The sequence below is a fragment of the Hoplias malabaricus genome, chromosome 1 (assembly GCF_029633855.1).
Source record: "Hoplias malabaricus isolate fHopMal1 chromosome 1, fHopMal1.hap1, whole genome shotgun sequence".
In the NCBI taxonomy this organism is placed as follows: domain Eukaryota; kingdom Metazoa; phylum Chordata; class Actinopteri; order Characiformes; family Erythrinidae; genus Hoplias; species Hoplias malabaricus.
The window spans coordinates 37,905,189-37,977,277 of record NC_089800.1 but is presented as its reverse complement, the minus strand read 5'-3'; the positions used below and the strand labels follow the sequence as shown (position 1 = coordinate 37,977,277).

Sequence of the window (72,089 nt, the reverse complement as noted above, 5' to 3'; positions counted from 1 at the left end):
CGAACATCTTACATGCAGCCAAACATTTTGGAGCAGATTTCTAGGTGCACTAATACCAAACTATGGTGTAATGATAGCTTTGGATCAAATACGTGTTCTAGCCCATGAGGTTGAAAAATTGGCCAATGATGCTGCTCAGACTTTTGGTATCATTTCCACTACACTACAATCACATCGTCTAATGATACTTCAAAATAGAGTTGCTTTAGACTATCTCCTAGCGCAACAAGGTGGTACTTGCAAGATCATTGGGCCTGAATGTTGCTCCGATGTGGTTGATCCAACTGATGTTTTAAATGAAAATATCAACGATATAGAGGATTTACGTGATTGTCTCAACCATATAGATGAAACTGAAGCAAATTTCTTTACCACTTGGTTTGGATCATGGTGGAGGTTGGGTTGTGATATGGTACTAATTTTTGTCACAATCTCTGTGGTTATTTTATTAATATATGTCATAATACGTTGTTGTACTATTTGTGTCACTAACAAAAATCACAGATTACATGTAGCACAAATTAAAACAGAATCAATTTTGTTACACCCTATGCAAATATCAAGTAACAATTATATCGAATGTAAGATACATTAGGAAAGAAATAAGGCCTATTCCACTTAGGAATATGAAACATTTCTTTGTTTTATTTTGTTTTTGTTTTATTTTTCTTTAGTTTATTGTATGTACGTTTCTTTTACGTTCAAGAGGGAGGAATGTTGTATTGTTTTTTTCTTTTCCTTGATCTGAATTGTACCATTTCTTCTGTAACATTTGAACTGTTTTAGAGATCACACATTCCCTGTTTTACACATCTTTGATAAGAACAGCTGTTAACTTTACGACAGTGCACCAGGAACTCAGATGATGTATATGGCCTAGGTTGTTTATGGCTTGTTCACGACAGTGATGTGTTACGACAGTTCCTGGTGCTTCCAGATCCTGTTTTAGGTAAAGATCAATCCATGTGTGAAGTTGTAAAATGGGTATAAAGATGTGTGCCTCTAACAAACCATTAGATCAGTCTGAGGTTCAGCCAGAGCGCTCAAGAAACAGCATTAAATCCAGACTGGTCTCCTCTCTTCACTTTGAAACCACCAGAAGACAAGTTTACAACAGTGCCAGCTTATGTTTATTTTAACAGACATTACTGGAAGGCGGCAATTTTGACCATCCCACAAACGTCATAAGCCAGAGAATCAAACAGATTAATTTTAACACCCCTAAAATATTTGCGAGGACTGCTACCAAATGCTTTACCACGCCGTTTCTTCCTTGGCGCAAAAGCAAAGTTGGTTTCAGAACTAAAAGTTGGTGTAACTCTAGAATCTCTAAAAGAGACTGATTTACACACACTGTAGACATTTTAAAAGCGTTTAGCCATAGAAATCCACCAGTGTCAATTTAAATACCACATGCAAGCACATCCCCAGCCCCACATGTTGTGTGTGTGTGTGTGTGTGTGTGTGGGGAAGCCCATATAAGGACATCCTGTACTGACCTGTCACCTAGGCCATAAATCAGGGGTCATAAATCAATCACAGAGGTGTTTGACAGAAGGTGTAGGATATATACTACTAACAGGAGTAACCGCTTTAAAAAATTTTATATGCTCCCAACTTACACTTTTTAAATTATTCTTCTCCCTTTATCCTCTGTTTATAGGCCACTATATTACCACAATCAACAAAAATTAAACCCAAATTAAATTTGCCAACTTCAGAGAAATCAAACCTTAATATGCAATACAATTCACACCACTAAATCCCCTTTACTAAGTAATATAATTACTAAGTACACCATAAACTTAGATTTATTAAGCATTCAATAACTACCTTGCAATTAAAGAATATACAAACTTATATAAGACTCAACAAGCACTTCTACATATGATAATTACCACTAAATATTTGTAAGCTTAGATCAGAAAACCCCTTTCCAAACAATAATTTGTCTTCATAAACTTTATATATACCTCTTAATGGAATTATAATCAAATAAGCATGTTATCTTAAGAAAATGAACAACCTTTTGCCAAGCTTTCTTTGAAAAAGTTTGTCATGTACTGTAGCACAAATAATGGACTAAATGCAAATAGATAAACAATCAATGAATTTCTAACTATTACTTTTTTACTTTTTAATAATAAGACCTATTAATGATTAAACATAAATGTACTAATGCAGGTGTTTGTGAAAGATAGTGTTGTTAACCTTTGCTGTGTTGTGAAGACAGGTGATGGAAAAGAATCTGCGCAGACACGGTTAAAAGTGTAAATACATCTTTATTTACCAAAACAGTGTCTTACGAGTTCTTAAGGATCCCGTGAGAGGAGTTCAATTCAGAGCTCAAATTCTCTCTATCATGTCTAAATTCTCTCTCTACCCATCTGGCTAGGACCCCAATCTATATAGTCCTCTCCTTTCCAAATAAGGTAAACATAAAGGATAAATTACAATGCATGTTCTTAAGGGAGCGGTAAAATTTATGGCCTCCTGCACTCACTGCCAGCTTATCCTAAACATTACTCTCTGTGGAGCACAGACACAGAGCATATGGCTGAACATGAAAAACACAGTGAACATTCCTTAATACTGCCTTATGAGGCCTTCTGATTAAATATACCTCATAATTTCCTCCCTTTGAGACTGTTAAAGTTTCATAAAATTAAGCAACCCATACATGTTAATGTCATAACAAATAAGTGATACCTTCCTACTCACAATTTTAACATCACTTGCATTATGATGTAACAAAATTTTATGGAGTTTGAGGGCGAAAAAACCTGCCCGGCAGCCATCTTTCTTGAAAATCCTTCAAACATTTTAGACAGGAAAATTTCCCATACGATCCCTTCTGCCTAGGCGATCACAAAACTGTACTCCAGTCCAATTAAATTTACTCTATATGTGTAGGGAGTTGACTTAAGTAAATGTATATGAAAATCTCAGAAAATAAAATTAAACCAATGTCCAAATTCAGGCTGGTCGACCCATCGGACCTTCCAGTGGACTTGTCCCTACCTGACACACCCCTTGGCCCTAACATCGATAAAAACAAAAAAACTCTGAGATTTCAATACTCTTACACAGATTACATTTCATCAGTCTATAAATCTTCATAATAAACGGTTGTTACAATTTTTAATATCACTCATATAATGGTTTATCAATATCAAAGATTACTAATAATAAACAATTCAATAGGAACATATGACATAATATTGGCTTTTCAGCAATTTTGTCTTCTGATGTGATGTTGATGACATATTGAGCTTCAGCAAGTCTTCACCATTCTTGTTTCAAAGTCCTTCTGTTTTATTGTCCTCTTTTGAGTTTTTGGATCCTGTAGCATTTCAGGAATCTCCAACAACCATCCTCCCTTACAGTGATCTACCCCCCCTTTTTCTTTCTGGAAGAAAGGAACAACAGCCAGTATCTTTTGCAAAAATGACAGATGCAAATAAACATCAAATAAAACTTTAATAATAGTAATACTAATGGATTAATACGTTTTATAAGCTACAGTGTATACTTCATCCTACAAACTTTATAATTGATTACTAAATAATAAACCTAACAAAATAAAAGATAATGTCATAAGTGAATAGAAAAATATATAATAGTGGATATTCAAAATGGATATCTTTCCACCAGGTTGTTTTCCAAAATTTCCTCCTCATGTTTGTCTGAGTTGGTTCTACTTAATAATGGCATCTGTACTTGATCTCCTGGCATTACAACTCCAACCCATTTCAAAATCATAGCTTTTGCACAAGTTAACAACAGTGTACAAAAACAAAACATTATACACACTGCTAAAAGAGCTGCTCCAAAAACTTGAGCCAACATTGCTCTTAGTGGTCCTAATTTCTCCAATAACCAAGCATTCACAGACCATCCAGCTCCTTTTGATGGGCCAAACGCCTCCCTTATATGCTTCAATGCTTGTATAACGCTAGTCATATTATCAGAATTATCCGGAATCAAAGTATAACAGGCATCCCCTGTTAGATTCAAAGCCACACATAAACCTCCTTGCTTAGCTAAAATGTAATCCAGAGCCATGTCATGTTTCAACAATGTTAGTCTGTGACTTTTTTGTGTATTTGACAAATACTAAAACCCTCTTATTGTTTCATTAGCAAACCCTTGTAAAGTGTACGTAATATTATCTATATGATCCGCTAAAAATGTCACACCATACCATGGGAATAATCCTATACCCCATTTTTCTCCTATACTGATTCTCCAATGATAGGCTCCCAAGCTATGAAACTGAGCCATTTCCCTTTTCTTTCTTCTCACAGAATTACCTTCAGAATTCTCTTCATCAGTTGCTTCAACTTTTTGGAGAGTATAAACCTCATAAGGAAGCTTTAATGTTGCCATATAACAATAGCCTGTCCACCCATATGGTAGAAATATGTATGCTTTATCTCCACAAACCCACCAAATATCCTTAAAATTTCCTATAGTCACATTTACAGGCAAAATGTCATACTGCACCATTAATGTTCTACTCTGTTTGCTATCTGGTGTATGAAAATTCACTTTAAACAAAGCATCCTTAGGTTTGGGCTCTTTAAAATTCATCTTATAACGAGAACAATCAGATATTCCCATAAACATCCCGTCCATTGTGAGTATCATTGGAACAAAAACAGTCTTTAGTCTCCACAGATTTTACTTCCATTGCATCAGGCCGTGCTGTCAGTAGACTTTCATGCTGATCAAGGAAATTCACATATGGCAATTCCATCAACCAAGTACAATTTAATCTTGGTCTGAAGAAATGCACTGTCATAGCCATTATTTAATCTACTTCAGTGTTTTGATGATATAACAACCACGATAAAGCATAAGATTGACACATAGCATGCAGTGGTTCTGGTACTGTCAAAATTGATGGCCATGTGCTTGGTGATGGAACTTTCACCACACATGGACCAGTCAACATCTTACTCATTCTTACGGAATGGGTTATTTGCTGAAACCATAAATTTCTAGCTGCCCATGGGTCTGTGATTTGTAACACTGAAGAATCAAATCCATATGCTTTCCGTTTTGCTTCTCTTTCTGTAATGCATGGTAATGGTCAGTCATTTCTTTAGATGTGCAGTCAAAATCAAAAAACTCTCTCTGCCCTTCTAAAGTGATTTTCTGAGTGGTTACTAAACCATTTGAATCCATGTCTTCCATTGAATTTCTGGCTTCAAAAGTCACTTGACTAATATTCACTTCATGCTCCATATTTAACTCTGGTCGCTGTGTTATGTTTATTTCCTTCTGCAATGGAAAGGACATTACTTCTGGAGTCTGGGTTACTTTTACAACAATATGTGATCTTGTTATTTTTCCATTTTCAACAGTTGTGATAGATTCAGATGTACCCGAAGCAGAAGTCATCATTGGCAGTGTAGTACTATTCATCTCCTTTAATGGCATATCTAAAGTAGTGACCTGATTTGTTACATTATTTCCTTTACTTGTTTCTGGAGCTAAAGTAATTGGCTTAATTTGTTCTTTAGTAACCTTCAGAGTCATTGCTATAGTGGTTTGGTCCTGAACTCTTTTAGTAGATGTAAAAACTTCAATAGGACTCGGGTCCTCTATTATCACTATCATTGTACGAGTTATGTACCTTTCTCTCCACACGTTTTGAAATGGCACAAATTTAAGCTCTGGCTCTAAATAAGTATAAGTGTATTCCCCTTAATCTTCCCATGTAACATTACGTAAAAGAATTGAACAATCATCTCTAACTCTGACCCACCTAAAGGCATTAAACAAAAGATACTTTCTCTGGTCACAATGAAAAATGATCAACTTCAGGTCTTGTTAACACCACTTCTTCACCATGACTATTTTTCCACTCAGGAGGACTATTACTCCCTGTATTAAATCTTCCACATTTACAGGGAAGATGAACTGATTTACCTAATTTAGCTTTAACCACCGTCTTGAAAGGTGATGACGTTGTTGAAATGATCAAGATGTGATCCATTTACCTCCTCACTAACTTTCGACACTGGAAAAGTAAAATTCTCTAAAATTTCATTCTCTTTAGTTCTCATACCGTTTAGGTCTAACCTTTTTCCGAACTGGTCTTGGACTCTTTTCTTGATCCAAGTCTCTGAACTGTTTTGAAATGGAATTACTGCTTTCTGGAATGGGACCTGCTGTTTTTGGGACATATTGGAATTCAATTTCTCCAAACTTTTTGTCTTGTTTACAATCTGCTGTGTCATGTCTGGCATCATCAGAAATATACACAGAGTCATCAGCATCATCCAAACCAGGGACAATCTCCTCTTCAGGAGATTTACTCTGGTTTGTTTCCTGCATGTTATTTTCAACCTGTTCTCCCCCATGTTCTTTTGGTTCTCCTGAACCTGCAACCTCTCCTCCCTTTGAGAAAGGCTCCTCTTCACTTGGTGCTTTAACACAGTGAGATAAATGATACCACATTGGAGACCTCTTAACTTGAACTGCCGTTCCAGTGCTGCGAACAACTTCAAAAGGTCCTTCTCTGCATTCATTATACCATTTTCCTCTAAATACCTTTACAAACACCTTGTAAATTAGCTAAGTATGAAACATATGCTCTCATGTCATCTTCTAAAAGAGCTAAACTTGGACCTTTCCCACTTGTCCGCAAACATGGCGTTGGCATTCCTCTGCCTGTCATCAACTCATGTGGAGTCATGTGTAAATCACGCAGCTCACTTAAGCGACACACCATTAATGCTAATGGAAGTGCTGCTATCCAATTTAACCCCGTGTGCTGGCAGATTTTAACAATCTGATTTTTCAAGACACCATTAATTTTTTCACAAATCCCTTGACTTTGCGGATGGTACACAGCTCCCAGACGCTGTTTAATTCCCAATTTTTGCAAAATTAATTTCACCGTTTTATCCACAAACTCTTTCCCATTATCTGAGGATATTCGATCTGGAAGTCCCCACCTGCTTATGACTTCTCTACACAAAAACTTGGCAACCGATTGAGCATCCTTACACTTAGTTGGACATGCTTCCAGTCATCGTGAAAACCTGTCCACAACAACCAGCATATACCTTTTACCTTTAACTGGTTTTATCATGTCAACAAAGTCCACAACTTACTCACGCATAAGACCCCTTGGTGTTGGAATGTAACCAGGCGGAACCCTCAACCCCCTGCGAACATTATTTGTCAAACAAATTGTACATCTGCCAATTACGTAATCAATCTGTTCAAGCAAATATGGTGCCCAAAAACCATACTCCTTTGTAATCTTCCTCCTAACTTCTCCCCTAGCCACATGAGCTAACCCATGTGCCTCTTGAATCATCAGACCTAACAAGTCTGGGGGTGCTACTATCAGCCCCTAATGGGCTGTAGAATCCCTGCTGGCACCTCGATCTAACCACAATTGTTTATCTATTTCAGGAACAGCTTCCTGCATTAAAAGTACATCATTAAGTGTCACCTTCTCTTCGAAGTCCACTTCATGAGTTACCAAAAACACTTCCCCGAGTTTGTCAGCTCCTGTAATGGCTTTGGCAGCTTCATCAGCTGCTCTATTCCCTTGTGAGACCCTTGATGCATCCATTTTATGAGCTGCACATTTAGCTATTGCTATTTCTTTAGGTTTCATCATAGCATGCAACAGTTTCATTATTTGAGCATGATGCTGTATTGGTGACCCATCAGTTTTCTTAAACCCCCTGTTTTTCCATACTGATCCAAACAAATGACACACATTATAGACATACGCCGAATCTATGTATATGTTCACTCGCTTACCTTCAGCCAACAAACATGCTTCTGTTAACCCCACAAGTTCAGCAAGTTGTGCAGATGCAGGCTGTGGAATTACTTCAGCCTTTTCAACAACAAAGTCGGTCCCCTGAGCCCTTACTATTGCATAGCCAGCCCTCAATTTATCTCCTACACGATAACAGGACCCATCAGTCCAATACTCCACTTCAGCCTCACGCAACGGAATAGCTTGCAAATCTAAGTCTCGAATACCTCTCTGCATCTCGTACACAGTCATGTGGTTCACCATCCTCTGGAGTTGGCAAGTTCTCAGCTGGATTTACTGTGACACACCTCGCTAGGGTGACATCTTCTTGTTCTAAGAGCCTATGATAATCTCTAATTCTTGGCATAGTTAGAGTATATTTACCAAAGTTTATGAGATTTCTAAGACTATGATGGGTAAGAATTGTCACTGGATAACCCATAGTGGCAGATGATGCTTTCTCATACATTAAGTACACTCCCACCATTGCTCTGTAGCAACTTGGTAACCCCAATTCCACTTCCGAAAAAGCAGTTGAATAATAAGCAATTGCTTGGGGATTGGTTCCCGTACCTGTTGGCTGACAAAGAACTGCACATGCATATTTTCCTCCAGTAGAAGTGGACACATATAACAAAAAATTCTTAGAATAACCTGGCAGAGCTAATGCTGGAGCCTCTTGTAACCTCTGTTTTATTGTCTCAAAAGCTAAAGGGCCATCCTGCGTCCAGGAAAGATTACAATAAAGCTGAGCATTCCCTGTATCTTTAATCATAGCTCTCAAAGGTCTTGTTAAACTAGTATAGTCCTCTACCCATGCTGAGGAATACCCTGAAATACCCAAAAATGTCATAATTTCTCTAACTGTTCTGGGTTTGGGAGCTTTGCGAATAGCTTCTAACTGCTTATCAGAAATACATCTGTGTCCTTGTGTTATGGTCTGGCCTAAATAAACTACCCTTTCCTGACAATACTGCAATTTTTTCTGAGAGACTTTGTGCCCTTTCTCTGCCAGCATCTGTAACAAAGTAATTGAATCCTTATGACATGTTTCTTCATCTGGTGCACAAAGAATAATATCATCCACGTATTGAATGACAGTACTTTTTAACTTCTGATCTACCCCAACTAAATCATCTTTCAATACTTTATTGAAAATGTGAGGACTATGTTTATATGCCTGTGGTAATCTCTTATACTCATAGAATTGTACCTTGTACATGAACCCAAATAAACCCTGACTTTCTATACTTATATTGTAGTCTTCAGATGTTTATAGCAGAGCTCAATTGGTTCTGTGAGAGGAATCAGATGTTTTACTCCCTCAAACCCAATTGTCCGAATCATCTTACCAGACCTGGGGAGGTGTATAGCATCTTCAGGCCTAATAGAGGTGAAAGCAGCTCCACTATCTGCCATCATTGTCAATGGTCGATTATTTATTTTCACCTCTATTGTTGGATCTCTCTCCGGCCCTATTGCTACCAGCTGACACCTCCCACACGAGTTCTCCGGTCTTCCCTAGAATCCTGGTTCCGGGCCCCTATAAGGGTTCATAGGTCCCTTGATTGACCTTGGTTGTCCTCTGAATCCTCCTCTGTATCCTCCTCTGAATCCTCCTCTAAAGTATCCCCCGAAGTTTCCTCCTGGCCGGTTGCACTCATGAGCAAAATGACCAAACTGTCCACAATTATAGCACACTTCAGGAGGCTGCTGAAAGTTCAGACTGAATCTTCCTGGTCTTCCTCTTCCTAGATTTTCTTGACCTCTTCCTCTCCATGTCTGCACCTGACCAAACACTGGCTGTGGCCAGGGAGTCACTGGAGCATCTGATGTTGACTGGCTCACTTGAGGTTGAGTCTGATCCAGATGTGGTCCTGGCTGATTAGGAGGCTGACTTTGTATGACTACAGCTTGTTTCTTTTCTTTTTTCTTGTTGTCCACCAGTTGTGTTTGGTTCAGCTTTCTGAGGGTCTCTTCATCCTGTGTTTTCTGATCATGTTCCTTCTTTCTATATAGCTCCACTTGATGGGCTATATGATCTGTATAGACACTCTTTGCCATGCTTCCGAGACCCACTACTTCTGCCAGTTTACTTCTCACTGGTAAGGGTGGTCCCTTCTGTAATTTGGCTCGCAAAATTGACTGCTCCCTCTGATTTAAATCTGGATCATTTCCTGTGACATTTCTCCATACCTGATGGACTCTTGACACATAGGCTCTCGGGTTCTCTTCTTCTCCCAAAGGCTCAATCAGGATATTGTCAGGATGCATATTGGTTGGAAATGAATCTTTCAATGCTCTCCACATTCGACCTCTGATTGCAGCAAATCAGCAGTTCTTACATATCGTTCTAGGCCCGCTTTCTGTAGAATTTCTTCCATGGCTGGAACTCCCAGGAGATTTGCTAAAAGTCTCTTTATGTCACCTATTGCAGGCTGCGTTCCCACCAGAAGCTCTTCCAATTTTGAAATCCAAGGATGTGCTCCTTCTTGCAAAGTAGGCAACTTTTCCATGATATCTGACATATCTGTATTTTGCCAAGGCTTGTATTCCAAATTCTGTCCACATACTATCACTGGACACATCTTTTCAAGTGATTTCCCTTTCCTTGGACGCAATGTGTGTTGTCTTTCAGATTTTTTAGTGTCTTCATTTTTCAGATCCTCCTTATATGTCTGCAACTCTTTCAGTTGTGTCTCCAGTGAGCTAGAAGCATTATCTAAGTTCAATGGATGTTGCAGGAAAGAATCCTCTTTCAGAGAAATATCTCTTACTCTTCCATCCATCATCACTTTCTTCATTCTCTGTTTCATCAGAACTTCCATCTCTTGTGTCCTCTTTCCTTCTACTCACATCTCCTCTTTTTTCTGATGGCTGGGTCATATCCACCCATGGCCTCCTCCTGGCCACTCAGATCCTCATCTCCAATGGTCCTCCTTCTCATTCTCAGTTCACCTACAGTCTGTAGATGTCGAGTTTTCTTCTTGCTTTTGGAACTCGGATACAGTTTTATCGTTGTCTCTGCTTGTCCTGTTTCAATGATGCATTCATCTTCATCTTCAATGTGATAATTTCCGCCTTGACAAATCACTGGAAGCTGAGGGTAGACTTTCTCAGCTTTCACTTCCTTCTCATAAGGTGGTGGTGTCTTAACTGAGTCCACATGTGGAAAAGACACATTAACCTCTGCCATCTGTTTTTCGACTTTCTTTGTAAGTTGATTTATTGCTTCTGCACCTTTCTCCCTCTTTTGCTTTGCCGCCTTGATCAGTTTCTGACTCTCTTGTTCAAATAACTGGAGAATGCCAAGCTCTATTTCTCTTTTTTCCTTTCGTTTTTCTCCTGATGTCCTTTCTTCTGTCCTGCTTTATATGTTGATACAAGTACCTCTATTGTTTTAATTACATCTGGGTTAAGTGTCCCCTCTACCGGCCATGGTTGGTCTATGTCAGGCCATCGCTTATAAAATTTTTCTGATATTCTTGCAATGCCTTTTAATAAAGGATTATTTTTCTTAACTATATCAACAGGAGTAACCCCTTTTGAAACATTAGTGCCCATTTTTGGCATAATAATGACTAAATATGTTCCCAACTTACACTTATTAATTATTTCTCTCCCTTTTTTTCCTCTGTTTATAGGCCACTAAATTACCACAATCAATGAAAATTAAACCCCAATTGAATTTGCCAACCTCAGAGAAATCAAACCTTAATATGCAATACAATTCACACCACTAAATCCCCTTTACTAAGTGATATAACTACTAAGTGCACCATACACTTAGATTTATTAAACATTCAATAACTACCTTGTAATTAAAGAATATACAAACTTATATAAGGCTCAACAAGCACTTCTAAATATGATTACCACTAAATATTTGAAACCCCATTACACTTATACCAAAGCTTAAATCAGAAACCCCTTTCCAAATAATAATTTTTCTTCATAAACCTCATTGTTAATTCTTTATAATCAAATTATTATCTTAAAATGAACAACCTGTTGCAAAGCTTTCCTTGAAGAAGTCTATGTCATGTACTATAGCACAAATAATGGACTAAATGCAAATAGAGGAACAAATGAATTTCCAATTATAACTTTTTAATAATGAGACCTATTAATGATTTAATCTAAATGTATCAGTGCATGTGTTTGTGAAAGAAATTTGTGGATAAAATGACTGTCCTTTGTGCAGTCTGCTCTGCTCTGGGTATTTCGACACCCCTTTTTTCCTCCTGTTCCTCATCTCACCGTCTCACGCACCCTCACAGATGAGAGAAACAGACTCTCTCACACACACACACCCCACAGGATAAAAGAAACAGACAAATAGAAATGTAATACATTCAGCTTACTTCTTAGTAATTAAACATTCAATATGCTTATTTGTATTTTATTTACCAACATTTAGTTCATTCATAATATTTTTAGCCTTCATTCAATATTGTAAACATCTCCAATAAATCTCTTCATTGGCTTAAAGCCTAAATGACCTTTTTCTCAACCCCCTAGAAAGGGTCTAAAGTGATTGATGGCAAAACTAGTCCATCCTCTTCTGACAGTCTTTCTCTCTGACACTCCCTGGGCAGAGGTGTCCTTTCCCTACTTTCTCTAAACACACCCACAGAAAATTTATGGCTCTTTACAGTGCCCACACACTCATGAACAACCAAAGAAGGGAGGGAGTGAGACACATTCCCCCACTTTCTCCTTTTTTTTTTCCCAAAAAAATTATTTCAGCTGACACACACACAGTTACAGACTAAGGGACAAAGTTATAAGATGGGAAAAGGGAGGGGGTGAGGGACACACACTCACACTGACACACACACATAGCAAGACACTCCTTTTTTTCTTAACTCACTAAGCACACAACATGCCCCAAACAGCACTTACACACACCCATCACTTTCTACACAATTCTCATAGTCGACTCATTCACACATTAACAGCATGTTTTTTATTGCCGCCCTTTCTTTTATTTCCTTATTCCTTATTCCTTTATTTCCTTATTTCCTTATTTTTAATTTATGCTACCTTATGAGGTGTAATAATTCAAAAAGAGGCAGCATCAATACAGTGTTCGTCAACAGTGTTTCGAGTGGGCACCCCTAATTAAATCTCTGCATTACACCTCCAGTTTCTCATCAAACTGACCCAAAAAATTACCTAGTGAATTTCTCAGGATTTACGGCCAGGCTATCCCCACCTCCACGAGGGCTTTTTCCGAATCAGGGTGTCCTCTCTTTATTTAACTCTCTTATTGTCTCTTTTCCTCTTTTTTCCATATATTCCTTTTATTCCTTTTCCTTATATTCCTTTAAACCTTAAATTCCTCTATATTCCTTTTCCTTTTAACCTTAAATAAATTTTAACCAAATGCCACTGGGCCCAGGGCTTCTCACTATTTCAATATAATCCAATTCCACAATTACTCAAAGCTTACTTTCACACAATGACTGTGATTCATGTCTTACAGTTTCAAGCAAAAATAGGGCCCTGTTTACCCAAACGTGCATGTCATCATCAGCTCACCTCATCGTTACTAATTAAGCTATTCTACACTTTAACTTTTCCTTTACTTTTCTTTTTAACCTTTTTCTTCTATTCCTTTTTACTGTTTCTTCATGATTCCCTTTTATTTCCTTCATTTCTCTATTACTATGACTATAGTTAAAATTTAGAACGAAGAAACTTTATCCAACACCATCATCAACACAACACTACATACACTAATGAGTCAATCTCGGTGCAACTCTTTCTGCATCAGACAGCCCAAACACCCAACCAGCGCTCAAATTTGTGAAAATCTCACCTTCTATTTGCCGGCTTTAAGCGGGAGTTCGAATGCAGGGGCCGCCCGAAGCAGGAAGTTCACAGCTCGAATCCCATCCTCGTCGCCATCTTTGTTGTTAACCTTTGCTGTGTTGTGAAGACAGGTGATGGAAAAGAATCTCCGCAGACATGGTTAAAAGTGTAAATACATCTTTATTTACCAAAACAGTGTCTTAAGGGTTCTTAAGGATCCCGTGAGAGGAGTGTTCAATTCAGACTGGTGACTAGGACACTATACATTTAGTTCATTTGTAAAAATTTTATCCTTCGTTCAATATTGTATGATTATTTTACATGTCAAACAACTCCAGCAAGTGTATTCACTGGCTTAAGGCCTGAATAACCTTTTTCTTAACAGCCCCAAGAAAGGGTCTAAAAGTGATTGATGGCAAAGTCCATCCTCAATAAAGCTTAACATCTGGTTTTTCTTTCCCAGTTGAACATAAACATGTCACATACCATTCTATGGTCACTAGATAGTAAATTTTCAACACTGCATCTTGATTCTTAAAACTTAGTACATCAATCTTATCTTAATAGTTGTAAGTTGTAATTTTAACATATAAAAACATTGCAGTTTTATGTTTGAAACCCCAGAAAGCACCACGGTCAAACACACAGATTTTTCCTATATTCACACATCGGCAGTACATTTATCAGTTGGCAGCCAATTATTTGTTTATATAAAGTAACAGTACTTCACAGAGATATAAACCCCAGAGACTATAAGATTCAAACCCCTTTTTCTGAGCTATAAATGTTAATTTACTCAACCCAAATAAGCAACAATAAAGCTCAACATCCAACCAAACAACACAATTCCAACACACTCTATTCACCAATATTAATTCTATCCCTTCTCCATATAAGTCCATCACTCAGTCCTACTGACCAACAACAATTACCCCATACAATGTGTCTCAATTTTATCAAACTATTGCATTCAAAGAAAACCCAAACAAATTACTGCTCCACCAACACACTCTCACCCACTATGTTAAATTTATCCTATATTTCCCTTTTATTTTAGATTATTATACTTTTATCTAAGCTCACATACAACTCCACACAAGCACAACACCCATTGAAAAAAACATTGAAACGCACACAATCTCAGGAGCCCAAACCTCTGCACAGCACTATACGTCATATATTTATACATTTATATTTTTAATTTGCACAAATAACTATTATTTTTCATTTAAACCAAATCAATGTGGCTTTTAGTACATCAAAAATCAAAGTCCTGCCATCTCTCTCTTTTTTCAAGAGTGAAACCTAGGTCTTACACACTTGTCAGAAGAGACCCCCCGATCAAAGTATAAAATCTCAAGGCTTCATCGAAATAAGGGGAACTTAGACCCGTAATCTCTTTTTTCTCCCGATAAAAGCCAACATATGGAGATTTCAAATTTTCTCATTTTCTCCAATACTAATTTTACCTTTAATTCCCATTATTAAACCTTACAGTTTCCCCAATGTACCCTATTAATTACAGACAGATTCTTTTGTCCATTGTGATTCCCCTTTAACACTAATTATTACAACACTTAGCTTTATAACTTCTCTCTCCCTTTTTGTCAGGAGCGAGGGGCGGATTGAGGGAGGCGGACGCACTCGATAAAACACAGTATATTTAATAAAGGAATATAACAACACAACGAGACTTAAACAGAACGAAAAAAAAACGGAGCAAAGCAGGCTAAATTAAACACAGGTAACTAGACAGGGTAAGCGTGACAGACGGACAAAAAGCGAAAACAACGACAAAGGAAAAGAGACGGGGAGAAGCTGTGGAGACAGACGGACAGACAAGAAAACACGACCGACTAGAAACATGAGAAATGTGAAATGTACAAAAAACAGGACGTGAAACAAGAGGGCTTAAATACAGACACAAATGAGACACACCTGGACAGATAACGAGGACGGGTTAACACAAGACACGGACGAGGAGGTGGAACAAAGGCGGGACGAGGGCGGAGACAAGGACATAAACAAAACATAGCCATGTGCTAAAAGCACATGGCCGGGGACAACAGACATGACAGGACGAAGGCGTGACAGATGCCCCCCCCCCCCATGAACACGCAACTCCCGGGCGCGTACTCCTAAACCCCCCCAGGAGCTGGCACAGGAGAGGGCAAGGAAAACAAGACAGGACAACAAACCAATGGGTGACAGGACTCAGGACAATACGGGAACAGACACTGGAGCTGGGGACACAACAGAACCGAATATACGAGACGGGACATGGGACATGACAGGTGACTGACAAAGGGAGGTAACAAAAGACTGGAATGGACAGGACATGACGGGAGTGGACACATGAGACTTGACAGAGTTTTTGACATTGGACATGACACTGGATGGAAACAAGGACTGGACAGAAGACGGGACAGGTGACAGGACTTGGTGCTGGGACTGGACGGGAGCAGAGACTGGTGACAAGACACTGGACAGGATAGGAACGTTAGACTGGACAGGGGTACGTGACTGGACAGAAGACAAGACAGGTGACTTGACACTAGACTGAAACGGAGACGGGACTGGAGACTGGACAGGGGATTGAAAGGGAAACTGGACCGGAGACAAGGCAGGTGACTGGACATTGGACGGATACGGGAACTGGACGTGAGACAAGACAGAGGGTTGAAACGGGGACTGGACAGGACTAACAGGGGACTGGACATGAGACAAGACAGAGGGTTGAAACGGGGACTGGACAGGAGACGGAAGTTGATACTGGACAGGGGTTTGAAATAATTGTACTCATTGAGTTATATTGCTATTTGATGATTGTGCTCGTGGCATGGAGAACGTCTGTTGACAAGAAGTCAGCAAGCAAAGGTCTGCGCACCATCTCACTCCATATGCTTCAGCTGTATTAGACATGAATGGGAGAGCATTTCTATTTCTAAACTTGAGAAACTGGTCTCCTCTGTCCCCAGACGTCTGTTGAGTGTTGTAAGAAGAAGGGGGGATGCCACACAGTGGTAAAAAATGGCCTTGTCCCAACTTTTTTGGGATTTGTTGATTTGTTGAAATTTTAAATCTTTCCCTTAAAAAGTTTCATTTACTCAGATTAAACTTTTGATCTTTCATCTATGTTCTATTACGAAAAAAACATTGACATTTGTATCTCCACATCATTGCATTCAGTTTTTATTCACAATTTGTTTAGTGTCCCAACTTTTTTGGAATCCGGTTTTTACATTCACAATACAGTATCGACATCTAGTGTTAAGTTTCAGAGTAAAGTCTGCAAATAGAGGCAAACTGGCCATTAAATTAAAAAAAAAATAACACAGAGGTCCACAAATGTTTGGACATATAGGGGTGGATTCCCAGACATGGATAATGCCTAGTCCTGGACAACACAGCATTTTAATAAAACAGATTTTCCATTCAAAGGAATATATAGTACAGGACTAGACTTGATCCCAGTCTGGAAATTCACCCCATTGTATAACATCAGCCTGTGGAATACAAATTGATCTTTTATTTGTGCTACTCTTTTTTTTCCTTTTTGTTCAAAGCAAATTAAATGTATATCAGTAAACATACCAGTCAACAGCCAGGGTTCTGCACATGTTACATTTTGAAATCTTTTGGGTAGATATCATATTCCATCCATGCTATGTGTCACACTCACGTCCCGTTTAGTCTGTTTTCCTTTCTCAGCACATGGCTTTGTTTTGTTTATGTTCATGCCCCGCCTTTGTTCCGCCTCCTCGTCTTTCCCTTGTGATCCGTTTCAGGTGTTTCTCGTTTGTTATCGTATTTAAGTCCCCTTCCCTCACTTCCTGGTGTCGTTCATTGTTCCTAGTTTCTTGTACCTTGCTCCTTGTTCCGTTCGCGTTGTTCAAGCCTTGTTGTTCTTCATTTCGTTTGCCCTGTTCTTCGTATTGTTTGTTTCGTTTCTCGTGCTCGTTCCTCTTGCTCGTTTCACGCCCGTTTCATGCTCGCTTCATGCCCCAGTCGTGTTGTGTTTGTTTTGTTAATTCCCTGTGAATAAAGTCTGTGTTCTAAGCGTTTGCGTCCGCCCTCCGTCAGTCCGCATTCCCGCGCCCCTTACAGAATGAACGACCATTATCAGGACGCAGCTAACACGGACAAAACACCGGATAAAGCCATGAAGGTGGCAGAAGATTTACTAGCCGCAAGGGTGGGTGATCAACCTGCTATCTTGCAGTCATATCTGGGCGTCCCAGCATAATTTGAAGGAGGTGCCAGCTACAAAGGTTTTATATTCCAATGTAAAAACTATTTTGAATATTTAACCTGTCCTCCTCCTCCTGACTTTATAAAGATAATGTTCATGAAATCTCTCCTTAGAGGAGAGGCGTTACGGTGGGCTGAAGCCGTAATTAATGAGAGAACCCAGGACATTAATGTAGAGAAATTTTTTGAACTGTTTACTAAGAGATTCTCCAGTTCTGTTCCCGAGGATTACCCCCTCAGGTCCGGGGAGATTTTTTGGGGGGGGGGGGGGGGGGGTTGAGGGTTGGGGCTGTTAGCCTCAAATCACTGGACATGGGAGATGAGGCTAACAGGGGCGCATCTCCGGGGAAACTACGGTCAAAGAAATCCCTCGAGAGTGCGCCCATCAGTACCCCGAAACCCGCTAAATCTACAACTCGTGCTCGGCGAGCAGCACGAGCCCCTGCCTCGGTGGAAGTCTCAGCTCCTGTCTTCGTGAGCGCAGCGCCTACGGCCGCTCCTGTCTTCGTAAGAGCGACGCCTGCCTCTTCTGCCTCAGTGGACGACGTCGCAGATTCCTCTGCCTCCGTGAACATCGTCGCAGCTTCTTCTGTTTCTGTGGACGACGTCGCAGCTTCTTCTGTTTCCATGGACGTCGTCGCAGCTTCTTCTGCCTCCGTGGACGTCGTCGCAGTTCCGCCTGCCTCCGTGGACGGCGTCGCTGCAGGTTCCCCTGCCTCCGTGGACGGCGTCGCTGCAGGCTCACCTGCCTCCGTGGACGTCGTCGCTGCAGGGCCTCCTGCCTCCGTGGACGTCGTCGCTGCAAAGGTTCCAGCTCCCAAGCACCTCTCTGCACTCCCTCCTGACCTCCAAGAGAGGCTTACAAGCCTCATGGCGCGTCTGGAGGTCTCCGTGAGCACGGCTCCCTCGGCCGCTCCTCTCTTCATGAGAGCAGCGCAGCCAGCCGCTCCTCTGCTCGTGAGAGCGGCGCAGCCAGCCGCTCCTCTGCTCGTGAGAGCGGCGCAGCCAGCCGCTCCTCTGCTCGTGAGAGCGGCGCAGCCAGCCGCTCCTCTGCTCGTGAGAGCGGCGCAGCCAGCTGCTCCTCTGCTCGTGAGAGCGGCGCAGCCAGCCGCTCCAGCCCCAGAGAAGGCGGCTTCTACGGCCGTTTCTGCCCCCGAGACTGTGGGTAGGGCTGCTCCCGGTCATACCCGTAGGACGGCCCCAAGGACTTCGGGGCCGATCCCCAGAACTGTGCCCAGGCTGGTTCCTCGGACTGCCCCACAGACATTCGCCAGTCCTGGGCACCCCCATGTTATTTTGATTCCTGTATCTGTCCCTGTCTTGATTCCTGTCTCTGTGCTTGTCCCTGTACCCTTGTCTGCTTTCATTTTGATTCCTGTCCCTGTTACCGTGTTTGTCTCTGTCCCTGTAAACGTCTTAGTACCTGTTCCTCTGCCTAGTCCTGTCCAGTCCCCTGTTAGCCCTGTCCAGTCACCACGTAAACCCTCTGTCCGGTCTCATGCCCAGTCCCCTGTTCACTTCCAGTATCCGTCCTCAGTCTCAGCACCTGTCCAGTCTCTGTTTCAGTCCCCTGTCTCTGCTCCTGTGTTGCCTCAATCCCCGTTTCAACCCTCTGTCCTGTCTCCCATCCAGTCCTTGTTCCCTTCCAGTGTCTTGCCCAATGTTAAGCACCCCGTCCAGTCACATTTGTCCACTCTCGTCCAGTCTCATGTAAACACTCCTGTTCAGTGTAGTCCTTTCCAGCCCCAGGTCCCATCCCCTGTTAGTTCTGTCTTCTGTCCCCACTCTAGTTCTGTCCAGCGTCCGTTACTGTCTAGTCCCTTGTTCACAGCTCCATTTCCCGTGTCTGTTCCCGTCCTGTCTCCTATAGTTCCTTGTTTTCCTAGTCTGTCTTGTTTTCTGTGCTCCCTCCTGCGCCAGCTTCTGGGGGGTCTAGGTTACGCGCCCCGGGAGTTGCGCGTTCAGGAGGGGGCATCTGTCACACTCACGTCCCGTTTAGTCTGTTTTCCTTTCTCAGCACATGGCTTTGTTTTGTTTATGTTCATGCCCCGCCTTTGTTCCGCCTCCTCGTCTTTCCCTTGTGATCCGTTTCAGGTGTTTCTTGTTTGTTATCGTATTTAAGTCCCCTTCCCTCACTTCCTGGTGTCGTTCATTGTTCCTAGTTTCTTGTACCTTGTTCCTTGTTCCGTTCGTGTTGTTCAAGCCTTGTTGTTCTTCATTTCGTTTGCCCTGTTCTTCGTATTGTTTGTTTCGTTTCTCGTGCTCGTTCCTCTTGCTCGTTTCACGCCCGTTTCATGCTCGCTTCATGCCCCAGTCGTGTTGTGTTTGTTTTGTTAATTCCCTGTGAATAAAGTCTGTGTTCTAAGCGTTTGCGTCCGCCCTCCGTCAGTCCGCATCCCCGCGCCCCTTACACTATGACACACATCAATATAGAATCACAATGTAAAATCTAAATGTTTAAGCACTACTATGCCTCTATTTAAAATACATCAATAAATAAAAATGATACACCATTTGTGTCAGTTTAATCATTGTTCAGTGTAAGCAACCAACTTTCTGAAAAATTACTATCTACATTTTTTGAATACACAGACTTTATTTGATTTTAAAAATGCTATAGATTTAAGAAGACTTTAGACTAGCTATGTTCCCTCCTGCACAGACACAAAAACATATAAGTCATTGTGTTGGAAAATTTAGTATTGAAAAAAATTGGGTGGTGAAAATTTCATATTAACATTCAAGTTAACTAAAAGAATGTAATTAATTTCCTTTTATCTGAATGTTCTGTAAGGGCTGTGACATATTAAGCCATTTGTCAACTAAGAGCCCATATGCCAATAGGAATCACTGATGGAAAAAGCCATGAGTCTTGCCCTGAAATGTCAAAACTCAAGCAGAGCAGCCGAAGTTAACTAGCTTGGTGTGCAAGGACAACTATCAAAATACAGTAAAATATTTGACAATGAAAAATGAATGTCTTAATGCAAGATTATTACAAACGTGTGATTGCTAGTGCAAACCGTATAACAAATGCCCCACATCTATCTATCTTTGTGGGAGTTTTTTTTTTTTTGTTTATTTGTAGTATTTGTATTTTTAGCAATATTTGACTGATTAATATCAAATTCAAGTTCTAATTTATTGATATAACACAATTACATTTGTATAGTCAAAACAATAATTAATAATTAATATTTGTCACGCCCTTGTCCTGTCATGTCTGTTTTCCCCGCCATGTGCTCTTGCACATGGCTCTGTTTGTTATTGTTCATGTCTCCGCCCTAGTCCGCCTTTGTTCCTCCTCCTTGTCAGTGTTATTTGTAATCCTGCCCCCTCGTTATCTGTTCCAGGTGTCCCTTGTCTGTGTTATGTATTTAAGTTCCCATATGTCACTTCCTGTTGCTCGGACATTCCTCATTTCATTTTGCTCAGTCAAATCTGTCTGTCTCTGCTGTTCTACCATTGTCATTTTGCTCTCATGTCTGCTTGACTCGTCTGTCCCTCACTTCGGTTTGCTCTCTCCTCATTTCACTCTCTCTAGTCTGTCTGTTCCTTGAGTCAATACTCTTCCTTTTGTTTGTCAGTCTGTTCCTTTATTGATCCCCGTGATCCTTACAATATTAATCAATGATTGCCAATGAAAGGACACACAAAAGAATGTGGGCAATTAAAGGGAGTAGAAATGTAAAAAATACACCTGAATTGTGCTATGTTCATTCATTAATTCATTTATTGGTTGTAACCACTTGTCCTGAATTGGTTGCGGTGGGTCCCGAGACAAATGGGCAACCTAAGTTTACAAAATTCCGTGGGTCATTTCCATAATATATACTTCCATTGAATTTCAACAGCCCTCAGTCCAAAATAATGCAAAACAAATAGTGATGAATTTGAAAGATGCATGGTGATTTGTAATGGCACATTCTACACTTCCAGACCCAGGCTAATGCTGCCTTGCAGTTGAACACTGATGTCAGATATTTTTAGTGTTCAAAGTAGGATATTTTAAGTGATATGCCCCCACAAGTTTGATTTCCAAATCTAAGCTCGGTTGTGACTCTCTGATATCTGACTTCTGAGGTAAATGGAATGCAGCATAAATTATAGCAAACAACATACTTGAAAACCCTTGGAATACCAAACCAAACACATGTGGGAGAAGTTTATTGTAACAAACATGCCTGATGCAAAGACTCCAGAGTATCCATTTCATTGTACACTGAAATACTTTAAGGATGCTGAACAATCAGATGCACCATAAGGAGCTGCTATGAAGATAGACAAAAATGATTACTTGCATAAAGAGTTTGATATGGGAAAAAGTGTACCACATGTGACTTTGCTGGTATCTGAAGATTGTGAGCAGAAACAAATAGGTGAAATGATGGCAGAAGCAGAAGAATTTATCTTTAAACCGCTAAAAGAGAATCTTTCCATCTGGAGGAGTGAAGATCAGCAATTTATTTAGATTATGATTACTGCTCAAGGACAAGGACAGCCACAAGTCATCAGCATGACACATGAATCACTTTACAATGAGAAGATGAATTCAAACTCTTTGAAAGAGGAAATGCTGTGATATGTTCCAAATTGTTTATGGTCACCACATAGCACTGACATTGGATTTGTGAAGTCAGCTCAACCAGTGAAAGTTGAACTCTGACCAGGAACAAAACCTCCATGGAAGCCTCAGTATCCTTTGAATGAAGAAGCAATCAAAGGGATCGAACCACAAATTGAAGGTCTTGTGAAAGCAGATGTTCTGAAGATAACACAGAATCCGCAGAGTAATACACCTTTGTTGCCTGTGAAGAAGCCAGATAACTCTTATCATTTAGTACATGATTTGAGAGCAGTAAATGAAGTAGTAGCAGACTTTCCAGCAGAAGTGCCAGATCCACATATTTTGTTAGCCCAAATTCCTCCGGAAGCAAAGTATTTCACAGTATTAGATGTATGTGGTGCATTTTTTAGTGTTCCACTAAGTATAGAAAGTCAGGGTTTATTTGGGTTTACATACAAGGGGCAATTCTATGAGTATAAGAGATTACCACATGGATATAAACATAGTCCTCACATTTTCAATAAAGTATTGAAAGATGATCTAGTTGGGGTAGATCAGAAGTTAAAAAGTACTGTCATTCAATACATGGATGATATTCTTCCTAGTGCACCAGATGAGGAAACAGGTCATAAACTAAGCGTAAAGATGCTCAAACTGTTGTCAGGTTTTTGTGTAGAGAAGTCATAAGCAGGTGGGGACTTCCAGATCGAATATCCTCAGATAATTGGAAAGAGTTTGTGGATAAAACGGTGAAATTAATTTAGCAAAAATTGGGAATTCAACAGCGTCTGGGAGCTGTGTACCATCCGCAAAGTCAAGAGATTTGTGAAAAAATGAATGGTGTCTTGAAAAATCGGATTGTTAAAATCTGTCAACACACGAGTTTAAATTGGATAGCAGCACTTCCATTAGCATTAATGGTGTGTCACTCAAGTGAGCTGCGTGATTTACACATGACTCCTCATGAGTTGATGACAGGCAGACGAATGCCAACGCCATGTTTGCGGACAAGTGGGAAAGGTCCAAGTTTAGCCCTTTTAGAAGATGACATGCGAGCATATGTTTCATACTTAGCAAATTTACATAAAAGAATATCCACATACGTTTCAGAAAAGCAAAGAAAAGAGGAGGAGCAGGAGAGGCTGGATGAGCAAAGGAAGAATACAGTGCAGCCTGGAGACAAGGTGTTTGTAAAGGTATTTAGAGGAAAATGGTATAACGAACGCAGAGAAGGACCTTTTGAAGTTGTTCGCAGTACTGGAACGGCAGTTCAAGTTAAGGGGTCTCCAACGTGGTATCATTTATCTCACTGTGTTAAAGCACCAAGTGAAGAGAAGCCTTTCTCAAAGGGAGGAGAGGTTGCAGATTCAGGAGAACCAAAAGACCATGAGGGAGAACAGGTTAAAAAAATAACATGCAGGAAACAAACCAGAGTAAATCTCCTGAAGAGGAGATTGTCCCTGGTTTGGATGATGCTGATGACTCTGTGTATATTTCTGACGATGCCAGACACGGCAGATTGTAAACAAGACAAAAAGTTTGGAGAAATTGAATTTCAATATGTCCCAGAAACAGCAGGTCCCATTCCAGAAAGCAGTAATTCCATTTCAAAACAGTTCAGAGACTTGGATCAAGAAAAGAGTCCAAGACCAGTTCGGAAAAAGGTTAGACCTAAACGGTATGAGAACTAAAGAGAATGAAACTTTAGAGAATTTTACTTTTCCAGTGTCGAAAGTTAGTGAGGGGGTAAATGGATCACATCTAACTACACTAATGCCTTTGATAATTTCAACAACGTCATCACCTTTGAAGACGGTGATTAAAGTTAAATTAGGTAAAACAGTTCATCTTCCCTGTAAATGTGGAAGATTTAATACAGGGAGTAATAGTCCTCCTAAGTGGAAAAATAATCATGGTGAAGAAGTGGTGTTAACAGGACCTGAAGTTGATCACTTGCCTCGTGACCAGAGAAAGTATCTTTTGTTTAATGCCTTTAGGTAGTTCAAAGTTAGAGATGATTGTTCAATTCTTTTACGTAATGTTACATGGGAAGATCAAGGGGAATACACTTGTACTTATTTGGAGCCAGAGCTTAAATTTGTGCCATTTCAAAATGTGTGGAGAGAAGAGTACATAACTCGTACAGTGATAGTGATGATAAAGGACCCGAGTCCTATTGAAGTTTTTACATCTACTAAAAGAGTTCAGGACCAAACCACTATAGCAATGACTCTGAAGGTTACTAAAGAACAAATTAAGCCAATTACTTTAGCTCCAGAAACAAGTAAAGGAAATAATGTAACAAATCAGATTACTACTTTAGATATGCCATTAAAGGAGATGAATATTACTACACTGCCAATGACAACTTCTGCTTTGGGTATACCTGAATCTATCACAACTGTTGAAAATGGAAAAATAACAAGATCACATAATGTTATAAAAGTAACCCAGACTCCAGAAGTAATGTCCTTTCCATTGCAGAAGAAAGTAAACATAGCACAGGGTCCAGAGTTAAATATGGAGCATGAAGTGAATATTAGTCAAGTGGCTTTTGAAGCTAGAAACCCAATGGAAGACATGGATTCAAATGGTTTAGTAACCACTCAGAAAATCACTTTAGAAGGGCAGAGAGAGTTTATTTATTTTGAATGGAATATACATAGAAATTTATGGTTTCAGCAAATAACCCACTCCGTAAGAATGAGTATGAAGTTGACTGGTCCATGTGTGGTGAAAGTTCCAACACCAAGCACATGGCCATCAATTTTAGAGACAGTACCAGAACCACTGCATGCTATGTGTCAATCTTATGCTTTATCGTGGTTATTATATCAGCGAAACTCTGAAGAAGATAAAATAATGGCTTTATCAGTGCATTTGTTTAGACCTAGATTAAATTGTACTTGGTTGATGAAGTTGCCATATGTGAATTTCCTTGATCAGCATGAAAATATACTGACAGCACGGCCTGATGCGATGGAAACAAAATCTGTGGAGACTAAAGACTGTTTTTGTTCCAATGATACTCACAATGGACAGGGGATGTTTATGGGAATATCTGATTGTTCTCGTTATATGATGAATTTTAAAGAGCCTAAACCTAAGGATGCTTTGTTTAAAGTGAATTTTCATACACCAGATAGCAAACAGAGTAGAACATTAATGGTGCAGTATGACATTTTGCCTGTAAATGTGACTATAGGAAATTTTAAGGATATTTGGTGGGTTTGTGGAGATAAAGCATACATATTTCTACCATATGGGTGGACAGGCTGTTGTTACATGGCAACATTAAAGTTTCCTTATGAGGTTTATACTCTCCAAAAAGTTGAAGCAACAGATGAAGGGAATTCTGAAGGTAATTATGTGAGAAGAAAGAAAAGGGAAATGGCTCAGTTCCATAGTTTGGAAGCCTACCATTGGAGAATCAGTATAAGAGAAAAATGGGGTATAGGATTATTCCCATGGTATGGTGTGACATTTTTAGCAGATCATATAGATAATATTACGTACACTTTACAAGGGTTTGCTAATGAAACAATAAGAGGGTTTCAGTATTTGTCAAATACACAAAAAAAGTCACAGATTAACATTGTTAAAACATGACATGGCTCTGGATTACATTTTAGCTAAGCAAGGGGGTTTATGTGTGGCTTTGAATCTAAAAGGGGAGGCCTGTTATACCTTGATTCCAGATAATTCTGATAATATGACCAGCATTATAGAAGCACTGAAGCATATAAGGGAGGCCTTTGGTCCATCAAAAGGAGCTGGATGGTCTGTGAATGCTTGGTTATTGGAGAAATTAGGACCACTAAGAGCAATGTTGGCTCAAGTTTTTGGAGCAGCTCTTTTAGCAGTGTGTATAATGTTTTGTTTTTGTACACTGTTGTTAACGTGTGCAAAAGCTATGATTTTGAAATGGGTTGGAGTTGTAATGCCTGGAGATCAAGTACAGATGCCATTATTAAGTAGAACCGACTCAGACAAACATGAGGAGGAAATTTTGGAAAACAAACTGGTGGAAAGATATCCATTTTGAATATCCACTTTACTATTCAATTATGACATTATTCTTTTATTTTGTTAGGTTTATAATTTAGTTAATTGTAAAGATTGTAGGATGAAGTATTAACTGTAGTTTATATCAAGTATTTGCATCTGTATGTATGTATGTTTATGTTTATTTGCATCTGTCATTTTTGCAAAAGATACTAGCTGTTGTTCCTTTCTTCCAGAAAGAAAAAAGGGGGGTAGATCACTGTAAGGGAGGATGGTTGTTCGAGATTCCTGAAGTGCTACAGGGATCCAAAAACTCAAAAGAGGACAATAAAACAGAAAGTCTTTGAAACAGAATGGTGAAGACTTGCTGAAGCTCAATATGTCATCAACATCACATCAGAAGACAAAATTGCTGAAAAGACAATATTATGTCACATGTTCCTATTGAATTGTTTATTATTAGTAATCTTTAATAGTGATAAATCATTATATGAGTGATATTAAAAATTGTAACAACTGTTTATTATGAAGACTTATAGACTGATGAAATGTATTCTGTGTAAGTGTATTTAAATCTCAGATGTTTTTGTTTTTATCGATGTTAGGGCCAAGGGGTGTGTCAGGTAGGGACAGGTCCATTGGAAGGTCTGATGGGTCGACCAGCCTGAATTTGGACATTGGTTTGATTTTATTTTCTGAGATTTCTATACAAATTTACTTAAGTCAACTCCCTACACATATAGAATAAATTTAATTGGACTGGAGTACAGTTTGTGATGGGACGCAAAGGGTGGACTAACGGAGGCGGACACACTCGCTACAACACAGATAATTTATTATAGAAATAACAATACAAACGGACTTGAGGAGAAACACGACTTAGAACATAGGAAAAGAGCACGAAACAACACTACAGGACTGGGGCATGAAACGTGTAAGAGAACGACAAACAACAAACGAAACAAACAACAAATGACCGATGACAGGAAGTGACAACAACGGAACTTAAATACATGAACAAACAAGAGACACCTGACACAGATAATGAGGGAAAATGACAAGGAGGCGGAACAAAGGCAGGGACATGGACAATTACAGACAGACAGAGCCACATGGTGGGGGGAAACAAACAAGAAGGGCCAGGATGCGACAGATTGCCTAGGTAGAGGGATCGTGGGGGAATTTTTCCTGTCTAAAATGTTTAAAGGATTTTCAAGAAAGATGGCTGCCTGGCAGGTTTTTTCGCCCTCACGCTCCATGAAATTTTGTTACATCATAATGCAAGTGATGTTAAAATTGTGTGTAGGAAGGTATCACTTATTTGTTATATGTGATATGACATTAACATGTATGGGTTGCTTAAAATTTACGAGACTTTAACAGTCTCGAAGGGAGGAAATTACGAGGTATATTTAATCATAAGGCCTTAAGCACAGTATTAAGGAATGTTCACTGTTTTATATGTTCAGCCATATGCTCTGTTTTTGTGTTCCACAGAGAGAAATGTTTAGGATAAGCTGTCAGTGAGGGTAAGAGACTATACATTTTACCCCTCCCTTAGTCCCTTAAACATGCAAATGTAGACCAACCTCTATGCTCTCCTTATTTGGAAAGGTTAGAGAACCATATAGATCAGGGTCCTAGCCAGGAGGGGGAGAGAGAATTTTGAGCGCTGAATTGAACACTCCTCTCACAGGATCCTTAAGAGCCCGTCAGACACTGTTTTGGTAAATAAAGATGTATTTACACATTTAACCGTGTCTGCGGAGATTCTTTTCCATTACCTGTCTTCACAACACAGCAAAGTTAACAACAAAGGAATTCAGGAGTGAGCCCATGTAGAGATTTATATGTTAGTAACAGAATTTTGTAGTCGATGTGGAATTTTACAGGCAACCAATGAAGTGATGATAGAACTGGGCTGATATGTTCAAATTTTCTAGTTTTAGTGAGGACCCTGGCTGCAGCATTTTGAACTAGTTGAAGTTTTCTTAAATTTCTGCTGGTGCATCCTGACAGTAGTGCATTACAGTAGTCAAGCCTTGAAGTAATAAAGGCATGTACTAATGTTTCTGCGTCCTGCAGGGATAAGGCATTTCTAATCTTAGCAATATTGCGAAGATGTAAAAAAGCTGTCCTAGTGATACTGCCTATGTGTTGATCAAATGATAAATCCAGGTCAATTTTGACACCAAGATTTTTTTCTGCTGATTCAGGTTTAACTGGAAAATCACCAAGATTTAAAATTAAATCTGATAATTTATTTCTTGCCACCTTTGAACCCAAAAGCAGGACCTCTGTTTTGTTGCTGTTTAGAAGGAGGAAGTTACGCAACATCCAGCCTTTCATGTCTTTTACACAGTCCTATATTTTCTTTAATCTGTGTTTGTCATCAGGCTTGGCTGAAAAATACAATTGCGTGTCATCTGCGTAATAGTGAAAGTTAATGTCATGGTTTCTTATAACTGTGCATAGCGGTAACATGTATAATGCAAATAATAATGGTTCTAAAATAGAGCCTTGTGGAATTCCAAATCTTACTTTAGACTAATTTGAATTTAAATTGTTTACTTTTACGAACTGATAACGTTCCATTAAGTAAGATTTGAACCATAATAGGGCTGTCCCTGAAATTCCAGCCATGTTTTCTAACCTTTCTAGGAGAATATTGTGGTCTATTGTATCGAAGGCTGCGCTGAGGTCAAGAAGCACCAACAGGGATACGTGGCCTTGATCAGAGGCAAGAAGAAGATCATTTGTTATCTTGACTAGAGCTGTTTCTGTACTATGATGTGGCCTGAATCCAGATTGGAATTTTTCATATATATGATTCTTATGTAGATATGAACTAAGTTGTTGGGCCACGGCTTTTTCTAAGATCTTGAAATTGCAGCTTAGAAATAGGCCTTTAATTAGACAGTGTACTAGCATCAAAATATGGTTTCTTGATCACAGGTTTAATAACTGCTAGTTTAAAAGCTTTGGGTACATGGCCCAGGCTAAGGGATGAGTTTACTATAGTTAAAAGAGGATTGATAATAGCTGGTAGTATTTCTTTGAGTAATTTTGTGGGAATTGCATCAAGTGTGCAAGTTGTACAGTTTGCGGTGGTGATAATCTTCTCTAGTTCTAACTGTGGGAGTGGGTAAATGGTTTCAAGTCTTTCTTTTACAATTACATTATGTTTTATATCAGTCACATTGGGTGGCAGCCAGGTTGGATTTAATACTGTAGCTTGAGTTTCTTGTCTAATATTCTCAATTTTATTATTAAAAAGTCTTAAAATCTTAAAATCATAAAATCTTTACTGGTGAGTGTCACGCCCTCGTCTCGTCATGTCTGTTTTCCCCGGTCATGTGCTCTTTTAGCACATGGCTATGTTTTGTTTATGTTCTAGTCTCCGTATTTGTTCCGCCTCCTCGTCTGTCATTTGTTAACCCGTCCTCCTCGTTATCTGTCCAGGTGTGTCTCGTTTATGTCTTGTATTTAAGTTCCCTTGTGTCTCTCCTGTTTGTCGAACATTTCTCCGTTGTCTTCAGTCCAGTCGGTCATGTTATCTGTCTGTCTCCGTAGTTTTCCCCGTCGTTGTTTTATTTCCTTTTGTCGTTGTTTCACCCTTGTTTTGTCACAAGTCATGTCGTGTTGTTTATCTCCCGTTTTCTAGTCAGGTCATGTTTGTTTCATAGTTTTGTCTTTCTGTGTTTTTCCTGTCCCCAGTTTAATATCCTCGTCTTGTTGTTTTCTTTATAGCCTGTCTTTGTTTTGTTAGATCTTTTGTTATAATAAAATCATCGTGTTTTAGAAAGTGCGTCCGCTTCCGTCAGTCCGCCCCGTGATCCGTGACAGAGAGAGTTGCTGGAATTAGTTGTTCAGAACCTGCTTGATTTTTTGTAGTTCTGGAAAACACACTAAACAGTGCTCTAGGATTATTTTTATTATTGGAGATCAGCGAGGCCAGATATGCTGAGCGAGCTTTAGTGAGGGCATTTCTATACTCTATAAGGCTGTCCTTCCAGGCAGAGTGGAACACTTCCAGCTTGGTTGATCGCCATATCCACTCTAGTTTCCGCGATGTTTGTTTTAAAGTACAGGTTGTATCATTATACCCTGGGGTGAGCTTTTTCTGTCTTATACTTTTTCTTTTAAGTGGTGCTACATTTTCTAAAGTAGATCGACAGGTATTTTCTAAGTAGTCAGTTAGTACAGCTAACTCCATTGGGTCTGATGGAGTGGGAACTGGTGTTGATATTTCTGGGAGGTTTTCTATAAATTGTAGGGTGGTAGATGGTTTTATTATATGCTTTGTAGAATAGCGAGGGGACTTACATATGTTATGGCTAAGATGTAGCTCATATGAAATTAGGTAATGGTCGGAGATTGCTGAGGATTGCGGTAAGATATTAATTTTGTCAATGTTAAGACCTAGTGTCAGAACTAAGTCTAAAGTGTGTTGCTGCTATCATATGTGTATGATTTAATATTGATTAGGTTGCTGAAACAGGCTGATTTTGTTTTTATACTTTTACATTTAGTTCGGAGGAAAGACACAGTCTCAATATGGTTGAACCTAGGTGACGCCTGAAGGCAGTTCGCAGACGGTCGGTTTAGCCGACAGCGGATTGTCGTCAGCTGTCTACACTACTCTGCTGACTAACTAAAAGACTATGTGCTATGCTGCAAGAAAGTAAGGCAGCACCCTCCCGTGTGGGGTGGATACCATCCCTACCTATAAGACCAAGCTTGCCCTCGAAACGTAACCAATTGTCTATAAACCCCACTTGATTTTCGGAACACCACTTGGACATCCAGCAGTTTTACAGTCTGCTGTAGGCTTCAGTGCCGTGCCGCATTGGTATGGGACCAGAGCAGATTACGGCATCGGACATCGTCTGGGCCAGTTTAATTACCTCTCTAATATTACCCTTAGTTACCTCAGACTGCCGCAGACGAATATCATTGGCCCCTACATGAATGACTATCCTCTCCTATTAGCTAACAGTCAAAGGTTGCCACTAATATCCAACATTCTGGCTCCCAATAAACAGCTAACTGTTACTGTCGGCACCCCTAAAGGAGTAGCTAATTTCACGTGTCAAACAATAGAGTCTCCTATAACCAGAGCACTCTTAACAGGCTCCTCAGCGGGTGCTTCGCTGAGCGTTTGACACGCGATTCGGAGGAGCATGGTGTCCCGGTGGGCTAGCTTTGGCCTCAGCGTTAGCATCAGCCTTAGCTTTCTGGCTATGTCACCGAGACTTTACCCATTCACCCCGCTGTGAGGGTTCTAACGCCGGAGTCGAGGGGGTGCTAACTCTCCCTAAGGCACCCGGAGTTGCTAACTCTCCCTAAGACACCCGGAGTTGCTAAGACTCAATCTCGCTGTTTATCCCTTGATAATAATAAGCTCCGGATGCGCACTTCTAGCTGGTCGACTTTATCCACCAGAGAGCTAACTAGCTGACACTTAGCACAAACACAATCACTATCATTATCGCTAGAGGTGGAAAAGGGGGTTAAACTAAATATACCACACTGTGAGCAGGCAAAACAGGCAGTAGTAGCCATGGTATTGCAGGTACTTACCGCTTTTGGTTGATTTTAGGAACTTACACCAGAAATGTTACTCCAGGGGCTGGTGGCAGTTTTAGTGTCTCTGTAATAAATATTCCTGCGGAGACAATCTATAAAATAGATCTATGGATGCTTAGTAAGTTGTAAAAACAGAAATAAGTACAGACATAACAGTAGAAACAAGTAACAGGGCCAAACGGGTTGCCAGATCCTCCTAGAAGACATTTTATCACATGTACCTCGTCCACCTCTGTGATTACACCAGGGGTCTCACAAGGAGTGGTTGTAGGCCATCATCTTTTCATTATATATATATATATATATATATATATATATATATTTTTTTTTTTTTTTTCTTCATTTAAACATCATTTTAACATAAACTTTCATTGTTACGTGGATAATACCCAGATATATTTTAGCACCAGTTCTGTCACTGATCCATCCACTGCTTATACAGAAAACTGCTTAGTAGAGAGCAACAACTAGTTGAAGCAAAACTTCCTCATGCTAAATAGTGATAAGACTGAACTCATCCTGATTAGCACCAAGTCAGTCCTGAACTCCTCCTTTCTCTCTCAACATTGGTAATGCAGAAATTTCACCTTCTATTCTGGTACAAAATCTAGGTGTTCTCCTCAATTCTATTCTCTCATTCACAGACCACATAAACTCTGTGGTAAAAACTGCATTCTTTCACCTGCACAATATAGCTAGGATATGACAATCCCTTTCTCAGTCTGCTGCTGAGCTCCTCATTTCCACATTTATTTCCAGTATACTAGACTACTATAACTCCTTGCTGGCTGGCCTTTGCTCTTCTTCTGTCCATAAGCTCCAAATGGTTCAAAGCTTTGCTGCTTGGCTACTCACTCACACCCGTGTAGTGGAGTATGGACCGAATACCAGATAACCAGATAGAAATGAAGAAATTAAAAGTTTTAATTCAAAACTTTCCATTATGACCAGAACTTTCATCTGGTCCCGAAGTCAGCATTCCACGAACCGCAGGGGACAAAGACCCTGCAGGCCCCACACACATGCACCCACCTAAGAACACTTTCAAGTGACACATGGCCCCAACACCTCCTTCTCTCTTGTGAGAAACAGGAACACAGAACAAAGAAGAGAGTTTTTACGGCCCGCTTTTATTACAATGGCACCTAAATGTCTCGTCCTTATCTCGAGCCCACTAAACAGGATCAGCAAATGGTTAAACCAAAAGTGACCTCGGTTGAACCCCCGTGAATCATCCATCCGCACTGGATGAACAGCATGGACCAACAGCGACCCCAAATGGACACTGGCGAAACCACGCCTCGCTCGGGGTTGCCTGAACAATAGCGGAAATGAAATCAAATTCTGATTAAATGTGTATAAACAAATGTATTAATGTCACTTTCTGTGCCCTCAGATGAATGCCCACCTTCTAATGAAATGATGTATATTGCTGATTGTTAACCGTGAAAAGAAGTTCTGCTTCTGATTAGAAACGTGAATTAAACACCAAAATAATACTTCTAATGTATTATTGTAAATGGGACGTAAACACAACGTACCCAAGATGAAATCTTATGTAAATGTTTGATATTAATAATCCAGCATACTCATTGTTATATGTTACTAAAATGTATAAGGAGTTTCAATACACGAAAATTATATCCCGTTTCAGTGAACCGCTGATTCAAACTCCCCCCGCCTACTCTCTTCCCCTCTCGAGAGTCACGTGAGCCTTGAACTCGCATCTAATCGGAAAAGGACGCCTCCCATGAGGGCGTGACCGCGCTGGCTTTGAAAAACAGCTCGACAGCTCGACACAGCAGTAAGCGAAGGAGTAAAAAAATCAACAGAAAACGGAGAGGAGAGAACAACAACAGTCCAAGGAAATCCGAAACAACAAAGAGATCAGCAGAGAACCTCGCTTCAACTCCGAAAACCTCTCGCCGTCCTTCACGCCGACAAAACAAAGAAAAACCTTAGCGACTTCATCAAAAGCTCACAAGAGACGTCTTGAATTAGCTAAAAGTATGAAGCTTTAATAATGCGTCGAGCGATTTGAATATTTTCTTTTGTTTTAACCGTGTTTATGTTTTATCGCCCAATCTAAGTTTAATCTCACGACTGATCAAAGCCGGTGAACTTATTCGTGGCCAAAGTAAGAAAACACTGCAGAGATACCAGAAAGTCATAGAATAAGTAAGTTTATTGAATCGATTTTCAGTTCTGGATCCGCAGTAACCAGCGAAACTTTCGTCCAAACGTCCATATGGTTGGACCCTCCTACTCACGACACTGAGCCAGAGGATCCTGCCGCCGGCGTCATCACGCTCCGAGTACGCCGAGGCGACTCAACCGACGAAGAAAACCTCCACGCTGACTCAGCCTGGAAACTTCCGAGACAGCGAAATCAAACAAGACGCCATCACTCCCAGGACCTCAGAGAGCCTTTGTACGCAACGAGTGGAGACAATCGACGAAAAGTAAGCTAAACTTACGCATGTCCAGAGCTGAAAATTGAATCAAGTTTCTTGATAAATTTTGTATTAATTAAAAATCAGTTAGCAACACATTAGTCACAAGCCAGAGTGCCTAGCGTATCGCCGAAGTCGAATAGGCTTCCCCTGCTTTGATGCCGTGAGATTTCAAGATCACGCTATGTTAAGTAAATATCCTTCTCTTTGTTAATAAAACTTTCATTATTTGAAATCACAGTGTGTGCAGTTTTGTTCATTAGAATTTCTGAAAATCCTGAAGGACTCACTTAGCTTGATTATTATTAATTCTCAGACTAATTATTAACGTTTTAATTGCTTAAGCCAATTATAAACTTTAATCAATATCATTAAGTCAAATATCAGAGATTATAGGAGTTTGAATAAGGTCAACGCTATAAACACAAATTATAAATATATATATTAAATATATATCCACAAAGGTATCGTGGCGTATGATTAAAAACCCAACATACGCTACACCCGCACACATGACCACAATACACCTGTTCTGTATGATCTTCATTGACTCCCTGTTAAATACCGGGTTCAATTTAAGATTCTCCTACTTACCTATAAGGCTTTAAACAATCTGGTGCCTCCTTATCTGTCTGATCTCCTTCTTTCCAACAAACCTTCTCACACTCTTAGATCTTCCACTGCTGGGCTGTTCCATGTCCCTTCTTCTGTAGCTTTGAAAATTGAGCTTTCTCTAGGCTTGCTCCTCAACTATGGAATTCCCTCTCAGTTGTGGTTAAACAATCTCCCTCTTTTTCCATATTCAAATCCAATCTTAAGACTCACCTCTTCACTCTTAGTTATGGCCTCCCTTCAGCCTAACTTGCTACTTTTATGCTCCATGTAATAGTACTGCTGTTTTGATGTTTCTCTGTATCTGTTGAACCCATATTGTTTGTGTGTTGAATATTTCAATACAAATGAAGTGTCTTTAGGTTTAGAAAAGTGCCCAAAGTGCACACCCTGGTGATTACTTCTTTCACACCTGCCCAAGCAACCTGCACCAAGGATGAAAAGAAAGAAAAATTAAGTAGGGTGTTTTCACACCTGCATTTTATAGTCCAGTTACATCAAACTCTGGTTTGTTTTCACCCTTGGTGCAGTTCACTTGGGCAGGTATGAAAGAAGTAATTGCTCTCAGATGCAGACCAAAACAACCACACAGAGACCCTTGAGGGGGGGTGGTCTCAGGTGGTCCCAAACGAACTCTTGTGTGGTTTGTTTCTGGTGAGAAAGAGATCTAACCTCGATCCAACTCAACAAGGTGTATGCCACAGGTCAGTGCTAAATGGCATTTGTAGTGTGCTTTGCATATTGGACACTGTAGGCAGGTAAACAGAGAACTGGTTAATGTTAAGCCACTAATCGAAGCTAAGAGCTCCCGACAGCATAGCCCTGCAAGTCATTAGACCACTCAAGCCCTTCCGCCATGACAAGGCCTGGATCCAGGTCATATAATATTATATTTCTATATGCAAAATCATAGAACTGTTACTGAAAACAGTAGGAAGGTTAGTTTTTATCAAAGGCCCAAGACTGCCTGAGCTGAACCTGAGTGGTGTGATGTTGTTTGTCTTCTGTGCTTGTGTCTTCTGATCTAAGGCCATATGTTTTGGACACTCAGGGAAAGTGACGGCTGAGCTGTTAACCGATCACCATCTGGTGGTGAGTTGGATCCGATGGTGCACCAGATGCAGCTGTGGCAGTTTCAGAAGCAAAATCCAGAGCATGGGAAGACTCTGGAGAGCATGGAGAAGGACAGAGATGATGATAATGATGAATATTATATGAATGCCTTAAAATGAGTGTCACAGTTACACAGCTCCAGGGACCTGCAGGTTGTGGGTTCAATTCCTGCCCCCGGTGACTGTCTGTTAGGAGTTTAGTGTGATTGTGTGTGTGACGCCCTGTGAAGGACTGGGGCCTGTGTTCCTGCCTTGTGCCCAATGATTCCTGTTAGCCTCCGAACCTACTCCTGAATTGGATAAGTGGTTAGAGACAATGAATGATGTTGTTTTGATAGTAACAGCTGTGTAATCATGACTGAATGAATTCTAACTCTCATTCTAGTATTAAAAGTGGTATAAAAACATACACTGGACATTTTGAAAAACAAAAAATGCTCCAGAAAATATATGTGAAAGGCTTAGTGTTATAATTTTTACTAATGTAGGCAAAATACAAACTGCAATATTCAGAGTGTATATAATAGTTTAAATCAGTATGAACAAAAGTTTCTTGTGCTTTAAAGCAGCCATTGGGGATCACTGTGCAAATTGATGATGAATAACATAAAATGAGCTGATTTTCACAAGTGACTGATGTTGCTTTAAAATGATGTCAGTTTGATCAAAATAAAACCATAGAAGGCACCTAATGGAAAATTTATGGTGAAAAATAAAAAACAAATATAAAACACTTAAAAGGTCTCTGTTTTAGGTGCCGGCTCTGTAAACATAAAAAGAATCTACCACAATATTTACCACCAGAATGCATTTATTTGTAAATTAGGTTGCTTGTCAATCCCTGCAACTAGCAAGAACATTTCGCTAGCTTTAAACAGAAATAGATTCTAGACAGTTGGCATAAGGCCCTCTGTCAGCCAGCCACTCTTGTTTGAACCAGTGAGAGACAAATATAAACCTACCAGTTTAATTAGAGTTTAGAGTACCAAAAAAGGCTAAGAAAGGTAGCACTACAAAAATATATGAGCAATCCAGCACACAGCTAACTTGCTTAAGGGAGTTGTAGGACATTAAGTTATATGTGACTTTTGGCGGGCCACCTAAAACAGGCATTTTTGCTTACTGACTAACTGATTGACTCACTCCTAATGTTGAAACACGCATGCCAGAGTAGGAACTGTTAGTTCAGCTGTGTTTCACGGAGAGAACGTAAGGTGCATGTTGCTCAGAGCTTCGGCTTGGTGTTGGTTAGTTTATAAGCTCAGCAGGACGACTCAGAACTTGGCAACATTTATACACGTATTATAGGAGGACTGCTGAATTTGTCTTATTTCACGTGAGTGTGTGTCTATGTGGTGGAGAGTCAATTTGTAGTGTTAGTGTGTTTTTAAAAACTGCGCAAAGCCTCCTTAAACCCTAACCTTGTCAATATAAAAGGTTTCAATAACAATTATATGATTTTTAAACACATTTTCAATATTTCAATATACATTATTTGCAGCATTTGAGTGAAGAATGGATCAAAAAGATTTTGAGCTTGTAAACAAATACAGATGTAATGGAATTTGTGTTTGAGCAACTACATACATGTAAAATTGAAATCCACAAATGTATTGGAATATTCAAATTTAAAACAACAATAGTAGTAATTTAAATTCACAAATGTCGAAAAAATATTTGTAATGTATAGAAACAATTTTTAAATGTGTAGAAAAGATTTGCATTTGTAAATCAAATGTTGTGTGTGTGTGAATCAGTACCTCTCAAATGGCCAGAGCAAACATTTTTGAGGTTGTATATGTGAGATTTTTTCAGTTTCAATACTGATATCAGATTTATATCGTATCGAACACAATTTAAGAAGTATATCGTGATATAAATTGTGGCATATCGTCCAGGTTGTGGGTTTGAGCCCCACACTGGGTGACGGTCTGTGAGGAATTACAAGAAGCTTGTGTCTGTGTATCATTTACAAAGAATGTGAATTTATATAAGAACTCATGTTTGGTAGGGTGGCATGGTGACACAGCAAGTAGTGTCGCTGTCACACAGGTTCAGGGTCCATGGGCTGGGGTTGTGCTCAACTGAATCTATTAGAATCACTTTATCCATCAGTTAGTTAGTCCTATTTAAAACAATAGGACAACAGAGACTGCATATTTGCTTTCCGAGCTCTATGATTAGCATCACTGACTCCATCACAGGAGATGGAATATATTCTCCAAGGACAGCCAAGGACAGACCAACGTGTAGATTCTCTGTGAAAATATACTCCTAAAGGGGTTGCCCTTTGTAGGAGCAGCTGCACTGATTGTGTACCATGTCAGCTTTGAATATAACGTGAGCTCTGGATGGAGTTTAAGCAATGGGATAAAAGTGAGAAGAGCGTAAGGGCTTGTAAGGTGTATGAGCCAGTGAGAAGTTGGAGAGTATATCTAGCGTCCAATGAGGAGCAACAGGCAGCGGAAAGAAAAAGAAGCAAGCGGGAAAAGAAGAGAGAGCGTGTGGAAGTTTTTGTGCAATGGCTGTGAGTGGAGTGGTTTCTGAAGTACAGACAAAGGGGTGCTATACCGTAGTTAAAGATAAGTCTAAATAGCGTAGGCTTGATTTTACGACTTCACAAGTCAGAGTGAATGGACGTTTCAGATATCAGTCACCCTCAGAATCATGGAAATGGACAGCTTAAAATAAACGGTGCAACAACGCTCTCAAACTTCCTAACTCCTTTGGCAGTCGGCATTAAAGAGACACTGTCCGCATATCTCTTGTTCCTTTCGTGAGTACACCCTGCCATGAGTCTCTCTCAACTCTAGCACTGGGAAAAAGAAAGGTGACTTTAAACTTAAAAGAAGAGTTTTGTAGTTCTACTTAAAGGGTCGCTAGAGACTGACTGTATTGTAGAAAAAGGGATAAATGAGTTTCCTATGTTCATAATTGTGTTTGCAATATTTAATAAGTTTATTTTAACATTAAATAATGTTAAGAGTGGTGTAATGTTTGAGATTTTCAGAACTCTGCCTTTAATAAAACTCCACTTTCTCTTTGCTGAATATTGCTGACTAAAAATAAAACAAAAGGGGTAACTTGGTCTTTTCTTTTAGCATATGTTTTGCAAATTTTCTTTATGTAAATGATTGATTTTGGGAAAATATTAATTGTGTAAAAATAAAACCTCTTTGAGATTTACCGTTAAACAAAGCTAGTGTTGTCAAAGACTCTTCAGAGTAGGGCGTGTGCTGATTAATTTATTTGTATACCCCTACTATATGAGTATAGTTAAAGTCGTTAAATTTGGCATCACAAACAGGATCAAATTCTACTTGGTCCCCACAGAGATGTTGTAATAAATCTGGTTTGTTCAGTAGGTTTTCTCCATCTAAGGAAACTTCGGTAACACTTTACAATACGGGTGCACAAATAAGCATATATTAATACGTCATGAATGATCTCCTATTAATGCTTAATATATCAGGAACTAACAAAGAATATACATTAATGACCACATTACTCATACATAAATCGCCATTAGCAAGTGTAAACATTAAGTATCAACATCTCGTTAATTCAATCTCTTAATTAACACTATGACTTGCCTTATTAATTAACACCCTTTACATATTGGATCTATTTGGATACTGTGTGTTACATATCTTTGTGCATTGATGTAGGCAAATTTATAGCCAGGGACATAAGCAATGATTAAGTGATTATTATGAGTTTATTACGAGTTTTGTAATTACTTATATAAAGTCACTTGACTTTAGGGTTGTTATTGGCCATATTAATTAATTAAATAATTAGCCTAACCCACTTACAGAGTAACATGGCAGAAAAAATAACCATAAGGAAAATTAGTCACAGGTTTTTGTTTCTGTTTAAAAAAAATATCTCAAAATTTGGCCCTCATGGTTCATATAGTATGTGTAATAAGTTGTGCCTTATTTATAATCTGGTAACCATTTTACACACCTACCTTGTTGGTACCATTCTGATGTATAGTTCATTCTGGTGTTGTGTTCCATGTCAATGACAAGAGTTCAGTTTCAGGCCTTTTTCATGTGGTTCTTGACTTTAGAAGTGCTACTGTTCATATAAAATAAAAAAATCAACTTTCAACTTCCAATGATAATGCCCACATTCAAGATGTAATTACGCATGACTTAATGCCTTAATACTCATTACTTAATACCACTACAGGTCATTAGTTACTGCATTTACATATGATTATGTGCCCCACCAAGTAAAGTCATGACATAATACATATTTATAAGTCATCAGTTAATATATTGATATATCATTCATTTACAGTATGCATTAATAACTGTTAACATTGTGTTTATCAACGTAAAGCATTTGCTAAAATACTATTTCCAAATATGTTTCTTAGAATACAAAACATGAGGTAATGAACTGAGAGACAATGTAACATTTTTTACTTTTTATTTACATTTTTACGTCATCTGTCATTCAGAACACAGAAGTTATTCTTGTACTATACAGAAAATACCTGTAAACTTGCACAAATTATTTGGTAGAAAGACTCATCTTTAAACAAGAAACTATGGCTAATCCTTCTGTACATTCTCAAACATAAAAATGGTACCTTTATGCGTGTGAAAAAACATCCAACAATAAAACACAAATCACAGGTAACTTATTCAAAGCTTGCATTATAAACATGAACATGATGTCTAATCCTTCTGTACATTCTCAAACATAAAACATAACTGCCTTTATTCATTTAAATAATGTAAAAAAGTCATACATTTCAAAAAGCAAAAACCAAAGGTTAATTGTTTAAGTTATTAGAAATACTAAAGCCAATTATTCTATTTAAGAACAAGAGGCCACAATTTCAGAATCCTCCATCTTTACACAGGAAACTGATGCCTAATATCCTTAAGCAAGCGCCCATGGGGACCATGTCTATGTTTCTCACCTAGCCAGTATGTCCACTCAGTGACTGAAAGGTGTTGTTTTAGCATTTGCTCTGTCCTGTTGCCTCGTAGCCTCCAGATTCTTGTTTTGTAGGTCAACCCTGCTCGCTCAAGATGCTGGGTATGGGCTCCAGTGTGAGGATCTACAAACCACTGAGAGTGATTAACGCTAAAATGTGTGTAGCCCAATACCGTCAAAGCACCTCTGGGTACGCTCTCCATTCATCACTGATCAGTGTAGTACCTGGATGCACATGTTTAACGACAATCGGAACAAGATGATGCCGTGATCTTCTCTTCACAAGGCGCAAGACTGGATGGCGCTGTTCCCTCTTTACACCAAGCATACCAAACACCCACTTCTTTCTCCTCCAAGTGGGGGCAATCCTTCCTCGACCATACTGTTGGAATAAGATTTTATTAATGGATTAAGATCATGTAGGCCTGTTGGATTGAGGCCAGAGTGACTTCTTGTGTTCTTGTGTTTTTGTTTGTACTTTTTGGGACAAACTCTCTGTGCAGTCATAAACATTAGGCAGGACTTTTGGAAGTGAATAAAAACTAACTAATTCATCTTTATTTAGGGATGTACAAAGATACACTGCTCATGATTTTTGTTATGACTGATTAAATTTTTTTTACAACCAAACTGGACGATTGAGTGGTGGGTTTATTTCTTTGCCTTTTATTCAACAACTCAGGCATGATTTTTACTGTTTACTCTCATGTCTGAAACTGTCTAAAATAAAAAAAAAAGTGCTGCAAGTGCTATTATCCTTATCTCTGTACATTTGCTGTTGTTTCCAGAAAAATAACTTATTGAAACCTACATTTCACCTACAAGACCTGACTTACTGTTTTTCCCAGAACCTAGAATGCAGCTCCCATATTCAATCAGCACAGCTTAACAGTATTTATAGAGCAATCTCATATGTTAGATACAATAACTATGGTATTAATGTAAGATTTAATTTCACGTAGCACGTAGAACATGTCTGATATGTTAATATGTGTAAATACTAGTGTCTTGCTAGAGTTTGCATGAAATACATAAATAAATAAATCATTTTTAAACCAGCAATAAGTTAGGTTTACTAGGAGTATAACAATACAGCTCACAATTTAATTCAATTCATGATACTGGCTCCAAAATTTGGTATTCTCACAGTATCTTGAACAAAATTTGAATGATGAAAAATAATGACAATTATGTTGTTACACAACATTCTAATGACTCTAGAGCTGGACGTGATTGGTGCTGATTTTTTTCAAACGTCATTGTACTACACAAGACTCTGTTACACCTCTACAATGCACATTTTCATCACAATATCTCAATGCATAGTTACAGCCCTAGTTTACCATCACTGGGGACTGTTACAACTGACTGTTATGATCACCAGGCCTGACCTATGAATTTAATGTATTCAAATATTCAAGGTATTCAAATATGTTTTAGCAAAACTACCCCAAGTCTTATAAGAAGAAAAATAAATATACCAAGTTTAAGATGAATCTCATTCACTCACCTTTCGCTTGTGGCAAAAGTTGCTTTCATCCAGAACAGTAAATTCTCTTTCACCTCCAATTATCTGCCCATGTTTTCTGGTATACCGTTTCATTGCACGGTGGCAGATATTCCTTAGAACCGAAGCCATCTTGGACAGTGTCCTAGAGCTTTTTGCAATTCCGTCTTGCATCATGTCCACCTGCCTAAGGTGCAAGCCTTGAGAGAACCTGCAAAGTCCATTCATCAGGTATTTTTAATGTTCATGTGTGATTTTTCAAAGTAAACTTTTTATGTTAGAGAAACCCAAAATTCAATGCCAAAAAACGACACTAAGAAACCTCCAGAAAAACTCATCTCTAACCACTGAACAGATATATTCCATTGCCAACATAGTCACATTTTGGTGAGGTTGAATTTATGGATTGCATTACATTGCTACAATATACAAATATCTATATTCTTTGTTCATCCATTTTATCATCTCCACTTTGAGCAGTGTATATTTATTTTTAAACAAAGACTGTTCTCCTACACTATAGAAACAATAGTTTGAGTTTAATATAAACTATACAGAAACTAATCAGAAAATAGTATGTGAAAGTGTGAAAGATTAACCATCAGGTTTTGGTGTACTGTATGTCAACATCTATTACAATCAAATCACTGAATTACACATTCCATTATTTTAGACTTACCTGTAAACATATGTCATCCATGACAACAAGCTGATATGGGATTTTTCAAAAAAAGATCCCACTCTCAGAGTCCGGCTGTATTTTTTGCCTCTATGACTTTTATGCCGGCATTCCCTTTAAAGGTATAGTAAAAAATAAAAAGATGTAATTACAAATAATTATACATTTTTATATTAATTTATTTAATCCAAAATGAGCTTTTGCATTTCAGTTCCAGAGTTTCACTATATAATGTATATGTTCCTTGTAATATCAGGGTATTTACAGAACTTTTAAATGATCCAAAATCTACTGCAAACCATACCTGTCAACATTTGGATTTAAAAATAAGGGATACTTTCTGGCACAAGGTACTTAAATTCAGTTTATATAATATATTATTGGAATGAGGATATGTACACATGACTTACATGTCTCTTATGCTGGGCAAATTCATGATGGGAATACAAAAAAAATTATATTTTGAGTGTTGCTTAAATAAACCTTATGTAGAAAAAAATCTTTAAATTAGCTGTCAATATATAACATTAAAAAAATATAGCATTCGGTGCTTTTACTGCTCTAAAGACACTAGAATTTTCATCTAAAACAGACCCAAAGCATGTGTTTTTGCTTGTTGGGTTTGCTGCATATGAAAAATGTCAGTACTTGATTTTCTTTTTACCCTGTTGGGTGCAGTTTGATGTTACAGTTACATATTGCAAATTTTAATTTAACTACTAGCTATGTATTAGGTACACCAAGGTAAAGGCATATTCATAAAATTCCTAATTAACTTATTAAAGAACGGTAGCTTACCACAACATTTTCTTAATGTCCATCTAGTACATAGAAGAAAAAAGCAATAAAGTAATATTTAAAACAAAAAGAAAACTCACCACACAAGGCCATCTGAGGTATCATTTCGTTTTTTCATCTTCATATCTTGACTACATCTTGGGCACTTGACTGTATTTGCTAGCAGCTTTCTTTTCTGCAGCCATTTGATGAGCTTAGTGTTTCTTCTACCAGGGACACGAATTAGAAGATGTAATAATTCTCTGGTTAGGTTCATTACATTCACGTTCTATACTAAAGCAGGAGAGAAACCCCGGCGTGCGTACCACTGATATAATGGAGAGGAGTGTAAGCATTATACATATTTTAAGAAAAGTACAAATTAATGGAACGGCACCTACTCTGGAAGTTTTTACAAACTGGGATAACACCAAAGATCTCCAAGACCCACCCGAGCTTCATATTCGATTGGAAAGACAACCCGCCACTGTTTTACCAATCATGAACCCCCGCGACAAAAAAAAAAAGTGAGCTAGAAACTGTACGCCCCGCAGCAGAAGAGCGACAAGTTCCTGCGGAGTGCAGTGAGGAAATGGCGAGCAGGAGAATAAAACGGTCTGGCAAAGCGTCAGCAAAATATACCAGCGATGTATATGGTTAGTAAACGAGTGAAATTTGTGTCATAAGTTGTCGTAGAGTACACAACACTTTGAAAGTGTTTTCCCCTTTTCCTAACGTAGTAGCTTAGCTTGTCTGAAATTGTAAACTCTCCAGCTAGTTCTAGTTAATTCTGACATAGCTAGCTAGCTTTGGACATGATGGAATGTTCAACACACCACTGTATACTACTGCTAATGTTTGTTTACTTTTCCATTTGGTGTGTTGTAGCTTTAGAAATGTTTTAATATTTGCATACACACTTTTAATAGTTTTTCATAAACTTTTCAATTATAATTATAATATTTGCTTCTAGCCAAGGGTATTTAGCATGTAGTTACAGCTTGCAGCATCCCAACTTATTTTAACCTCATTTCTTTTTGTCTTTTTTACATACTGCAGAGGTACCTGCCCCAAAACATGTTCGGAAAGAAGTTTTAGAACCGGGTAGGTTAACTTAAATTTGCTTATTGTTAGCATAGCATTTGTCTTGGACTGCAAATCTTTATAGCTAGATTTGTGGAGTGAAATTCCCGCGGACTAGTTTGGCAGGTTTGGGTGCTGAATGAATTTTAATAATGTTGCCGGTAGAATTTTTGAATAATACAATAGTATACTGAGTAATAAATAAATTTTAAACATATTTATTTATACCGCGACCCTGAAATGGAAAAGCGGAAAAGATGATGATGATGATGATGATGAAGATAAATATTTATTTATTGGAAGCTTTTCTGAATCATTCTGTAAGTGACACTAGGCTATACACTTTCTTTTTGTTTAGGAATACAGTCAAGACTAGAGACAGTTAAAATATGCATTCATAAAATATACAAAAAAAAGACATATGCTAAGATTGAGAGCTGGTAAGTTCTTGTTATCTCACCTGCTCTCATTTAGCATTGATCATTAGTTGTTAACAGCTGATTTTGTCAGGCTAGTCTAATAATGACAGATTATAGTACCAATATAGAGTTTTGAAATAAGATCAGATAAAGAGAGCCTGTTAACAGTATCCAGTGGTTGTCAGTTTCTTCACCTAGTTGATTTGTACACAGATGTCAAAGTTAGTTAACACTGCAGCATTAGTAAGACAACTTTTCAAGATATGGTTCCAACAAGAGTAAAAATGCTGAATTGTTTGAGACTCACAGTCTGTGTAAGAATTAGCAGCCGTTCTTCTAAAACTATCAAAAATCCACAATTAGGTGAAGTGTTCAAATAATCACACCATCATTGATAATAATAAAAACAATAATAGTGTTTTTTTTGTGTGTGTTTGTTTTACATATTTGTACATTTTAAATTGTTTCAGATCTACCCACCACCTCAGGGAGGAAAGCGGTGAAGCAGACTGCAGAACATGCTGATAAACGTACTGGCATTTTCTGTATTTCAGAGCAGTGTGATTTTTTTTAGTCAGTATAGACAACTGTGGCCAGTTTAATATAATATCACTTTATTAACTCCATGACATGTTTTTGTCCATTGTGACACACATAATATATATATTTTAGTGTTTCTCACACTGTAGCAAAAACACCAAGACTTTAACACATGACGTCTTGTTAAAAATTTTCTCAGTACTAACCTGTTAAGTAAACATTAGATGAATCAGAGGTGTAACCACATCTAGGCATTCTTTCAAACTAAGAGGAAGCAAACTCAGCAAACACAAATTTACTAGTTACGTGTAGTAGTTTTTTGCAATTTTATGCAAGAGTTGTTGTTGCTACTCACTTTCTCTGCATTGTTATAGCGCTCATAATTGCGCATTTTATATGGTCAAAATATACTTTTCCATTGACCACATAACGTTGTGCCACCAAATTATAACATATGGGTGGGAACCCTGTAATTCATTCTCTTGTTAAAGATTAAGATATAATGCACAAATGTACAAAGGAAGTTATTTATATAAACAGTTACTTGCTGAAATTAATTAGATGAATTTTGGAAATATTGCTAGTATAATTGTAAAGGATGCAAAAGGTTACTGTTTAAATGTTTTCTCTTCATGTTTATGCCTTGTGCTAGTTAAGGACCATCATTCAATAACCACTGAACCTGTAGAACAGATGAAGGAAAGTCAAACTTGTATGTATATTTTCTCAGTTGATCACCTAGAAGACGGTGATATGAAATTAATAGAACAAGTGAATTTGTATTGTGAGAAGATATTAACATAATCTGCATTTTGATTTGCAAGGAAGCCAGTACCTTTTTGTAGGAATTACTATATGTGTTTATTTTGTATGTTTATTCATGCTGGAAATAACAAATAGCAGATAATTTGACTAGTGACCTAATTTCACTCTTAAAATCAATTGTTTGCTTAATTAAAGGGTTCTTTGCAATATGAAAGTGTTCTTCACATTGATGGACAATGTGCTGTAAAGGGTTTGTTATAGAACTTTTTGAGAAGGGTTCTTATTACTAAAAACATGACATCGTAACAATAGCAACACACTGTTTGGTGCTACATAGAACATTTTTCAAAAAGGTTCTGTATCAAACACTCTGCAATACATTCTCCATAAATTTGAAGAGCCCTTTAATCATACAAAGGGTTCTTTGAGTGTTCATGGTTCTATATAGAACCATTTACTTTTCTATAGGACCCTTGAATGACCATCATTTTTAATAGTATACTTGACATGATTTTTTTCATTATGGTATGTTAGCAAAAAAACTAAAACTGAAATTCCTGACTTTTTCTGATTTGATTTTCAAGCTGCTCCTACTGTCCAATCTGCATTTCAAAACGCAAAACAGACACTAGAGATGCAGAAGGTGAAGATCATTAGTCTGGAAGAAAAGGTTGCATCCTTAGTAGAAGAAAGAAATTATCTTCGTGAGAGGCTTGAGGACAGTAAGTATGCAAACTATGTAAATTATTGCGTTCCAAGTCAGCACCCTCAAAATGTGCATTCTACCTGTTTATAATATTTGAATATCTAATTGTAGCATGGCCTGTGCTACTTTGGGAGGAGGAAGGACACTGGAGTTAGGGTTGTGGGTTTCAACGGTCATTTTAACTTTATTATCACACACAAAACAAAGAAACCAAACCAAAAAAAACTGCCATTTTTTAATGGCTTCTACCTAGACTTTTCTGTGTTTTCTTTAAACACAAGCGTTTTAGCTTGTCAGTATGTGCTTTTGTTGCTCTTACCTCTCTGCTTCTTTTAAAGGCACTCATGCTACCCAAGCCAAACCAGCATCAGCTGGCTCTCATTTAGGACATTGTGAGCACCTTAGCCAAGAGGGAAAGACCGTCCATTGCTTTGCCTCCCTGTTGCTACCCCCAGTCTTCTGCTTGGCCTATAGGATAAAATGTCATACATTGTACGGTGGCCTTGCCGTGAAACTGGAAGCAAGACTCGGGAAGCAGTTCTTGGGGCTTGGGTGCCACTCATGTCTCTCCTCATCTTCCCACCCTCTCTCATGGCTCTTATCCTCTTCTTGTCATCACTTGTGGCTGACATTCGTGCACAGGGTTATGTTTCATCATAGGAAATGGAGAAATTAGGCAGGCCAATTCAGTGATGCCACTTTTGAAGGTTTAGCTTGAGTTTATTACATAAGTAAACATGTTTGTTCAAGTTGTCACAAACACATTGCCAAGTATGTGTAGTTAAGACTTGTTTGAGAATGCAAAGATAATGAATACATCAGGCTCTAACCCAGCTTTATTGGTAACTAGTCTAACTACATTAGCTTACATTAGCTAGGTCCAGAAACAGTGAAAATATATTTCTCTGACAAAATAACATTTTGGCACATTGTTCATTATGGAGAAAATTCTTTGTGTAAAAGACGAAGATGAGTCCATGTCCAGAATTATACAGGTTAGCTGTTTCAGTCTTTACCTGAAGTGGGAGTCTCCGCCACACATCCAATATGAGAAATACCATTTCATGTATTATTTTTGAATGGTTAAACATATTTTCATGTTTTTGCCATTTTTCTTTGCTTGCATTGAACTGGAAATTTGTTCATTAATCTTTCCAGATATTCAAATATCAAAATTAGTCAGAATGCACTGCCTTAATCATGAAAGCTTATCAGTTATTAAATTGATAAATCATTGGATGAGCAAAAAATAAAACATTACAATAATTCATAAAAAATGATGCAGAGGGAGAATCTTGCTGTTACCGGGTGTTACAGTTGTTTTAATGGCATGTTTGCATTAAGAATTAAAATTGAAATGACCATTCCACTGCAAATTTCTGAGATTGTGTTTCTAAAGTTGCATTTAGTTTGTATTAGTTTCATGAACTAAAGAATGATGCATCATAAGGACCATTAATAATAGTATTAAGTGTAGATGGCTGGTTGGACAAAAACCCAATATAATTTAAATGCTTTCTGTCGTAGCTCTGAAATTGAAGCTAGGTGATTTGCATCAGCTCCAGTCATCTGCAGCACCTCAGCCATCAACTCTTTGGTTGTCTGCACCTCAGCATACCCCAACTTCTACAGACTCATCAGAGTCTTCTGATTCAGAGGATTCAGAGGCCTCACTCAAAAAGAAGAAGCAAAAGAAAAAGAAATCAAAGAAACTGAAGACTGATTATTTCAGCCGAGGTATGTTAACATTGCCAATAACTGAGCTATAACCAGAGGTGGGTAGTTTACAAAAGTTCCGGATAAAAAGATTTGTTGTAATCACTTGGATTTTGTGATTAGTCCAGCAGGTACATTTCAGTAATAAAATCAACGAGGTAATAAAATACACTGTATTGCCAAAAGTATTCACTAACTTATCCAAATAATTGAATTCAGGTATTCCAATCACTCTCTGTGAATCATGCTTCGCCGTCTGGCGATCCAATGGACGAGTCTGAGTTTGGCAGTTGCCAGGAGAACGGGATTTGTCTGACTGCATTGTGCCAAATGTAAAGTTTGGTGGAGGGGGATTATGGTGTGTGGCTGTTTTTCAGGAGTTAGTCTCTGCCCCTTAGTTCCAGTGAAAGGAACACTTAATGTTTCAGCACGGCAAGATATTTTGGACAATTTTTTGCTCCCAAATTTGTGGGAACAGTTTGTGGATGGCCCTTTACTGTTCCAGCATTACACTGCATACCAGTGCAGTAACAAGCTAATGCATTTTGCAATAAAGTGTATCATAACTTCCACATGATTTCAACTACACACCTCTGGCTATACAACTTAAAATGCAAATGAGACACAGAACATACAATACATTTCTGGGATAGCATGCATACCTAGCATGGACTCTTTGTTTCAGTTTAAAAATGGGTAGAAGTCACTGTCATGTATTTTACAATTGTTTAAATCATAACTGTACATTGTGTGTGTGTGTTGGGTATGTTTACATATGTTTCAGTGAGAACACCTGAAGATTCCATCAAGCGGTACAACAAAGTTTTGGAGCTGGTGAAGCAAGGTTTGACGAAGACGGAGGCATACTGCAGGACACATGTGGACAGAAACACAATCGTTAACCAGGTCTCTATAGCAGAGTTGGCAGTGGTTAATCCTGAAATGTTCCGTGCCTTGAGAGTTAATTTCAAAAAGGGTAGCAACTTGCAAAAGTTTGCTAAGCTTTGTGAAGACCAGTGTTTACTTGAGCCAAATCAAACCAGGATAAGTGCACTGAAAGAGAGAGGGGATCTCCTTGACATTAAAGGAAACTAAGTGCATTTGGAAGATTGTCTCTGAAAATAAATGTTTTATTTGATGGGTCTGATTTAAGTAAAAAAATGTTGTTGTTTTTTTGTTTATTTTGTTTAAAGACAAATTTCCTTCATAATTCTTAAGAACCTACTGAAGGAGTTATCTTTTATTTTATTTGAAATGCAGGTTTTGTCATAGCCATAATCATTCACTGGTTTGAAGTAAAGGTACCATGTTCATGTTTATAATGCAGGCTTTGAATAAGTTACCTGTGATTTGTGTTTTATTGTTGGATGTTTTTTTCACACGCATAAAGGTACCATTTTTATGTTTGAGAATGTACAGAAGGATTAGCCATAGTTTCTTGTTTAAAGATGAGTCTTTCTACCAAATAATTTGTGCAAGTTTACAGGTATTTTCTGTATAGTACAAGAATAACTTCTGTGTTCTGAATGACAGATGACGTAAAAATGTAAATAAAAAGTAAAAAATGTTACATTGTCTCTCAGTTCATTACCTCATGTTTTGTATTCTAAGAAACATATTTGGAAATAGTATTTTAGCAAATGCTTTACGTTGATAAACACAATGTTAACAGTTATTAATGCATACTGTAAATGAATGATATATCAATATATTAACTGATGACTTATAAATATGTATTATGTCATGACTTTACTTGGTGGGGCACATAATCATATGTAAATGCAGTAACTAATGACCTGTAGTGGTATTAAGTAATGAGTATTAAGGCATTAAGTCATGCGTAATTACATCTTGAATGTGGGCATTATCATTGGAAGTTGAAAGTTGATTTTTTTATTTTATATGAACAGTAGCACTTCTAAAGTCAAGAACCACATGAAAAAGGCCTGAAACTGAACTCTTGTCATTGACATGGAACACAACACCAGAATGAACTATACATCAGAATGGTACCAACAAGGTAGGTGTGTAAAATGGTTACCAGATTATAAATAAGGCACAACTTATTACACATACTATATGAACCATGAGGGCCAAATTTTGAGATATTTTTTTTAAACAGAAACAAAAACCTGTGACTAATTTTCCTTATGGTTATTTTTTCTGCCATGTTACTCTGTAAGTGGGTTAGGCTAATTATTTAATTAATTAATATGGCCAATAACAACCCTAAAGTCAAGTGACTTTATATAAGTAATTACAAAACTCGTAATAAACTCATAATAATCACTTAATCATTGCTTATGTCCCTGGCTATAAATTTGCCTACATCAATGCACAAAGATATGTAACACACAGTATCCAAATAGATCCAATATGTAAAGGGTGTTAATTAATAAGGCAAGTCATAGTGTTAATTAAGAGATTGAATTAACGAGATGTTGATACTTAATGTTTACCCTTGCTAATGGCGATTTATGTATGAGTAATGTGGTCATTAATGTATATCCTTTGTTAGTTCCTGATATATTAAGCATTAATGTATGTATTAATATACTATGAGGAGATCATTCATGACGTATTAATATATGCTTATTTGTGCACCCGTATTTTAAAGTGTTACCGAAACTTCCTAAGGTTTTATATGCAACTGTGATTCAGCACTACAGGCATAGGTGTGGTTATAAGGAGGCAGGAAACAATATTTCAAGTGCTCAGGTGTTTTATTCTGAATAATCACTGAAGAATTGGAAACAAAACTGAATTAAACGTAATGAAAAACAAAGGACAATACAAGAATTTGTCGCGTAATCTCCTTTCTCACACTCGCTCACTGTTACAGGCATCTAACAGCTGCTTCTCGTTCTTGGAGAAACTCAGCCACGTCTCCCCCGAGCCTCCTTCTGGACATGATTCACTAGTTCTTATCACAGAAGTCCCGCCCCGTGACTAAACCAATACCTACCAAAAGGGTTGACATAACATGGCGACATTTAAATGCAGATACATTTGCACATAGCACTGTCAAACAAATTTTACCATGGTATCTTTGATGTATTAAAGGTAAGTTGCTTTTATTTATTCTTTATTTTCAGGTTTTACCCTCAAGGATATGGAGGATCGGCTCCGCCCTGTAGGTGGATCCACCCCACAGGATTAAGCCACCCTAATTGCTTTTATCTCCATTTCTGTCCCTGTTAGACCCCAACAATAGTAATCAAAGGTAAGTATATAAATCTATGACATACTCTTCCTTAATTGTAACTGCTTTACTTATTCATATTGGTAATGTGCTACTTTGCCCCATCACAGATGTTTTATTAAGGTGGAGCTATAGCACAGTAGGGTCTATGTCTTGAGACACATATAGAAAAAAATGGAAGAATTGCGCTGTCAGTTTGAAGACTTGCAGACCAAGTTTACTGAGCAGTCAGGGCAGATGAGAGAACAGGCTGCCTTGCTGGAGCAGGCAAGAAGTGATCAGAGAGAGGCACTGTCTATGGCAAAACTATTTGTTGAGAAACAGACTGGCGCTCAGCAAGCCCCTGCCATTGTATATATACAGAGGGACAGAAGGTGTCCTGATTTCTGTGGAGGGTCGTGTCAAGGGGAGCTGTGTGTAGCAGAGTGGATTGCCTCAATGCAGTCTTATTTTGAAGTATATTGTGTTCCAGAAGAAGATCAAGTTGAGTTGCTTCCCAGTAAACAAGGAACATCCCTGGACGTTCAAAATATGTCTAAAAGTAGTCTGTCCGTCAAGGACATATTTTAAACGTCAATGGACGTCCAAAATCCATCTTTATATGTTAGTTAAGTTGTGACAAATTGATAACGTCAGTGGACTTCCAAAATGCGTTTTATACAAGTATTTGTTTCTGGACCAATAAATAACGTTAATGGATGTCCAAAATACGTCTAATAGTCGTCTTTTCAATGTCTGTGTTTGGACATCTTTTCAACTTTCATTTTCAACCTTAAGAGAACATTGATTAGACGGCAGTCATTACGTTATTTCAACGTTGAATCAACGGCTAAATGTTTACTGGGTTAAGCAACATTTAAAGGGAGAGGGCAAGTTTACAGTTCAATTCATGTTGGAAGACAATGATTTAGATGCAGCTAAGGTATTCGAGATCCTGGAAGAGGCCTATGGGGACAAAGCCCCCATTGGAGTTATGTTGAGGGACTTTTATGACTGAAAAACAAATGGTGGGTGAAAAAATTTGAACATTTGCCTATGATCTTCAGAAGAAATTTTGCAGAGTAACAAGCCGTGATTCTGCTCAAATCCCTAATTTAGAGAGAACAATTTGTGTTAGGTCTGAGGGATGATGCCCTGTGACATGAGATGAAGAGGCAGGCGAAGTGGCACCCAACCCCAACATTCAATTCCCTCATTCAGGAGTCTATTGAATGAGCTGAAGAAGAATTCCTTCCTCAGACCCTCCCTGCAAAGGTTCATGCACAAGTGGTTGTAAAGGCGATGTACACTAGAGAGCAACCACCTGAACTATCCTTGCAATCATTGCATGAATCCATTCAGGAGCAGCTAGACAAGAAGAAGTCAGCAGTGCAAATGAACGAGCGAAGTTCTTTCCCCAATAGGATGTGGAGACAACCTTTGAGGGATGATGAAGGGAGGCTGATCTGTTACTCTTGTGGGAAGCCCGGACATACCAGCCGCATGTGCCGACAACATCAGGGAGATCACCATAGACTTGAAGTTGTTGAATCTGAGGCACTGGATCAGGAGCATGATAAGGGCCAAACATGTGGCTGCCAGAATGGTGTCTTTTGGACCAGGTGCTCCAGTTTTGCAAGGAGTTGAGAGTGGTCGGGTACAGTCAGATTTGGAAATTTTCTTACCCCAGAAGTGTTAATAGATGAAGACATGCTGTCTACTGGACAGTTTCTGAGGTGACAACCATGTCTGAGGCTCATTTCAAGATGCAGTTTGAGGGGAAAGGGCTTTCATCTGCGAAATGGGTTAAGTTGACTGCTTCAAACGGACTGCATATCCCAATCCTTGGCTGCATCTATGCTGACATTGAATGTTTTGGAAGAAAACTTCAGGGAAAGTGTGTGTTTGTATTATGGGATGATCACACAGAAGAGAAAGGGAAGCAGGAAGTCCCAGGGATATTGGGGATGAATATGCTTGGTGAAATTTAAAGACTTTTCACTGGCATGTCAGGAATACAGGTGATGACCAGGCATAATATGCACCATGGAAGCACCAATCTGTACCGCATATTTGTTGAAATGGAGAATGAAGAGTGGTGCGAGGGCCCAGGTGGGAAGCTTGGCTATGTGAAAGTGGCTGGCCGACAGGCTATTATTGTCTCCCCACACACTGAATCTGTCATTGAGGGCCAATGCAGGATTCCTCAAAAAAATATATGCCAGGTGTTAGTAGAGGCATCAGCAGTAGTCAATTTGCCCAGTGGGCTGTTGGTTGTCAGTGTTCTGACACATACAGTGAAGGAGAAAGTACCTGTGAGGATACTTAACTCAGGCAAAGAGCCGGTTGATCTTTCCCCCAGGCAAGGATTGCAGAGCTGAGTAGGCCAATGAAGGTGCTGGTGGCTTTTGAAGGGGCTACTGGAGAACTGCATGTGAAAACTCTGAATGAGAACATTTTGACTGAAATAAAGCACATTAGCCCATTGTCTATTCCAGTACAAGCTAATCTTCAGGGTCTCATACCCATGCAGATCCAAAGATTAAATCAGTTACGGAAAAACATTGTGCTGTTTTTTCACAAAACGACAGTGATTATGGCTACACCACCACAGTGGCCCATCAAGTCTCCACTAATGACGCGCATCCCATTGAACAACATTATCGGAGGGTTCCTCCGCAGGTTTTTCAAGAGCAAGTTCAAGAACAGCATGTTGCTCAAGGGGTGCTAAAGAAAATTGCAGTCCTTGGGCATCACCTGCCATGATGATTATAAAAAAGGATGGATCAGTGCGATTCTGCTGTGACTATAGAAAGTTGACAGCTGTCACCACACCTTTTGATCTATACCAATGGACCCTTATGCCTTTTGGGCTATGCAATGCGCCAGTCACATTTCAGCGCTTAATGGAAGTAGTCCTTGGTGATCTGACATCTGATACTTTGCTGGTCTATTTGGATGATGTTCTTGTATTCTCCAAAGACTTTGAAAGTTGGAAGTTGGATCTGGCATTTAGGCGTCTCCGAGAACATGGCCTTAAGCTGAAACCCAAGAAATGTTTTCAGCTCAAGATGGAGGTCAAGTTCCTAGGGCATATTGTGTCTGCTGAGGGGGTACAAGTAGATGCTGAGAAGATGAAAGTGCTGAAAAGTTGGCCAATACCATGCACCATAAAAGACGTTAGGCAAACTGTGGGATTTATGTCTTATTACCACAGGTTTGTGTATCATTTTGCACAGTTGGCAAAACCCCTAGGGTGACACTAGAACTCAATCAAAGCTTTTCAGGTGGAGCGTGGAATGCCAGGCAGCTTTTGATAAGTTGAGGGAATGCTTAATGGCTCCTCCAATGCTTTCTTATCTGGATTTTAAGTTCCCTTTTGTTGTGACCACAGATGGTAGTCACGAAGGACAGGGAACAGTGTTAAGTCAATGGCAAGGAGGGGTTGAGCGAGTAATATCTTTTGCCAGTCGAGGCTTGCGGGGATCTGAGAAGAATGGTAAGAATTATAGTGCATTTAAGCTGAAGCTACTAGCCCTTAAGTGGACGGTCACAGAGAAATAAAGCTGTGGAAAGAAAACCTGAAGTGCGAATGGCTGCCCAGTCAATTGTAAAAAGCACCATATGTGGGCACAGTTGGGAGGAGCTTCAGAAGCTTCAGATGCAGGACCTGGATGGTGGGCCTGTGGCAGCTGCAGTGAGAGTGGGCCACAAACCGTGTAGGCAGCATTTACGTGAAATGAGCATGGCTCAGCTGAAAATGATTGGACAGTGGGAGCATCTGAAGTTACAACATGGGGTCTTGTTCACATGCGTAAGGGATCCTCAAGATGGTGAAGAGGTGTGTCAGCTAATCATGCCAAACTCCTTGCAAAGGCAGGTCTTTGAGACACAGCAAGATCATGGTGGACATTTTTGTGAAAATAGTATGCTGAACTTATTGAGGAGGAGTTGTTATTGGCCTACTATGGCAAAAGAAGTGCAATGCTGGGTGCAACAGTGTAAGCGATGTGCTTTGGCAAGGGATGTATACCCTAGGACGCAAGTTCTATGACCTGCAATAACATCACTACTCCACTAGAGGTTCTGGTAATGGACTATACATTATTGGAATCATCTGCTGGGGGGTATGAGAATGTTCTAGTCCTTACCAATATGTTCACTAGGTTACTATTGTGGTTCACCCAAAGACCAAATGGCACAGACTACAGCACTTGTCAAACACTGGTTTGTGTACTATGGTTTTCCAGCTTCATGCTGATCAGGGAAGGAATTTTGAACTGAGTGTAATTAAAGAGTTATGCAAGAGCTATGGCATTGCTAAGAGTAGGACGAGCCCATATCATCCACAAGGCAACACTCAGTGCGAGTGGTTTAATCGCACAATGCATGAGATGCTGCGGTCTCTGGCAGCTGAGAAAAAGTGAAAGTGGAAGGAATGCCTACCTAAGCTGGTCATGGCATACAACAGCCATGTTCATTCCTTCACTGGCTATGCTCCATTCTACTTGCTTTTTGGGAGAGATGCTTGACGACCTAGAGACATTCTCAGGGGCAAGGACCTTGAACTCAGTTATACCCTTAATCTTGATGACTGGGTTCGCAGCAATCATGAGCGTTTGAAGGTAGCTGTGGATATAGCCTGAGCAACAGCGCAACAGACAGCTCGAAGACGAAAAAGGGTGTATGATCGGAGATGTCATGGGGCTCTCATTAGACCTGGAGAATGAGTACTCCTGAGGAACCATCAACCACGGGGCAGGAATAAGATATAATAAGCTTAATTTATAATAAGCTTAACTTGGACTAAAGTCACATAGCCTGCACACAGCCAGCTCAATATTTCAGGTTAGCCTTAGTTTATATGTACTGTCAATGAAGTCAGCTGAGAATGAACGCCTAATGTGCTCCATACATATTCACAGGTTATCCAAAGCAAATTCATAACTGAAGTTGAATACGTTAAGATATTCTGAAAGAAGCAAGCCCAAGTGAGGGCATCTGCTTATCTAAAACTTAGAATAAACTGTGAAAAAACTGGTCTTGTGTGGGAAGAAAACACACCAAGCAGACTGAACAATTTGTGTCACCACCAATAGGCTCTACAGCTAACACAAAAAAACCACAGGAAATCATGAGTGTCAGGCAGAAAAGAAAATGAACTTGGGCTGAACCAACCCAAAAATGGTTTTGTTGATATAAAGACTTTTTATTTCATTTCATTTGTGATTTAATTTCATTCCATTCATTTTTTCATTTCATTGATGTGTGCTACACGCGGGGGAAATATTAAAAGGCGGTAGTCTCTGGTGGTCAGGAGGCATGAAAACAGAACTTGATTCATCAGACCAGGCCTCTCTGACCAGTATGTACCTGATTTATTCCCCCTTGCATTTGAAACCATCTCAATTTACATCTAATCTTTGTGTTCGCCACCTTAAAACTCTTTTTATGTTTAATCAATTTTATCTTCTTGATAAGTTTACCTTGACTTCAGTGTTGGGGCCTAGATATAAAGTTGCCTCTATATCCAACTCAAATTTTAAACACTGGGCTTTGAATGGTCTTAAGGGTAATATGGACTTGTACATTGAAGAAAATGACCTCCTGTATTATTATTTCTGTAAGTATTTAGAGATTTGTCATTTTGCCAAAAAAGCTGTCCTTCCTTTCCAGATCCTCTACCTGTTATAGAATGAGAAAATCTCACTCTTACTTTTGAAAGTAAAGGACTTATTTCAGCTGTGTACACTGTCAGACAATTTGTCACTGTGATGGTACATTTTGGTGTCTCTCTGGTGGTACCCTGAAAGGTATATATTTGTACCTTTAAATTTGGAACTTAACTGTACCTTATTCTGATATAGATGTTAAAATTGTGTTGATTTTATACGGGGTGGCACAGCAACCCAGCAGGTAATGTCGCAGTCACCACAGCTCCAGGGACCTGGAGGTTGTGGGTTTGAATCCCCCTCCGGGTGACTGTCTGTGAGGAGTTTGGTGCATTCTCCCCATATCCGCTTAGGTTTCCTCTGGGTGCTCCAGTTTCCTAGCACAGTCCAAAAACAAACGTTGTGGGTGTGAGTGAATGTGTGTTGCCCTATGGGGGACTGGCACCCCCTCCGGGGTGAGTTCCTGCTTTGTGCCCTGTGATTCCGGGTAGGCTCCAGACCCACCACGACCCTGAACTGGACAAATGATTACAGATAATGAATGAGTGAATGATTTTATATGCCCCATTTCATCTCCAGGATGTACATTATGTTTTATATTTGACAACAATAAATTTATTCTATAATGAAAACTTACAAATATTCACCTCTCCTTCTAGAGAAGGGAATAAAATGTACATTTAGGGAACACTCTGTGCCTTTCAGTGATCAAAGATCTACCTCTACTGTACATTTTTATTGATATCTTTTGAAAATTTAAAATTGAATTAAAATTCAATAGTGGGAACCTAACCTGGGGAGAGATCTGTCTAAGAGGTCTGTTTAATCCCTGTTATGGGGTGATCCTTTATTCCAGCTACTCTAGTTTTTTTTTTCTTTTGGTTATGACCTCAGCTTGAGGACTGTCAGGACCGAGGGGCGGATAGAAGGAGGGCGGACGCACTCGCTAAAACACAGTTCTTTAATAAAGGGAGGTAACCAAACAAAGCACGAAAACATACAGGGAAACAAGGCAGGCTAAATTAAACAAGGGAAACTAAACGGTAAACCGGACTGACAGACTAAAGAGTAAACGAAGGAACGAGAGAGGAAAAGAAACTACGACACGAAACAACGACTAAGAAAACAAACACGGAGAAACTGGAGACTAACGGACAGACTCGAAAACACGACCGACTAGACATGAGAAATGAGAAATGTACGACCCACAGGACGTGACACAAGAGGGCTTAAATACTCACACAAACGAGACGCACCTGAGACAGCTAACGAGAAGGACGGGTTAACAGATGACACGGACGAGGAGGCGGAGACAAGGACATAAACAAAACAGAGCCATGTGCAAATAAAGCACATGGCGGGGACAACAGACTGACAGGACGAAGGCGTGACAGATGCCCCCCCCAAGAACGCGCAACTCCCGGGCGCGTACTCCTAAACCCCCCAGGAGCTGGCACTGGAGAGGGCACGGAAAACAAGACAGGACAACAAACCAACGGGTGACAGGACTCAGGACAGGACGGGAACAGACACAGGAGCTGGGGACACGACAGGACCGAATATACGAGACGGGACATGGGACATGACAGGAGACTGACAAAGGGGGGCAGCAAGAGACGAGAACGGACTGGACAGGACAGGAGTGGACACATGGGACTTGACAGGGTTTTTGACATTGGACATGACACTGGATGGAAACAGGGACTGGACAGAAGACGGGACAGGTGACAGAACTTGGTGCTGGGACTGGACGGGAGCAGAGACTGGTGACAAGACACTGGACAGGATAGGAACGTTAGACTGGACAGGGGTACGTGACTGGACAGAAGACAGGACAGGTGACATGACACTAGACTGGAACGGAGACGGGACTGGAGACTGGACATTGGACGGATACGGGAACTGGACGTGAGACGGATACGGGAACTGGACGTGAGACAAGACAGAGGGTTGAAACAGGGACTGGACAGGACTGACAGGGGACTGGATAGGAGACAAGACAGAGGGTTGAAACAGAGACAAGACGGGTGACTGGACATTGGACGGATACGAAGACTGGACATGACTAACAGAGGACTGAACCGGGGGTTGAAACAGACTGGACAGGGCTGACAGGGGACTGGACAGGACTCACAGGAGACGGGACTTGAGACAAGACAGGGGGTTGAAACGGAGATTGGATTGGAGAGAAGACAGGGGACTGAACGCTGGACGGATACGGAGACTGGACGTGACTAACGGGACTGAACATGAGACAAGATAGGGGGTTGAAACATAGACTGGACAGGGCTGACAGGGGACTGGACTGGACTTGGTAGGGGAACAGGGACCAAGACGTTTACGGGGACAGACATGAATACAGTAACAGGTACAGGGACAGAGACAAAGGCTGACACGGGTACTGGGACAAGGACAGAGACGGGAACCATGACAGGGACAGACAAGGGAACCAAAATAACAGGGCGGTGCCCAGGACTGGCTAATGTCTGTGTGGCAGTCTGAGGAACCAGCCTGGGCACAGTTCTGGGGATCGGCCCTGAAGTCCTTCGGGCCGTCCTACGGACATGGACAGGAGCGGCCGTAGCCACAGTCACGGGGACAGGAGAGGCCGTAGCCACAGTCACGGGGACAGGAGAGGCCGTAGCCACAGTCACGGGGACAGGAGCGGCGGGTGCCGCCATAGTCACGGGGACTGGAGCGGCGGGTGCCGCCATAGTCACGGGGACAGGAGCGGCGGGTGCCGCCATAGTCACGGGGACTGGAGCGGCGGGTGCCGCCATAGTCACGGGGACTGGAGCGGCGGGTGCCGCCATAGTCACGGGGACTGGAGCGGCGGGTGCCGCCATAGTCACGGGGACTGGAGCGGCGGGTGCCGCCATAGTCACGGGGACTGGAGCGGCGGGTGCCGCCATAGTCACGGGGACTGGAGCGGCGGGTGCCGCCATAGTCACGGGGACTGGAGCGGCGGGTGCCGCCATAGTCACGGGGACAGGAGCGGCGGGTGCCGCCATAGTCACGGGGACAGGAGCGGCGGGTGCCGCCATCACGGGGACAGGAGCGGCGGGTGCCGCCATCACGGACACTGGAAGCCCCGCAGCAACGTCCACGGGGGCAGGGGAACCTGCGACGTCATCCACGGGGGCAGGGGAACCTGCAGCGACGTCGTCCACGGAGGCAGGGGAACCTGCAGCGACGACGTCCACGGAGGCAGGGGAACCTGCAGCGACGACGTCCACGGAGGCAGGGGAACCTGCAGCGACGACGTCCACGGAGGCAGGGGAACCTGCAGCGACGACGTCCACGGAGGCAGGGGAACCTGCAGCGACGACGTCCACGGAGGCAGGGGAACCTGCAGCGACGACGTCCACGGAGGCAGGGGAACCTGCAGCGACGTCGTCCACGGAGGCAGGGGAACCTGCAGCGACGTCGTCCACGGGGGCAGGGGAACCTGCAGCGACGTCGTCCACGGAGGCAGGGGAACCTGCAGCGACGTCGTCCCTGAAGACAGGAGAGGCGCGCGCCGCGCTCTCGAGGACAGGGGTTTGTGCTGCTCGCCGGGCTCGCGCTGGAGCTGTAAAGGGTTTAGGGGGTTTCACAGGCGCACCCATTAGATCACCTCGAGGTGCGCCCCTGTTAGCCTCAGACCTCAGAGGTACGGAGGTGAGGCTAACAGCCCCTACCCTTAACGCCCCCCCAAAAATTTCCCCGGACCTGAGGGGGTAATCCTCCAGCGAGGGGGGAACTCCAGCACGGTTCTTTCGCCGACTCCTACGACTCGCGCTGGAGCAATCACTCGACTCATGAATCGACTCCTCCCGAAGGCGCTGAGCCACTGTGGCATGTATCTGTCGGAGCCGGCTACTCCATTCCACAGCCCTATTAAACGTATTTTCTGTGCTAGCTGCGTCCTGGTGTTCGTACATTCTGTCAGGAACGAGGGGCGGATAGAAGGAGGGCGGACGCACTCGCTAAAACACAGTTCTTTAATAAAGGGAGGTAACCAAACAAAGCACGAAAACATACAGGGAAACAAGGCAGGCTAAATTAAACAAGGGAAACTAAACAGGGTAAACCGGACTGACAGACTAAAGAGTAAACGAAGGAACGAGAGAGGAAAAGAAACTACGACACGAAACAACGACTAAGAAAACAAACACGGAGAAACTGGAGACTAACGGACAGACTCGAAAACACGACCGACTAGACATGAGAAATGAGAAATGTACGACCCACAGGACGTGACACAAGAGGGCTTAAATACTCACACAAACGAGACGCACCTGAGACAGCTAACGAGAAGGACGGGTTAACTGATGACACGGACGAGGAGGCGGAGACAAGGACATAAACAAAACAGAGCCATGTGCAAATAAAGCACATGGCGGGGACAACAGACTGACAGGACGAAGGCGTGACAAGGACCAAGTTATTTAAAGTTATTATTTCCTGCCAATTGCTGTTGAACGGTTTTAAAAGTTTAATGTCTGCTGTGAGTATTTAGAGTTTATTTGTGGATGTGAAAACTAGTGGTTTGGATGGATGCTGAGTTATGGTATGAAAATATGTATTTGTATTGGTTAATTTTTGTATTGTAAATGGATTAGCTGTCTGGATATATTTGGGGTGAGTGGGTTTGGGGATTTGTGTATAAAAAGGAGGGTGGCACTGTATTGTATTACACTTTTTTATTGTATTAAGCCCATAATTTTGGGGAAAAAAAATTTAAAAATCTGAGCTGAATATTTGGAGAGGGCAACGGTAGAAGCCAACAACTTGGTATGAGGGAGCCTCGGTATTCATATCATGGTTTACTTGGATATATTTGGAGGTTTCATTGATATGAAAGTATATATTGTATATAAAATATATTTTGGGTGGTACAGCAGGTAGGTGGCACAGCAGTCACACAGCTCCAGGGACCTGGAGGTTGTGGGTTCGATTCCCGCTCTGGGTGACTGTCTGTGAAGAGTTGGTGTGTTCTCCCCTTGTCCGCGTGGATTTCCTCCAGGTGCTCCAGTTTCCTCCCACAGTCCAAAAACATACGTTGGTAGATGGATTGGCAACTCAAAAGTGTCCATGTGTGTGAGTGAATGTGTATCTGTGTGTCTGTGTTGCCCTGTGAAGGACTGGCGCCCCCTCCAGGGTTTATTCCTGGCTTGCGCCCAATGATTCCTGGTACCCACTTCGACCCTGAACTGGATATGCAGTTACAGGTAATGAATGAATGAATGAATGTATGAAGTATATTTTGGGATCTTAGACAATCATATTTTTTCATCAAGGCTTCATTTATATTCCAAAGTTCAAAAGACAACAAATGAACATGAAAGTGTTATGATTAGTGCTGTTTCTGAAATACCTGATTCATTTTAGCTTTTCCAAACCTTATGTGAATACTATGAACTACTAAATGCTTAAGGCACAACTGTTAACCCTCTCACCTCCCAACATCCAGCTTTAGCGCATGCACAGTAAAAGATTTTTGTCCATGATGTCACCAACTGGATATTAAAATGAATCTCATCAGACACTCTCTATATATACATATGATAACACAGTTCCTCTTTATGAACTCCTTTTTATTCTGCAGGTAATGCATGTATCTCGGCATGTACGTTTTTATAACTGCTCTACACAATAAAGACACATTTTACTTGTAGTACATATTTGATAAAATGGCACAGATCTTTGTTGGGTCACAGTTTAAAAAAAACAAAAAGTCTTCTCTTAATATTTGCACTTTTTTATGTGACAAGCAATGATGTTCATAATTATTTATTTTCTCATAGATATGTGCACAGATGAATGTAACAGCATTCAGAATGAAAGCAGCAGCCTTCACCATTTGCAAGTATTTAATTCTCTCCCTTTGAGGGATTTTACATTTGTCATAACACAGATCATTGTGTGGCCTTTTGTCTATATCAACATCCTCATGCTTTGGACCTTCTACAAGAAACAGGCTTTCAGGACTGAAACTAGATACATGTTGTTTGCCCACACCTTACTACTTGATGTGATTGTTCTGACATTGACAGATACTGTGGTAATTCTCTCATACACTTATGTTTTATTGCCTACTGCATACTGTATTCCATTGTGTATGTTGATGGAGGCTGTCACAACATGCACACCTCTAACTATCACTGCGATGTGTGTGGAGCGCTATGTGGCCATCTGCATGCCACTGAGACATAGTTCTATCTCCACCTCGAGCAGAACTATGACTGCCATCCTTATCATTTGGATTATAAGTTACATAGTGCCAGTTATGGATCTTTTCATCCTTGTTGAAACAGTTCCAGAAGAATATTTTGTACAGCCTACTATGTGCATTTATGAAATAATGACACCAGAAAAATGGCATCGTTTTATGAGGGGTATTTTATACATTGGTGATTTTATAATTATTTTATTCACTGAGTGCTTTTGCTATTTGATGATTGTGCTTGCTGCACGGACAGCCTCTGTTGACAAGAGGTCAGCAAGCAAAGGTCTCCGTACCATTTCACTACATATGCTTCAGCTTATCCTGTGTACTTTTGGAAGTGTTTGTCCCTATATTGAAGCATTAGTTATAGAGCTAGATATACAGTTATACTTGTCAGTTCGCCGTTTTAACTTTCTTACATTTAATGTTATTGCCAGAGCTATTAGTCCACTTATCTATGGCCTAAGAGATGAGACATTTTGTGCTGCATTGCCTTATTTCCTCAGATGTAAACGAAACAAAATATCATCTGAAAAGACAGATGTTAAAGCATAAGTTTACAGTGTATACATTTTTCCTAATTTATGACAGTAAAAATTCCTCAATTTCTGAAAGAGTTTCTTCTTGTTGTATAATATTTTTGTACACTGAATCACTCAGCAACTTTTGACTGTAAATGTGTTCATATTATTAATTTGTCTGAGCTGCTGAATGTATGTTTTGGTCATTGTCTTAAGAAACATAAAGTTGCATATAGCATACATTACATGTGTTATGCAATATTTAGCTTGTACAGTATGATAATTAATAGCTTGTGCACCACATTAAAAAAATAAAAATAAATATATATATATATATATATATATATATATATATATATATATATATATATATATATATAAACAATCTAAAAATCTTAAATGTAATATAATAATCTTTCAATTTTTAAGGTCATAAAGCCAAATGTTATAAAGTTATTTGCATTAAGGTATGATTCCACAGTCCACACCAGCAAAGGAAAACGTAAGTAAAATCATTTTCAGCAGTGACATAGTAGCATATGACATTTATATTCAAAAGATTACTTAAATAAAATTATATGTAGAATACTTAATACATTCATTCATTCATTCATTCATTCATTATCTGTATCCGCTTATCCAGTTCAGGATCACTGTTGACCCAGAGCCTACCTGGAAGCCAAATGGTGAACCGTACTGTGCAAAAGTTATAGGTACCCTATTTTTTTGAGTACACATACTGTTATAGATAATTATTTTATGAGTTCTGCATTATTGATTGAGTAGGTACAAAAACATTTTAGATTTAATTTACCAATAATGATAATAAGACTGTTACAAAAAAAATTGTATGTCTGTAAAGAAAGCAGCTTATTAAAAAGAGGTTCAATTAAAAAACCCAGAATAATAAAGTCTCCTGAGTTTTTGCATGAAAAAAGAAGTGTGACAATCCAAGTTCTTAAAAGCAACAGATTCTCCAAGACGCTCAGTAAAGCTACCATCTAAGCAAATGGTCACATAATACTGACTTTCTTCTCGTTAAATAATGTTTACTGCACATTGTTGTCTTTTTCTTTCAAGTAATAGAGGATTAATTACATTTTTGTAGTTTGTAGTTGACATTTTTTGAAGTCATCATTACTTTTCAACATTTTTTTGATGTGCCTAAAACTTTTGCACATTATATATATGTGTGTGTGTTTGTTTATGTGTGTGTATGTGTGTGCATGTTTGTGTTTCAATATTCACAGTGGACACTTTTACAGAACACTTTTTCTATCTAGCTAACAAACTAGCCGAAATAAATAAATAAGTTCACAGTTTATTTATCAAATTTACCCAGAATACAGTTTACTTTAGGTTAACCACTCCATCTCCAGTTTATCAAATATAACTTGACAGATGCTCGTGTTGGTCACGCTTGTGAGTCTAGACAGGCTCAAACTTACAGGGGTTAGACAATGAAACTGAAACACCTGGTTTTAGATCAAAATAATTTATTAGTATGGTGTAGGGCCTCCTTTTGCGGCCAATACAGCATTAGTTCGTCTTGGGAATGACATATGCAAGTCCTGCACAGTGGTCAGAAGGATTTTAAGCCATTCTTCTTGCAGGATAGTGGCCAGGTCACTACATGATGCTGGTGGAGGAAACGTTTCCTGACTCTCTCCTCCAAAACACCCCAAAGTGGCTCAATAACATTTAGATCAGGTGACTGTGCAGGCCATGGGAGATGTTCAACTTAACTTTCATGTTCATCAAACCAATCTTTAACCAGTCTTGCTGTGTGTATTGGTGCATTGTCATCCTGATACACGGCACTGCCTTCAGGATACAATGTTTGAACCATTGGATGCACATGGTCTTACTGGTGCAATGTGCAATTACTGAAGATTGGCCACCAGGCTGGTCCAATTTAGCCATGAAACCTCCCACACTAAAATGACAGGTGTTTCAGTTTCATTGTCTAACCCCTGTATCTTAAGTCTGCACATGAAACTGAGGTCACCCTTGCTGTTGCTCTTGGGTGCTGTTTTGTGCATGCTCAGAATGGCCTTACTCTGAAATGAAAACAATAAAATGAATATGCAAATACAGCTTTGCCAATTATTTTTACCAAAAAAGATGCTATCCAGCCAATGGAGCTAAGGGTGGAGGGGAGTAACATGTGAAGTGTGATGGTGGATGGAAGGGAAAGACCAGGAGAGCAGTAGTTGCGTCTGGATGTAATGCTATTTTTAGTTTTTATTAATTTTTTTCACACAGATGTGCAATACACAAACACACTGTAGAATTGTTGACATAAACAGAGAGGATAAATAGGACAGGGTGACAAATCCAAATATGCAAGTGTGGACTGAGGATGGTGCCAAGGAAATAAAAAGAACAAAATGGTTAACCTGGCAAATGAAAACTAATCCTAACAAAAAACAACAACAAAAAAAAAAAAACAGAGGATGGCACCCACCTCTTACCTGGTGTCTCTAACAGAAAGTGCTACTGTTGGTGTGTATAGGCATGCCCAAACTAAACTTGTCCACACTCAGAGCTAGAGAGAGAACAAGAGAGGGAAAGCAACAAAATGTGAGCTCCACATAAGTAGCACAGCTAACTTAATAGAGCAACTAATCAGTCTCACGCAGAAAATAAAATGCTCACCCCACACTTCACATCCTCACAGATGGGTCCATTTGTTTGACAAGGCCCGTCCCAAGCACACAGCAGCAATGTTGATTGGTGGAGAGGAGAGCAGGCGAATTCCAAATACAGTGGAGTGTTTCACAGCTCAGCACACCTGTATAGACAGCTAGAGAGAGAGAAAACATACATATTCCTCTGGCACATAACCAATATGCACAAATATCCTGACATAATTAAAAATTAAATTAAATAATAACATTTGTAGGGGCGGCACAGTGGCCCAGCAGGTAGTGTTACAGTTACACAGCTTCAGGGACCTGGAGGTTGTGGGTTCAAATCACACTCTGGGTGACTATCTGTGAGGAGTGTGGTGTGTTCTCCCTGTGTCTGCGTGGGTTTCCTCTGGGTGACTGTCTGTGAGGAGTGTGGTGTGTTCTCCCTGTGTCTGCGTGGGTTTCCTCTGGGTGACTGTCTGTGAGGAGTGTAGTGTGTTCTCCCTGTGTCTGCGTGGGCTTCCTCTGGGTGACTGTCTGTGAAGAGAGTGGTGTGTTCTTCCTGTGTCTGCGTGGGTTTCCTCCAGGTGATTGTCTGTCTGTGAGGAGTGTGGTGTGTTCTCCCTGTGTCTGCATGGGTTTACTCCGGGTGCTCCAGTTTCCTCCCACAGTCCAAAAACACACGTTGGTAGGTGGATTGCTGATTCAAAAGTGTCCGTAGGTGTGAATGTGTGTGTTGCTCTGTGAAGGACTGACGCCCCCTCCAGGGTGTATTCCTGCCTTGCGCCCAATGATTCGGGGTAGGCTCTGGACCAGTGGCAGATGCTGGTCTTTCAAGGAGGGGAAGCTCAATTTCGGCCTACATCATAATATGTGTTTATTTATACATAAATTCTACCCTCCGTTCCTTTTCAAGAAAATGATCTGTGACCCTGTCGTACCAACAAGGCGTCTTTTCCAAGGACTTGACTAGTGTCCTCTCAATGGCCAGCAGAGCTAGGCTGCTTAAACGGCCTTGGCCCATGTGAAGTGTGTCTGCCTGTGAGTGCTTTGTGACGGTTGAGGGGCTCAGCAGCACCCGCTGGACAGAAACTGCGATAGACGTCAGAAAGAGTGATAGAAGTCAGTCTCCAAACACAAGCAGCTACAAAAAACCCCACCAGAAATAGAAGCTCGATATGTCGCTAGTCGTTTTTAACAAAGAAAATGCCGCTAAGAGGATTAAGAAAGTCTCCAGTTCAACTCAGAACAGAATGAAAATGTACTGCTCCCATGGATCTTTACACCAAAGGATCGCTGATTCGCTCATTTCGCTGTCAATCAAAAAGGGATTCAGCCTCAGACAGATCATCCAATCATTATGCAGAAGCTGAGCGTCCGGGCCAGCCGAGGCAAGCTCACTGCCCCATAGACCCCCAGAGACGCTGAGCGTCCGATGGGCAGGACAAAGCCCAGCATTTATCCAATGACTCATCTCGTTTCGCTGCTTCGCTATTGAACTCTGTGGACGCGGTTTAAAGCACTGTGAAGCTGCGGGAATGATTGAGAGGAAAGCCGCATCTTTACCAGTGATAAGAAGCTGATTCTGAACAAAAGTAGAGTGCGTTGTAGTGCATATTTATTCAATGACATGTACACACAGCAGTATATATTTGACCACTTATTTTTTGACATTTTAGGGGAAGCTGAGCTTCCCTTGCAGTCTTAGAGCAATCGAAATTCATTCATTATTCATTACCTGTAACCGCTTATCCAGTTCAGGGTCATGGTGGGTTCAGAGCCTACCCGGAATCACTGGGTGCAAGGCAGGAACACACCCTGGAGGGGGCACCAGTCTTTCACAGGGTGACACACACACACTCACACATTCACCCACACACTCACACCTACGGACACTTGAAGTGCCAATCCACCTACCAGTGTGTGTTTTTGGACTATGGGAGGAATCGGAGCACCAGGAGGAAACCCATGCGGACACGGGGAGAACACACCAAACTCCTCAGACACTGGGGCTCTGAAAGGAAGGAACACACCCTGGAGGGGGCGCTAGTCCTTCGGGCTCTGAAATGAAAACAATAAAATGAAAATGCAAATACTGCTTTGCCGTTTCATTTTTCAAAAATGTTGCTACAATCCCAGCCGATGGAGCTGGGGTGGAGGAAAGTAAAATGTGGAGTGGGATGATGGATAGAAGGGAAGGACCAGGAGAGCCGTAGTTGCATCTGTATGCGTTTTATCATTTCTTTTTTTTTAACAAAGATGTCCAATACACAAACACTGGGTAGAAATATTGACATAAAGCACATAGATGGCTGGAGAAGATAATCCCCTCTTGCCATGTGTGTTAGAGTTTATGTGTGATGTGGATGTGTAAGCTAGTGTTTTGGATGGATGCTGAGTAATGGTATGAAAATATGTATTTGTATTGGTTAATTGTTGTATTGTAAATGGATTAGCTGTCTGGATATGTCTGGGTTGAGTGGGTTGGGGATTTGTGTATAAAAAGGAGAGTGGCACTGCATTGTATTACACTTTTTTTTTGTTGTATCAAGTCCTTAATTTTGAAAAAAAAAAAAAAAGGTTTGAACTGAATATTTGGAGAGGGCAACTGTAGAAGCCAACAACTTGGTATGAGTGAGCCGCAGTATTCATATCATGGTTTACTTGGATATATTTGGAGGTTTCATTAATATGAAAGTATATATTGTATATAAAGTATATTTTGGGATTTTAGACAATCATATTTTTTCATCAAGATTTCATTTATATTCCAAAATTCAAAAGACAACAAATGAACAAGGAAGTGTTATGATTAGTGCTGTTTCTGAAATACCTGATTCTTTTTAGTTTTTCCAAACCTTATGTGAATACTATGAAATACTAAACGCTTAAGGCACAACTGTTAACCTTCTCACCCCCCAACATCCAGCTTTAGCGCATGCACAGTAAAAGATTTTTGTCCATGATGTCACCAAACTGGATATTAAAATGAATCTCATCAGACACTCTCTATATATACATATGATAACACAGTTCCTCTTTATGAATTCCTTTATTATTCTGCAGGTAATGCATGTATCTCTGCATGCATGTTTTTATAACTGCTCTAAACAATAAAGACACATTTATTTACTTGTAGTACTTATTTGATAAAATGGCATAGATCTTTGTTGGGTCACATTTTAAAAAACAAAACGTCTTTTAATATTTGCACTTTTTTATGTGAGAAGCAAGGCTGTTCATAATTATTTATTTTCTTATAGATATGTGCACAGATGAATGTAACAGCATTCAGAATGAAAGCAGCAGTCTTCACCATTTGCAAGTATTTAATTCTGTCCTTTTGAGGGATTTTACATTTGTCATAACACAGATCATTGTGTGGCCTTTTGTCTATATCAACATCCTCATGCTTTGGACCTTCTACAAGAAACAGGCTTTCAGGACTGAAACTAGATACATGTTGTTTGCCCACACCTTACTGCTTGATGTGATTGTTCTGACATTGACAGATATTGTGGTAATTCTCTCATACACTTATGTTTTATTGCCTACTGCATACTGTATTCCATTGTGTATGCTGATGGATGCTGTCACAACATGCACACCTCTAACTATCACTGCGATGTGTGTGGAGCGCTATGTGGCCATCTGCATGCCACTGAGACATAGTTCTATCTCCACCCCGAGCAGAACTATGACTGCCATCCTTATCATTTGGATTATAAGTTACATAGTGCCAGTTATGGATCTTTTCATCCTTGTTGAAACAGTTCCAGAAGAATATTTTGTACAGCCTATTATATGCATTTATGAAATAATGACACCAGAAAAATGGCATTGTTTTATGAGGGGTATTTTATACATTGGTGATTTTATAATAATTTTTCTCACTGAGTGCTTTTGCTATTTGATGATTGTGCTTGCTGCACGGACAGCCTCTGTTGACAAGAGGTCAGCAAGCAAAGGTCTCCGTACCATTTCACTACATATGCTTCAGCTTATCCTGTGTACTTTTGGGATTGTTTGTCCCTATATTGAAGCATTAGTTATAGAGCTAGATATGCAGTTATATTTGTCACTTCGCCGTTTTAACTTTCTTACATTTAATGTTATTGCCAGGGCTATTAGTCCACTTATCTATGGTCTAAGAGATGAGACATTTTGTGCTGCATTGCTATATTTCCTCAGATGTAAACGAAACAAAATATCATCTGAAAAGACAGATGTTAAAGCATAAGTTTACAGTGTATAAATTGTTGCTAATTTATGACAGTAAAAATTCCTCAATTTCTGAGAGTTTCTTCTTGTTGTATAATATTTTTGTACAAATCTTCTTTTTCCTGCATGTACTTTAGCTACCCAGTGTTTTTTTTTTTTTAAAGAACAAACGCTTTTAAATACATGAATCACTCAGCATCTTTTGACTGTAAATGTGTTCATATTATTAATTTGTCTGAGCTTCTGAATGTGTTTTGGTCATTGTCTTAAGAAACATTATAAAGTTGCATATAGGATACATTAT

General features: G+C 39.8%; 3 protein-coding genes and 1 long non-coding RNA gene across 4 annotated transcripts; 3 read left to right on the top strand and 1 right to left on the bottom strand.

Moving 5' to 3' along the window:
- Positions 1 to 42,739: 42,739 nt before the first annotated feature.
- On the bottom strand, positions 42,740 to 44,329 carry LOC136701391 (uncharacterized). The gene is made up of 3 exons (XR_010803796.1): positions 44,219 to 44,329; positions 43,341 to 43,454; positions 42,740 to 42,872 (listed from the first exon to the last, which is right to left on the bottom strand). It is a non-coding gene; the product is annotated as an uncharacterized lncRNA (long non-coding RNA).
- Positions 44,330 to 47,031: 2,702 nt separating this feature from the next.
- LOC136666404 (uncharacterized) lies at positions 47,032 to 50,879 on the top strand. The gene is made up of 3 exons (XM_066644574.1): positions 47,032 to 47,646; positions 49,158 to 49,367; positions 50,131 to 50,879. The coding sequence occupies exons 1-3, from the start codon at positions 47,559 to 47,561 to the stop codon at positions 50,439 to 50,441; spliced, it is 609 nt and encodes a 202-aa protein (XP_066500671.1). The 5' UTR covers positions 47,032 to 47,558; the 3' UTR covers positions 50,442 to 50,879.
- Positions 50,880 to 63,990: 13,111 nt separating this feature from the next.
- On the top strand, positions 63,991 to 64,965 carry LOC136664254 (odorant receptor 131-2-like). Its single transcript, XM_066641407.1, has one exon. The coding sequence runs from the start codon at positions 63,991 to 63,993 to the stop codon at positions 64,963 to 64,965; it is 975 nt and encodes a 324-aa protein (XP_066497504.1).
- A 5,864-nt stretch (positions 64,966 to 70,829) lies between these two features.
- Positions 70,830 to 71,804, top strand: LOC136664176 (odorant receptor 131-2-like). Its single transcript, XM_066641303.1, has one exon. It carries the CDS (start codon positions 70,830 to 70,832, stop codon positions 71,802 to 71,804), a length of 975 nt encoding a protein of 324 aa, XP_066497400.1.
- The last annotated feature ends 285 nt before the right edge of the window (positions 71,805 to 72,089 follow it).

Coding starts and splice junctions, on each gene's coding strand:
- LOC136666404 (XM_066644574.1), top strand. CDS start 47,559: ATGCAGAAGGTGAAGATCATTAGTCTGGAAGAAAAGGTTGCATCCTTA. Junction 47,647..49,157: donor TCGTGAGAGGCTTGAGGACA/GTAAGTATGCAA, acceptor TTTCTGTCGTAG/CTCTGAAATTGAAGCTAGGT. Junction 49,368..50,130: donor GACTGATTATTTCAGCCGAG/GTATGTTAACAT, acceptor CATATGTTTCAG/TGAGAACACCTGAAGATTCC.
- LOC136664254 (XM_066641407.1), top strand. CDS start 63,991: ATGTGCACAGATGAATGTAACAGCATTCAGAATGAAAGCAGCAGCCTT.
- LOC136664176 (XM_066641303.1), top strand. CDS start 70,830: ATGTGCACAGATGAATGTAACAGCATTCAGAATGAAAGCAGCAGTCTT.